The sequence below is a fragment of the Balaenoptera physalus genome (genome assembly GCF_965194825.1).
Source record: "Balaenoptera physalus genome assembly, chromosome: 3".
Lineage (NCBI taxonomy): Eukaryota > Metazoa > Chordata > Mammalia > Artiodactyla > Balaenopteridae > Balaenoptera > Balaenoptera physalus.
In genome coordinates this window covers 159,915,233-159,987,321 of record NC_138890.1, presented here as the reverse complement: position 1 = coordinate 159,987,321, position 72,089 = coordinate 159,915,233, and the positions used below count along the sequence as shown (strand labels likewise).

General features: G+C 36.9%; 1 protein-coding gene and 1 pseudogene across 2 annotated transcripts; both read left to right on the top strand.

Annotated features, from left to right (window-relative positions):
- The first annotated feature begins 17,460 nt into the window (after window positions 1-17,460).
- LOC309657722 (mitochondrial proton/calcium exchanger protein pseudogene) lies at window positions 17,461-18,326 on the top strand (annotated as a pseudogene). The gene is made up of 2 exons (XR_014268337.1): window positions 17,461-18,144; window positions 18,267-18,326. The product of XR_014268337.1 is annotated as a mitochondrial proton/calcium exchanger protein pseudogene (transcript).
- A 14,122-nt stretch (window positions 18,327-32,448) lies between these two features.
- On the top strand, window positions 32,449-59,338 carry LOC309656860 (uncharacterized protein). The gene is made up of 4 exons (XM_082453881.1): window positions 32,449-32,734; window positions 32,767-32,926; window positions 53,295-53,365; window positions 59,280-59,338. Exons 1-4 carry the CDS (start codon window positions 32,655-32,657, stop codon window positions 59,299-59,301), a joined length of 333 nt encoding a protein of 110 aa, XP_082310007.1. The 5' UTR covers window positions 32,449-32,654; the 3' UTR covers window positions 59,302-59,338.
- Window positions 59,339-72,089: the final 12,751 nt, after the last annotated feature.

Here is a 72,089-nt window from a genome sequence, read left to right as displayed (position 1 = left end):
TATTGTTCAGTTACCTATTTTTCAATATTTCTTGAGGGCTAGTTTTTCACCTTCACTTCAGTGAAGAAATATACATTGATTCTGACTCTTTCAAAGATGAATTGCAATTCGTATCTGATGATACATTGACCCCCTGCAAAGAATTCATTAAGCAGATGATACCGAGAAACTTAGGTATAATTTAGTTCACATCATTCCAATTTGACACAGCCTATTTAAAACCATGACCCATTTAAAGATGATTGAGAAACATGTAACAGAGCCATTCACTTTCCTTATTTGTTCTCTAAAGAATTTAGAATGACACAGAAAAAAAAGTGTGCAATTTTTCAATGGCCCTGAAAATTTCCATTGAAGATGACAAAGCCTAATCAAAAGAAATTCCTTTAATGAATGTGACTGTAATGGAGACGATATTTTCTCAGAAGCTGGTGAATGTTACTGTCTTCATGATTTGTGCTCTGATTTTAATAAATTGTTCTAGACTTCACAAACTTTATGAAATATACTCTCAAGCAAAATATTTTATAATTAAGAAACAAAATATCATGGCCCATATTATCTGTATAATAAACAAAACAGTGTTTTGGGGGTTATGTTCTAATTTCCTAGATATTTTGAAATTGAATTATTTGCTCACAATATTTTCTTTTCTGCTATTAAGCAAAGCTGCAATGTGAAAAATTTTAGATTCTGAGAAATTGTTTTTAGTTTTCCTTAGGTAATAAGGTCATATCTTAATTTTTCTCATATTTAACTGGAACTCTTTTGGTACTGCTGAACTTTTAAAATTCTTTTGGATATACACTGCTGGTAAATGCAGTACAATGACAGTAGAAGGTTAAAAATAAATGAAATGAAAGGAGAAACAATATTGTTCTGGCTTAATTTCCACTTAAAGAAAAGAAGAATGACTAGTCCCAGAAGCTCCTAATAGCTCCTTATAGGTTCTAACATAATATTTTGGTATGCTTGTTCACCAAATCTGCTTAGAGACCAAAAGGCATTTTCATACTCTTTTGCTCTAGTAGTTAATGTTTCAAAAGATAACTTATTAACCCAATGCTATGATTGTTATTTTACTATCCTGTTGTTGGAATCTGTTTTTGAAGTAGGTTATGCAGCGTATATTCACAGGCATATAACTTAATGCTCACCAATAGCAGAAACTTTAAATATAGCATAAGCATAGGCACATTTTATTAGGAAGGAGTGTGATCTACTACAAATTGACTTAACATGCCTTCAAGGAAAAGGAGTTTCTCTCATATAATAAGTCCAGAGAAAGACAGCATAGAACTGGGGTAGGGTCTCCATGACAACATCACAGAGCCGGGTTCTCTCTCGCTTGTCCTCCTCTAATTCTCATCATGTGGACCTTTATCCTCACTCCTGCGGCCTCCTAGCTACCACAAGGCTGTTGTACCACCAGGTATCATGCCCAGGCTCCAGAGAGAAAAGGATGAAAGGGACAAGATATCATGATTATCTACTGCTGCATAATAAATTAACTCAAATTTAATACCTGAATAAAAAGAGTTTTTATATTTTGATTATTATTAAAAATAATGGCTTATTTCACAGATGCTGAAATCTGTGCTATGCTCACCTGAAATGATCTATTGATCTTGAAAGCTGGAGGATTAGCTGGAGACTTACCCAGATGATCTTTCTCTCTTTCTCTCTCTCTCAATCTATTGACCCAACTACTTTATCTCTTCTGTCTGCCAGAAAAAAACGCTTATGTGGTCACGTCCTCCAAGAGCCCAAATGCTATAATAGCTAGGCCTTCTAAGAGATTTGGCTTGGTATCATTTTGGCCACCTTCTACTCCTAAAAGTAACCCTTAGGCCCATCCCAGATTCAAAAGGAGAAGACTATGCAAGAATCTGATACCTGAAAGCATAGTTCATTTGGAGCTATCATTTAACAGATAACTGTAGTACGTCATCTGGCTCCTAAGGATTCACATTTCTCCCCCATTTAAAATACACTCATCTTCCCTAGTCCCCACCCCAGAACAGCAGATGTTTCTTTGCATCACAGAGTCAGGAAGTCAGGCTTGAGATGTGGAATATCATGAGGTCCACCTGTGCATAAGGATTTTCAGCTGTCAGAACACTTATCTGAAATCCTTTAAACTAAGTAGACAAGTAAACTTGCACACACACACACACACACACACACACACACACCCAGTATGCAATGTTGAGACTAGGACGGGAAAACAAAACAGACACTTAACTTTCACAAAGAGAGAAAGTAAGAGGCACAGAGCAGGAAGTAGTAGTTTATAATTCTGAAATCCAATCAGGTTCATGTTGCCAGTTACTTGATTAGGGCCCAGTTCTGCTCCATGTTTCTTGAGCACTCTCTGAGTCATCTTTCCTTTTCCATAAGAAAAGTTCTTCTTCTTCATCTAAGTGTCTTTTTGGCCTGTTTCTTGCCTGAGAAATTTGTGAATACTGAAGACTCTTTTAATTTGTTGTTTCATGTTACTATTTTTTTTTTCTTAAGCTTATATAATTCTTTTGCAAAACTGTGTATCTCTCAGGTCTCAATAATCACTCCATTACACAAAGGCAAGATCACATAACATCTCTTTCTGAGTCATGCCCTTCTTCTTTGGACTGAGAATTAGGGTGCTGTGGTACAATGCCATCAGGATTCTTAGAATAACGATGATCTAGCAGGGACTGTCTAGGAGGAATGCATATAAGATTTTCAAAAGTCGTTTTTTTCTCATTGAGTGTGAGGCATCCATTTTACATTTTCCGAGTGTCATCAAAGACTCTAAGAACCACACCCTGACTTAAGGCTGCTTTTAATGGTAGGACCCTGTATTTAGTATTTGTCTTAATAACATTTCTTACTTTGAGACTTTTGCCAAGAGGGACTGGGAATTAGAACCAGTTTATTTTTGAACCCAGTAACCACTGGCTTTTTCATATTTCCTCTAAATTATGCTTTAAACGTGAACAACTCCTTCTGTAGCTCATCTCACTCTTACACTATTTTATTCTAGGCAGCTAATAGAAGCCAACTGGTACTTTCAACATTCTGTCTGGAAATTTCATAACCATATCCACTAGTTCAATATGAGGACTTTCTATCTTCCACATTAACGCAGGCAACAGTTTTGCTGATTATTCTGCACTTACCTCAGCTCTACTTAATTAAGGTTTGTGATAGAAATTTTCTCACTGTCCTTTCAGAATTTATTAGCAGTTACCATGAAGCCCTTCAGATCTTTGTCTACTCTCCAGTTTCAAAACCAATGCCGCTTAATTTTAGGTTTCTGTTACAGAAGCCTCTCCCTCTTGTGTATCAATTTCTATTGTGATTATTTCTTATAATGAAATTCACTATTCAAAATTTGGTGACTTAACATCCATTTTATAATTTTTCACAGTTGTGCAATACTGATTGGGCCCATCTGGACATTTATTCTTCTTGTCTTGCCAGTGGTCACTCGTGTATCTGCATTTCTCTTGCCAGATGCCAGGGATTAGGTTTTCTCTTTCCGTGTAATCTCAGGTTGTCTCCATTTCCTCACCAGTGTCCTAACTGATTGCTCCCTGGGGATCTTCCATTAGGGTTGGAGGATCTCTTACACGATGGTTCTGATTCCCAAAAAGCACAAACACAGAAGGTGCCAGGCCAGGAACTGGCACAATACCATTTCCATCACATTCTATTGGCTAACACAAGTCTTGGGGCCAGGCCACATTCGGGCAGAAGGAACTAAACAAAGCACAAATACCAGGACATGTGGTTAATTTAGGTAAAAATCACAGGCAACAGACTGGCATACTCTAATGTTCACCAGTTCTGGGAGGTTTAAATAGAATACACTACAGCCACATTGTATTGGGAAGGAATGTGATCTACTAAAAATCAAGTAACAGCAGTTAAACTAAAAGAAATTTACCTTACATGACAAGGAAAGGCCAGAGGGAGAGAACGCATGCTTTGTGTAGACTCTCGATGATCATACTATGGGCACTGTTTCTTTCCATCTTTCCATCCTCTGATTCTCAGCAGGCTGACTTTCATCTTCATCCACCCTGCCTAATGATTGCCATGAGGCCGATTTATATCCATGTATCAAGACGTTATTGCAGGTGGAAAAGCTATAAATGGAACAAAATAGTTTTGAGAGTCAAGTTGTCATTAGAAAAGCAAAACTAGGAGATTTCCACTTACTCTTCATTGCACAGAGTTGTATCATCTGGCTGCTCCCAGCAGTATGGGAGATACTACAGGTTAGAAAGGTACTGCGCATTTTCTTTCACTGCAAAAACATCTGATAAGTAGGCCATTTGGCAAAAACCTATAGCTTTAGGGAAAGTAATTTTAATATACAAGAATACTGGTGTGTTTGGATGCTCCTCAGTTCCTTCAGTAAAAGTGTATAAAAGGTTTATAATATGGTTTGGAAGTAGTTTGCAAACAGAGATGAAAAGAAATATAGCTCTGGTAGCAAAAGCTCTGTCTGTCTATAGTCTGTAATCTAAATTGCCTGAGTTTTCAGTAATTTCAGGACTTGTAAGGTTGGAAAATTCAACTATTGCTGTACTCCAAATAATAGGAGAAGCAATGATTATTCAGTGCCCTTTTCAAGAACTTCCCATTAAATGTTCTCAGATAGGTAATGTGATAGAGTTCAGTGGCAAAGATGACATATAATATGTTGAATTCACACCAGTCGCAACCTACTGGCTTTCATCCAAATCAGTTACGTTCATGGCTTAGGTTCATGGCCATCAAGCTTGAGACTGAACTTCTCAATCTCCCTTGTGCCTAGGTGTTCCAAGTGCCTAAACTCTTACTAATGGGACACAACGACATCAAATACATCTTCTTAAATACAACTACCCATAACTCACTCTTTCTTTACCTTGCTCCCAAATGGAAATGGTAATGACCAGAACAACTTTTATAGCTGTGTGGTGTGGATAACAAAGCCAATTTGTTGAGTGCCTGGACTGTTTCATGGAGCACAGAATTCCTGGACCCATAATCCAAACAGGGAAATACACATGTGTGTGTTTAGACACAGAAATGGTGAGGTTTATTTCTTTAGCAACTTACCCTTTACTCTGGCCAATAAAGAATTGTGTATTGGAAAGCTTGCTGCCTACCACAAAAACCTAAAAAACAAAATGTGGCCTTGATATTGTAGTCAGGGTGAAAGCAGTGCATTTATTTAAAATGTCACCTCTGGTAACTGGAAGAGCACAGAGCTTGCCTGAGGAACCTGACGTTCTAAAAGAAGCTATTGGAAAGAGCCAGAATGTTGCCATGTGTTAGCTGTTTATTGCTTCATTTAGCTAGCTTATTTCAAGAATTAATGAGCTCAAGCAAGAAGTAGACAATTTTCAAGCAGAGATCGAAGGGAATAGAAGGAGTTCAGAAATGAGGGATCTGATAGGGCCGGAAAAGCCAACTGTTTTATCATCCCAACAGTAGGAGATAACCCTGCTGCTCAGAGCCTTTCTGACAGTGCCCATTAAGAATTCTCAGCACAGCAAATGAATCCATAGATGATCTGTGCCATGATCAGATTAAGGGAGTTACCTTCCAAACAAGCCTATTGCTTTATACAGTTTTACATTTTCAATAGAGCCATCATTAAAATGATAGCCCATGACACTCACTGGCTGTACAAGAGAACCGTTCCATAAGAGCAGGTTTAATAATTATTTCCAGAAAAGAGCCTTGGAGGTGGTTTCAAGCACATGGAAATAGCTGGAAACAATTGCACCAGAAGCTCAGTGAGTTTTTTTAAGGAATTTTTTTACCAAGAAAACCACATAGTTAGCCTTCAAAAATTCTCTAGCTCCCAAATCAGTGGGAGCAGAAGCAGGCCATAAACACTGCTGTGCTCCTGAGAAAAGCAATCTCTTTAATATCTATGCAGATATGGCTAGGGAAGATCTACCACAAGAACACATTTTTTCAAAGGGAACGCCAGGGCCACAAAGGACAGAGCACAAGAACTTTTTTCCAATAAGCAGAAATGAATTCTAAGCAAGAAACTTACTCCAGTGATAGGACAGAGAATCTCTGCAGTTCTTTTCTAGCAAAATATTGATAGTATTGCTCTGACCAGTGACTGCCTGGTCATTCCTTCCTTTTCCAAATGGGAAATTTTATTATAATTTTAATATTCTTACTCCAAGTAAGTTAGGTATTTGGTGTGAATAATAGGTAGATAATTTATCTTACGGTGAAGACTGCTCCCAGATATCCTAGTATTTGATCTGGACGTAATGAATAGGGTCATAGGTTGTTTTCCTTGTGAAGGGAGTGATACAATTCAGAAAAAGGGTATGCATAGATACTCCTGTGGCAGATCATGGCACATACTGTTCTCTTTTCCTCCCATTAGTAATAACTACCCCTCCACTAGAGTCTTAGCTGGCATGTGTCACCTAGGAGTGGATACTTTACTCAATTTTAGTCAAAGGGATATGCACAGAAGTGATGCATGCAACCTCCATGTCACATCTTTGGGGAAAAAGTAAAAGCTGCTTTCTCTTCAAATTCTCTTCTCCCCTTTATGGTGAAGCTGTTAGATTGCATCTTTTACACATGGCACATAGATATATGTCCCATCCCTCATGTTCTTCTTACAATTAGGCATTCCCAATGTTTGTTGGATTCTATGTTTTCACCTTGTCAGTTTTACTGGAGACTCGTGATCATGCTGACAAATGGAGTATGTTAAAAGTGATGGAATAGGAATTCTGAGTCCAGTTCATAAAAAAAGAAATTGCTTCCATTTGGCTTATTTCTGTTTCTGGATATTCAACTTTGGAATCTAGCCACTATGCTGTAAGGAAGTTCAGGCCACATGGGGAGACCATGCATTGATGTTCTTTTCCATAACCCTAGCCAAGTTGTCAGAGAATAGTCTGTATCAATTGCAAGATACGAAAATGAACCAAACTTCAGATAATTCAAGTCTCTCACAAGGCAATGTCGGAATATGAAAGAAGGGAATCTGAACACTGGATGACTGTGGAGCAGAGATGCCTATTTTGGATTACTTTCCCTGCTCTTGATAATTAGGAGTGAGAAACAAGTATTTATCTTATTGAAAACATTGAATTTTGAGGGCTCAAACGTAGTGGTAGAATAAGATTGAAGCTTTTATAGCCTGCCTCCTGCTGTCAGAGGTTTGGGAAACACAGAGCTTTGCCCATATACTAGTCTATACCCCATGCCTTACCATGACCACTTAATTAGTTAATTATTACAACTATTCACTCATAAATTCATTCATTCACCAAGTATATATGGACCCCCTATTATATTCCAAGTAATGTTCTTGCTGCTGGGAAAACCACAGAGAGCAAGTCAGTTAAAATCTCTGTCCTTGTATTAGTTTCCTATTGCTGCTATAACAAACCACGAACTTAGTGGCTTAAAATAACACAGATTTATTTTCTTACAACTCTGGAGGTCAGAATTCAAAAATCAGGATGTTGGAAGGAGCTGGATTCCTTCTGGAGGCTTAGGGAGTAACCCATTTCCGTGCCTTTTCCAGCTTTCAGAGGCTGCCTGCCTTCCCTGGCTCATCCTGCACCACTCCAACCTCTGGTTCTGTTACCACCTCTCCTTTTTTTCTTTTTCTTTTCTTTCCCCTTGTCTTCAGTCTGCCTGACATGGACATCTTTGAGAATCCATCATTCAGTCTACTACAGTCCCCGTGAAACATACATTATCTTTAGGAATGTTGAAAACATCTTTACCGGGAATTAATGATTTAGAAACTTAATAGCTGGTTTGTCTCATTTATTAATGGTCTTTTAGTTCACGTTCGTCAGTGAAAAGGTTCACTAAGTGATTTTTGGTTGCATTATTTGGGATACAAACTCGAGGTAGCCAAAGTAGTCTTCCATTCTCCATTCCTCCCTTTATGAAAAGTCTCTACTACAGCTTACATTAACCCTTTATCTGCCTTAAGATAGAATTCTGAAAGAAAATAGTTTATTCAGAGAAAACATTAGATATCTCTTAGGTATAATTCTGTTGCTCTATGTATATTAAAAAAAAATTGTGGTGGTGTCACCTGCAAAGCATAATAACAATTCCTAGGAAACAAATAATAGAATCTGGGTAATAAAATATAGTCTAACCTTTCTTCTTTTTCTCTGTATTTAGTATAGTCTCACTTACTCACAGGGGGACGCGTGCAGAGGCCTCGAACCCGGCACCTCAGACCAGAGTTTCTTGTGCGAAACCGCTGCTCCCCACACCTCAGCTCAGGGATCGTGGGCAGAAGGACACGCCTCTCAATCCAAGATGGCAGCGGCAAGCCATGCGCAGAGACTCCGCGAGATTTGGAGCCTGAGCCACGCAGCTGCGTCTGCCTCGCGAGACTCCGCCCTCTTCTCGCGTAACTGACGAGAACGCCAGCCAGCCGCGCCGTTGAGGATCCGTTGGGAAGAGTGTGAACTTTAGAACGTGAGGTCGGACCTCTCCAGAATTGAACTCAATTTTGTTTTATCGACACGGGTGACACCAGGAGGACACTTTTGGGGGCCTGACAATTTCGGCTCGCCCTGGGTTCAGCGAGAGGATGGCGGAGGCTTTGGGAGGTTTGTGTGAGGATGACTGGCTCTGGTTTCTGAGTTCACCGAAAGGTTACAATGGCGGTAGCCTTCAGCAGAATTCAGAGCAACTCTGCCCAGGAACCCGATACCCGGGTGTGGTGCGCACACAGTGTAGCCCCTAGGGGCATCTGCACTTGGCCCCCTCGAGGGGATCACACCGTGCCGGCTGTCACTGGGGCTTGGAGACTGATACTCATGCGTATCTTCCAGCTGCTTGTGGCTGTCCTTCCCTTGGTGCCAGATGCCCGGGGACGGCGGGGTCCTGTGGACGAGAAAAAGCCGCAGCAGTCTGACCCGCTGTCTCGCCAGCAGTGCTGCCTGCCTGACCCCTGTACAAGGCAGTAACGGCTGCACCAGGACTTTTTGCCCTCCTCGCTGACCTGGGTCAACGGTATATTCTCCCTCATCACTTGCAGTTTGGTAGAGGAACTGGGCAGCCCATGAGCCAGGAGGCGAGACCCGGGAAGATCCAGGTAGTGAGGACCGCCTGACAAAATGGATAAGGATGCATCTCTGAGTTCCTGAAGTGGGCTGGGGGCCCTGTGAGCCACTCGCGGGACCGTGAGCTGCTGGCGAGAACAGGAAACACCCACCGCCCCACCGCCCCACCTCTCCTCCCCCTCTGCTTGTGAGGCAAACCTTGGGTGATTCTTCATCAGCCAAGTTTCCACGGGCTCTCCTCTGGGATCAGCACAGGATACCAGCTGACCCGGCAATCTGGTAAGTACTCCATGGGGATTCCTCATAATTTTAGCTCTCAACTGGCTGGAGGTCTGAAAACTCCTCCTTTTTGGCTGAAAGGGGGAAAGAGAAGGCCCCTGCCTCAGACAGCTGTGCCCCCCCGCTAAGGGACCACATAGGTCAGGAACTAAGGTGGCTAAGTGGCTCTGGCTCAGAGGTAGTTCCGTTTAACCTCCTGTGGCACATTCTGACTGAGGAGGGACGAGTGGGTCATTACACATTCACGTGGCACCCCCAGTTAAATCAGAGTCCACGCCATTTGACCACCTCCTGTTTTGGACTTTTGAGGAGTCCATTAACAATTTGGTGCTGGTTCAAAATTTCCAGAACCAGAAATCTTATTTGGGTCAAATCTTGTGGAATTTTCATACCAACAAATAACTCTAACTCCCCCCCCCCCCTTGGAAATTGGAAACAAATCTAAAACAGAATCTCTAAGGAATGGGGAGCCAAATGTCCACCATACAGAAGGATAGCCCATTAGGGTGCATCCTGCAGAACGGGAAGATTTTCGGGTATCACCCCTGACCCCAAAACACTTCATCTTCCTATGTAATGCAGACAGGCTCCAATACCGGCTGGGAGATGGGGAAAGTTGGCCCATCAGTGGGTCTCTAAATTACAGCAACCTTTTACAGCGGGACTTGCTATGCCAGAGACAAAAGAAATGGAATGAAATTCCCTATGTCCAGTTTTTTATGGCCTTTTATCTGAACAAAAACCCTCAAAAGGGATGTGGGCACTCCTCCACTGAGGTAATACCAGTCCTAGACCCTCCCCCTGAGGACCTTCTTAAGCTCCTCCCTCACCCTCCTTCTACTGCTCCCTCCCTACACCCTTCCTTCATGTGTTCCGATTTCGGCCACAGGCTTGAGGGTCCCTCTTCAGACCAACCCCCTCCCCCAGAACACAGTCCAGCAAGTACACGAAGTGAGGCTAATTACCAGCCAGGATCCAACAACCCGCCAGAAAAAGTACTCCTTTTGAGGCAGGTCTGGGACGGAGAAGGAGGGCTCATCCAGGTGTGCATCCCATTTACCACTTTTGATTGGTATAACTGCAGAAGTCATAGTAAGGGATTGAGAGAAGATCCAGAGAGCTTCCTGAATCTGATTAGGGGAATCTTTCAAGCCCATGACCCCACCTGGGCTGACATCCAGAGCCTCCTCAGTGTACTCCTAACAAGGGAAGGAAAGGCCATGGTCTTTTCAAAAGCCCAAGAAGAAGCAAAGAAAACAGAAATATGCTATTTCATGCTATTTTCAGACTGAGGAATCAAGGGATCCCAGATAACAAAGCCAAATGGGACCAACAAGACATTGGAGAGTGGAGTGGAAGACAGTCTGACCCGTTGTCAAAATATGATCCTAGAGGGAATCCAGGCAGTAGGAAAGAAATCTGTCAATTGGAATGAGATAAAGGAAATCAATCAGGTTCCAAGACAAAACCCCTCAGCATGGCTAGTGCACCTCAAGGAATGCCTCTGAATCTGTACCACCACCGACCCTGAGTTGTTGGAAGGGAATGCAATCCTGAGGTCATATTTCATTTCAAAGTGCCCCTGACATTAGTCCTAAGCTTCAGAAACTGGAAATAGAATTAGATACCCCTATCTCTCCCCTGGTTGAGTTTGCCTACTGGGTGTTTAACAACCAAGAAAAGTCAGAGGACGAAAAGACCCGGAGGCAAGCCCTTCAATGTCAGCCAGTCAGCAGGGGAATCTGGACTACCCGCCCAAGGAGATTCCTGACTCCAGTGAGTGACCCCTGCCCCCCACTGAGGGATAGCAAGCCAAGGAAACTAGGACACAATCAGCATGCCATATGTAAACAAGAGGGACACTGGAAGGGAAAATGCCCTTGCTGACCCCGAAGGGGGACAGATATGGCATATCCCAGCCACTACCCTCAATGGCAGATGGTCCAAATAGATGAAGAATGACAGGGCCAAGGGGCTTCTAAGCTGGCACTGCAATTGACTCCCGAGGAGCCCTGGCTGACTTTGGGAATAAGGGGAAGCCTATCCCTATCCAATTCTTAGTCGACACTGATGCCCCTTACTGGTTCTGAATACCAGATCAGGCAAACTTGGTCACAAGAGTTGTAAAATTATGGGGTTATCAAGTAAGGCCCAAGAACAGGCATTGATAGAGCCATTCGAATGTAAATTGGATGAACACACACTCACCCATTCTTTCCTGTATGTCCTGAATACACTACACCCCTGCCAGGAAGAGAGATCTTCGATAAATTGGGAGCTACTATCCCCCTAAACGGGAGACAGATTGGAGACTGCTGTCCCCTTAGACAAAGAGCAAAAGATGATGTTAATGGCTGTGGACAGACCTCCCTGGACAGAGCAAGTCGATCTCCTCAGAGTAAATTCCAAGGTCTTGGCCCAGGGGCCAGTGGGACGAGCTGTAGGAGTCAGTCCCCTGATAGTCCATCTAAAACCTGGACATACATGGCCCAGTAGAAAACAGTACCCTCTCTGCAAGAACTCTGTCCCCCTCCCCAGTGACAAAAACCCTATAAAGCAGCCCCACCCTCAGACTCTCCGAGAGAGTTTGTGTCCTAGAGCACAAGCTCACATTTCTCCATTTTTTGATCAAAGAATAAGGCTTTTCTTTGATTCCAAACTGAAGCAAACTTGGGCTCACTCTGCTGGCTCAAAGGACACCGGACAGGAGGACCCTTTCTGGGGACTGACTCAGGGGGGTCAGTAAAAATGGTGGAAGATAGATCTTGGTTCCTTTCACCAATTTTCTTAAGATAAAGAGTAGTTCAAGAACTAAGCTATTCTGGCAAAGGTAGACTTGAATTTTCAAAGTGCAATAAAAAAGTCTACTTATTTTGTTTCTAAGGGGAAACAAATATGGGAAACAAAGCATTTTCATAGTCTATTTGTATGGAAGAGTGTATTCCCCAAAGGACTTCTGCTGTACATGGAAATCCAAGAGAGTCGATATAATCAATAAAGCGAGAATTTGGGTGTGAAGGAAAAAGCGATGTGATATGACAGAGCAATTACAAAACATCATGTAGCATTCCCAAAATCCAGTGTAAATCTTCTGACATTTAGAATCAATTGTGAACTAGTTTATTTTTTCCTTTGTTCTCAGTTTAAATTAAGGTTGGATATTTGGTTCACTTTAACTTCTAAAAATGAAAAATAAAAAGGAGAAGCAAACAAGGCAAATCTTAGTAGTATTGTAGGGTAGCAATTTGTACTGATGACTTGTGATACTGATTCAAAAGTAACTGAAAAAATAAAAATTAACTCAAGCCTGGATTCCGGAGTGTTTTTGCTGCTGAGGAGATGGAACATTCAAGAATTAAGTAACAAGGTGCAGAGCTGGCCAGGCAAGAATTAATGTAAAACTTATTCTGTGTTATCTAGCAGGAGTATTTTTCTAGCAATCATTAACCTGAAACTGTCAAGTTCTGTGGACTTGGCCTGAATTAGAAGATTGTAACTCAGCTATTTCTAATTTTAATTTATCTCCAATATGATACTGTAGGACATATTTCATGTAATTTTAGTTGTGTTTATGTGTGCTTGCTAAGGAGAAAATCAACAATAATCTCAAAGTTTTTAAGAAACTATCTATCGTGAATGTTGGAGAAATATAGAACAAATATCCTAGATGGAAACAAATTATAACAGTTAACTATTTTTAAAACAAACACAGATTCTTATGCATGTGTACATTTTAATTGGGAAGTGGCTTGTAGTTTTACTTCTACCCTTTACAGCTCATTTACTTCTCCAAATTATGTACAATTTTCACTAATCAAATTATCATAGGTTATAGAACAGGTTGTTTCCGTATTACAGCAAGGTACTTTATTATTAAAGTCAAGGATTTTTTTTTCCTAATTACCCTTAAAAGCCAGCTATCGTTGGCAACAAACTCTTTATATTCTTTAAATTACTTGTCAAATGCTAACATAATATAGAAAGGAAAATTAAGTAAAATAAAGCACCTTTGTAAATTTAGGATAGTGCAATTTCTCTGAAGTTGTCAGGAAGAAGTCATAGCCATACTTTATTTATTTGCTAGCTGATTTTGCTGAATAAAGTTTATTTGCATGTCAATTCCATTTGATTTGTTTAAAATGATATTGTATAAATATTTTTCTTCCATTATGAATACAGTAAGTCCCCTACATATGAACTGTCAAGTTGCAAACTTTCATAGATGCGAATGTGCATTTGCATGTCCAGTCACGTAAACTAGTTCACGTGTCTGGCGTACATCGTTACGTGCATGCATCCTTTACAAGTGGTTGTGCTATTGTGTACTTTACAGTACTGTATAGAGTACAGTAGTACACTATGTTTATTTCAAGCCCAGGATATCTGGAAGCAAGCGTAAAAGCAGCAGTAATGTAGCTGGCACTGATAAGAAGCGCCAGGAATTGGAGGCCCAGAGAAAGGCTGAAGAGAGACAAGAGAAAGAAGAAATAACTGAAGGACCAGAGAGATTCATGACACAGGAAATGGCAAGGGGATTTTCTTTATTTGAGGAGGCATTGTTAGTTTTTGAAACACAGAACCTGAACATATAATAGTACACGAAGGTTGCAGCAGCTGTACAGAATACATTCTAGGGCTACCGTATTATCTATGATGAGAAAAAAAGAGCTACTACCCAGACATCACTGGATCATTTTTTCAAAAGAGTAAATAGAATTGAATCCAGCAGGGAACCAGAACCTGTGCCATCAATGTCAGGCGTGAGTGAAATTGCAGCTTGCCCTCCGTCTCCTCTTCCTGATGATCATTCAGCTCTACCATCTCCCACCTCTTCTCCCTCCTCCAATCAGTAACTCTTCTTGCCTGTTCACTCGATGCCAGCCCCTGTATGCCAGCTGTTGTACTGTGCTACTGTACTTTTCAAGGTACAGTACTGTAAGATTAAAAATGTTTTCTTTATTGTGTTTGTTTTTTATATATTATTTGTGTGAAAAGTATTATAAACCTATTACAGTACAGTACTAGATAGCCGATTGTGTTAGTTGGATACCTAGACTAAATTTGTTGGACTTACAAACAAGTTGGACTTACAAACATGCTCTTGGAATGGAACACGTTTGTATGTAGGGGACTTACTGTATAATGTAGCTAATGTCATCTGATAAAAAGAGCAAAGATTTAATGGAAACAAATTCTGTTGATACAAAATATAATTTGATGAGTTTGAACAACCAACTACAGTGCCTGAAAAATCTGCTTTAATTGCTTATGAAGATACAACAAAAAGGTAGAATGTGACTATGTCTTTTGAGTTATAGAGGAGAGAAAACACTATGCCAAGATCTAGAAATTGGTTATTGCAAAGAGGAAGAGATTTGATATAACCAATATCAGTGAGAAAGATTTTAAGTACGTTCCTGGACTACATTTTTTCCATTGCATACCCTACACTAAAGCAACTTCAGTGGCACCTAAACAAATATATTTTCCAAAAGCTAAAGAAGATTTTGATTCACATGCATTCTTTATCCCTAAATTCTAGACCTATTTGTTGGATTCACTAGAAAACAGAAAAAATATCCATCAATTTGAGAGGAAATTTCTTTGAATCACCTAAAGCTCAATACTTATGTGCCTCACCCATAAACTAATCTCTTTTTAAATCAGACTATAACTTGGAATTCATAATTCCTTTGACAGGAGACTTTCTCACTATATTTAATTTAGTATGGAAATTAACCTGTCTCCGTATGCACAAGAAATAACACAGGATTAGTTCTAGGACAAGGAGAAGTTCAACATGATCAAGGATACAGCACAGATGTGCAATTAAATGTATTAGTCAGGAAACGTCTAGTGAGAAAAGAGGGTTCAAGTTCAGAAAAGCAGACCACTGCTATGCAAAGTTGAATATTAGGACCTCAGAATTCACCTAGGAAAAATATGTATTTCCCTGTCCTCACATATGATACAGGAGAGGAAGATTGCAACTTGAGCCTTGAATTTATACTTACAACACAAAGATGAATAAATAACAAACACAAAACCAAACAAAGTTGAATGAAGAAAGTATGGCAGCTTAAGGACAAGAAAAAAGCTCAATGTATACATGATCATATTTCTAAAAATACTTCTGATCGGAGATAAAAACAAGTAAGAAAATACTCAGATAAAATGTGGTGTGAAATCTATTAGCTAAGAGAGGGGAATCATAAATAGAAAATAGGCAGATATAACTTGACAAATAAAAAGGCTTGCTGAAATTAATAATAATATAAAAATGTATATAAAATCTTTAAGAAGCCAATAGAAATATATTTGCCATTGAGAATATTAACCATTTAGGAAAAAACCATGCATTACTCTTACATTAAAATAAAACAAAGTAAATTTTAGGTGTATCATTGTATAGATACATAATCATAATTTATAAATAAATATACTTTGGAATAATTTTAGATTTACAGAAAACATGCAGAGATAATGCAGAAAGTTTCCATACACACTTCACTCAATTTTCTTAATGTTATACAACCATGGTAAATTTTTCAAAAATAAGAAATTAACATTGGTACAGTGTTCTTAAGTAAACTACAGATGATATTTGAATTTCTGCAGTTTTTCCACTAACATTTTTCTTCCCAGGATTCTACTCAGGGCACCACATTTTATTCAGTCATCTTGTCTCCTTGGTCTCCTATGATCTGTGACAGTCTTCCCTTGTTTTTCATGGTTTCGACAGGTTTAAAGAGCACTGCTCAGGTATTTTGTAGAATATCTCTTAATCTGAGTGTTTCTGATCTTTCCTCATGGTTACACTGAGTTTATGGTCTTTTATGAAGAATACCGTAGCAGTCAAGCGTCCTTCTTATCGAAATATTTTGGGAATGAATGGTATCAACATGATTTTCACTAGTGATGTCAATCTTGATCAATTCAATAACATTTTAATAGAAAAATATAGAGCAAATATTTAACTGGCAGTTGAATATTTATGAACCTGCTACATAAAATAATTCAAACGCACATATAATTAAATATATATCTTTATAAATTACATATAATTATGTGTGTATATGCATATATGTAAATATATAATTATATATTTTTATCCATCCATGCATATACATATTTAAAACTAGATTTGGCTACCTCAGTTTTTTAAAAGTATGTGTCAATTACAAAAACAATTACATAGAAAATTATAAGTTGTGAATATATGTAACAAAGTAATAGAAGAAAGATTAATTTTTTAAAAATTTATTTTTGGCTGCATTAGGTCTTTGTTGCTGTGCCCGGGCTTTGTCTAGTTGTGGCGAGTGGGGGCTACTCTTCGTTGTGGTGCGTGGGCTTCTCATCACGGTGGCTTCTCTTTTTGCGGGGCACAGGCTCTAGGCCTGCGAAGCTTCAGTAGTTGTGGCACGTGGGCTCGTTAGTTGTGGCTCGTGGGCTTTAGAGCACAGGCTCAGTAGTTGTGGTGCACGGGCTTATTTGCTCCATGGCATGGGGAATCTTCCCGGACCAGGGCTCGAACCCTTGTCGCCTGCATTGGCAGGCGGATTCTTAACCACTGTGCCACCAGGGAAGTCCAGATTAATGTTTTTAATATCTAAAGAATGTAAGCAAATCAATTAAAAGTCTGTTATCCCAACAGAGGGTGGAATGAACGAAAGTAGAAGAACAACAGCCAACAAATTGTAGCAACAGAGAATAAACTGAAGAGATTAGATTGTTATTAAATTTTTGTAAAGTTCTACCCCACTAATTAAATGGAAAAATACCCAACCAGCATAAAGCACTTAATTTAACCCAAAACTAGAACCTATAAAAATGAGTCATTATGCTGCTGTTGTAGTAGACATGAAAATTGAATGCTCAGATTGTGTTGGGAGGTTAAATTGGTGCAATTATTTTTTTTTTCTGAGAGCAATTTGTATTTCCTTATAAATATGAATGTCTATTAAATTTTTCAATTGTATTTAAAATTTTTTTCTTAGGGTACATTGGAGCATAAACAAAATTGCTTTAAGAATGACCATCATGGTGACGTCTAAACAGTAAGTTGAAAACCCCCTAAATGCTTAACAAGGACAATACAAATTTATTATAAAAATGAATGAAGGAGCTGAGCGCCAGCCGCCTGCAGCCAACCGCCGTTCTCAACCTTCCGCGGGCGGGCGGAGGCGCCACGGCCGCCGCGGGGGAGGAGCAGCAGCATCAGAAGGCCGGCGGCCGCCGCGCAGGGCACATGGCGTCCGTTTTACTGAGGAGTTGCCGCGGCCGGGGCCCCGCCCGCCTCCCGCCGCCCCGCGCCGCCGCTCCGAGGGGTCGTGCGGGGGACTGTGCCTGCCTCAGTTGTGCCAGCACCGCGGGGCTGACGAGCTACGTGAAACTTCCGTTTGGCGGCTGCAGTCCCGTCCACCCCGTGTGCCTTTCCTCGCGAGGTGATCCCCTCGGCCGCTGGGCTCTGAGGCCCCGGCACACGTGCGTGGTGGTCGCAGCGCCGAGGTTCCTTCCTGTGCGCTGCTGGCGCTCGTCGCCCCCGCTGGGCGATGACTCCGTGGTGGAGAAGTCCCTGCGGTCCCTAAAAGACAAGAACAAGAAGCTGGAAGAAGGCGGCCCCGTGTACAGCCCCCCCGCAGAGGCGGCCGGGAGAAAGTCCCTGGGCCAGCGGGTCCTGGATGAGCTGAAGCACTACTACCACGGCTTCCGCCTGCTCTGGATCGACACCAAGATCGCCGCGCGCATGCTCTGGCGCATCCTGCACGGCCACAGCCTGACCCGCCGAGAGCGCAGGCAGGTAATGGGCGTGGGCCCCTGCTGGGCTCACCTGTCAGTTGCTTTAAGTGTCTAAAGTCACAGCAAGAGATTGTCCCGCAGTAGCTTTAGTTCTCGCCTGAGTTAGCTGAATGTTTCTTTCAGACGCCTCAGGGTCCCCGATTTTCCGCTGGGACAGTGTGTGGCTGACGCAGCTCTGTAGAGAAGGTGCAGCCGTAACCGCGTGGGTGGGCTCCGCGGGGCTCTGTTCTCTGCCTGAAGTGTGCTCACGGCTCCGCCTTTGGAGTTTGTGGGGGTTATTTTGTTTGTTTGTTTTTTTAAAAAAACTTGTTTATTTTTGGCTGCGTTGGGTCTCCGTTGCTGCGAGTGGCTTTCTCTGGTTGTGGCGAGCGGGCCACTCTTCGTTGCGGTGCGCGGGCTTCTCATTGCGGTGGCTCGCAGACTCTAGAGCGCAGGCTCAGCGGTTGTGGTGCACGGGCTTAGTTGCTCCGCGGCATGTGGAATCGTCCCGGACCGGGGCTCGGGCTCGCGTCCCCTGCATTGGCAGGTGGATTCTTAACCACTGCGCCACCAGGGAAGTCCTCCTTTGGAGTTTTAATTGCTTGCTTAAGGTGTAGCATGTTGAAGGATTGACACCCTCACCATATGAGTGATTCTTTTAGAATGATTGAACTGCTAATCCATCCTTTTATGCCAAGTGCATTGTTGAAAGTTTCTTTGAGTTGTCACAGATGAAGCTGTTGTTTCGTGACTTAGTTTCTGCCTTTGTTAAATTGCTCTCATCAGATCCTTGGTCCTTCATGCTGTCAAACCTCCTGCTCCCTTTCAGTCTGGGGACCGGGCCTAGCAGCAGTGACACCCCAGTAGCAATGAGCACCCCTGACTCCCAGCCCTTGGCGTCTAACCACCCCCACGAAGAGGAGCCGGGGCTGTTTGGAAGCATAACTGGTCAAGGGCTGGGACAGCAGTGGTACTAGAATAACGTGTGTCAGAAAATAAGAAAAGACTGGAAAATAAACAATGGGGGCACTTCTGGGGACGGCCAGTGAGGAATAAAACGGGACTTTTTCCATTTCCCTCAGCAATAGTGTGTGGCTTCATATTTTTTATGGTATTGTGAATGGAATTTTTTCATTGTGGTAAAATACACAACCTAAAATTTACCCTTTTTAAGCATTCTAAGTATACAGGCTGTGGCATTAAGTACATTCACACTGTGGTAAAGTCGGTACCACCATCTGTCTCCAGAACTCTTTTCATCTCTTGTCATCTTCCTAAGCTGAAGCTGCACCTGTTAAATAACAGCTCCCCACCCCTTGCCCCCAGCCCCCAGCATCCATCATCTACTCTCTGTCTCTCTTAATCTGAACCCTTCAGGGCCCTCATATCAGTGGAATCACACAGGATCTGTCCTTTGTGACTGGCTGGTGTCACTGAGCAGAATGCCCTCAAGGTTCACCTTCGCCGTAGCAGGTGTCAGAATCTCCTTCCTGTTTTAAGGCTGAATGATATTCCGTTGTGTGTATGGACCACAGTTTGTTTATCCATCATCCATCCGTGGACACTTGGGTTGCTTCCACATTCTGTCTGTTGTAGGTAAATAGAATTTTAAAAATTTCACTTTCCATTTGTTTATTGCTCGTATATAGAAATACAGTTGATTTTTATATATTGATCTTGTATCTTGCAGACTTACCAAACTCAGTTTTTAGTTCTAGTATCTTTTTTGTAAATTCCATCAGACTTTTTATTAGGAACAGATTTTGGATTTTGTCAGATGCTTTTTCTGCATCTATTTTTTTTACTATTTATTTTTAATTTTTTTGACGTATAGTTGATTTGCAGTGTTGTGTTGGTTTTGGGTGTACAGCAAAGTGATTCAATTATATATATTTTTTTCAGGTTATTTTTCATGATACAGGTTGTTGTAGGATACTGAGTATAGTTTCCTGTGCTATAAAGTAAATTCTTGTTGTTTATCTTTTCTGTGTCTATTTAGATGGTCGTATGGTTTTTTCTTTTTCTAGTTTTATTAACTAAATGGTTGATATTGTCAGATTAAATAAAAAAGCAAGACTGAACTCTGTGTACTCTACAAGGAACACATCTAAATGTAAAGACACAAATAGGTTAAAAGTAAAAGAATGGAGAAAGGTAAGTGGTGCTAACACTAGTCCAGGAAAGCCAACGTTAATATCAGACAAAGTCGATGTTAGAGCCAGGATTACCAGGGCAGAAGAGGTCACTCATGGTGACGAGAGGGTCAGGTTGCCAAGAGGACATGATGCTCCCAGACGCTTATACGCTCGTAACAGGAGCTGGACGCTGACTCCGTGCGTGGAAAATGTACAGAAAAAGCAAATTTGTAGAAACAAATCAAATCCCTGTTTGCCTAGACCCCGGAGTGGAAATGGAGGTGAACTGCAGATGGACACAGTGGGACTTTTTGTCACGATGAAAATGTTCTAAAACTGGATTTTAGAGATGGTTTCAGTCTATAAATTTACCAAAATTTATTGAATTACATACTCACAATGAGTGAATGTTATGGTACGTAAATTAAACCTCGATAGAACTGCTAAAGATAATTTAATGGAGGAATGTCAAAAAACATAGGCACCAACTTGAAGGGTCATATCCGGGATCATTTGAGCATAAAAATATAAATGATAATGAATTATAAACAAATGAAAAACATGGGATTCCTTGAGTCCATTTTGATAATAAATAGAAAAATGAAGGTGAAAAAAAAAAAAAAATGAATGAAATGCATGAAATGCTATATTTTTGTTACCTTTAATCCAGTTAAAGAACATTGACATGGAAAAAGAATCAAATTGTTAATAGAAATAAAATTCATGTCATTTAATAATGTTTGTAATACCATAGCAATATTATGAACAAGGAAAACAAACAAAAACTATATGTGCAAATAATTCCAGAAAGTTATACACCCAAATGCTGATATTAATTCTTAATAGTAAGACTAATAAATATGTGATTATTTTTCTCATCATTATTTTAAATATAAGTGTATGTATTTTTACTTCTGTGAAGAGAAAAAATAAGCTAAAGTGAGACACAATGAGATGTGATGTTTCCCATCATAATGACATATGAAAAAAAAGCAGTTCTTTCCTTGTCTTTGAGAGAACACTGAGATTTTATCATGTGCTGCTGATGTGTGGATATACAGTATCACAACAGATTTTTTTTTAACTCAATTTTACCGTATATAGCAAGAGGTTTACATTTATTTCACTTCAAGGAATCTGTTTTGAAATAGACTTTTATTGACCGTGTTTATGTCAGATTTATTATATTAATGAAAAATTGGACTTTCACTAATACACTGACAGTGGTGAATAGATGAAAGGCATTTTGTATATCCATGTTTGGAGTACATTTTAGCCTCTTTCAGGTGCAGGGAGGAGAACTAAGCTGGGTTACTTGAAACATCATTGAGTCTGAAGATCTACTAGGAAAGGAGGAAGACAGGCCTACTAATAGAGGCTCAGAATGGATTGAACGTTGATCTAAAACAGGCAAGGAGGCTCCCAAACCTGTAACGTTGACCAAGGTTGTCGAAAATATACAGGGACCATCTGGAGCTATTCTGTAGAGTTCTAAAAAGAGGGGTGCAGCAGGGCAGCAGGCATTGTAAAGCTTCCCAGTAGAGCAGCAGGCATTGTAAAGCTTCCCAATAGAAGTCTGCATAGTACAGTAGGTAAGGCACTCCCTTGGTCTGGTCAGTAAGGAATTGCATGAGTTGGTTAATGTAAATTAGACCAAGTGTCAGTGTTACATGAAGTCTGCCTGCCTCTGTGTGATGTAAAGAGAAAGAAAAAAAAAAAAAAAGCCTGATTCTGTTTAGATTGTAAATGATAGTAATAAAAATAGTAGAAAACATTTATGGAACACTTAACTCTATGCCAGGAAATATGCCAACCATTTTCACGTACATCATTTCACTTACTGTCGCATCAATCTGACAAGTTTTTGAAATGCTTCTACCCATTTGAAATGAGGCTTATGAGTAACTCGTCCAAAGTCACACATTGGTAAATGGGAGACCCAGGATTCAAACCCAGGCAGTGTGCCTTCAGAAACTGAGCCCTTCACCTTTACATGGTAGATATTATCAACTTAATTTTATTAGTAGTATGATTTAAAAGTAAAGATAGACAAGCTATATCTTTTTTTCCATTGTCATTCAGTTTGTAGGGTTTTTTTCTGCCATACTATATTGATATCTGGGAAATATGGATAGGATTTCTTAATTTATCTGTAGCAAATATTCTACGTGAAAAAGTCCTATTAATGTAATGTAGAGCAAATATAATACATAAAAAAATATAAATATAGGTAAAGATGCATAGAAAAAAGATTGGAAGGAATAATGCTACCACACTGACAGTGTTAACCCTGGGTTGTGGATTGATATATTGGGTAATTTTAATGTTCAGTATTATGACTTTATTTCAAGTTTTCTAAAATGATAATAAACATGTTTATTATAGAAAAACATGATGTTGATTTCAAGAAAAGAGGCAAATTGCAAAACATCTGGGGAAATATAATATGTATAAAAATAAAAGACTAAATGGCACATGTCACATAAGTTGGTAGTGAAGCTAAATTTTATAGCTTTGGAGACTAAACATTCAGCATCTTTCATAAAATTTTATTTTTTAAAGTGTTGTAAAACTTAAGATAACTGGGAAAATGAATTTAATAGACTAAAATATGAATGTTATTTAGATTAACTTATTTTTAGAATGATATGATGCATTATCTTTAAAAATAGGATAGAGTTTAACATAGTTTTGTAAATTTTATTTTCACAAAATTAGGAAAATTATTTACTGACTCTGCTATTTCTCTGGGATTTTAAGAATTTCCTTCTTGTATTTATGGTAACTTTCAAAACTGCTAATATACCATAAATTTCAGAATATTATGATAAGAAAAGTAAAGGTAATAGTAACAAAATGAATTAATATATGAAAACCACAAAAACAATGACTGGCATACAGTAAACTACAAACATGTTAGCGATTTTTATAAAAATGATACTAATAATTATGGTAGTTGTATAATTAGTTTTTAGTTGTAGTTTTACTAGTCTTAATAACTATGTTATTATTTTAGTCTCCATGTTAAACATCTTACTTGTATTGATTTATTTTCTCTTTATGACAATGTTCTGAATATCTGTTAATATTATTGCCATTTTATTGACTAAAGTCGTTTGCTAAAATTAACAAAGCTGCTTGATTTTGTCACTAGTATTCACAGAAATGAGTCCAATTACAATTTATATGCTTTTAGTTTTTATGTGATACTCTTTTCATATGACAGGCTTTTTAAATTTACCAAAAGGCTATTAAATAAGCGTTTAAATACACCTGTATTTCCTATTTAAAATGTACAAAGTCATTCTATCATTCTTAAAACAGTTTAAAAAAATTTTAGTGATGTAGTATATTTCATGTTATTTAACTAGCTATGTTGACTGATATAATAGCATAGTTTTCACAAGTTAACAGAGCATTTGTTAAAATTATGACCCCTCTGTTATTTTTATATGTTAATAACAATCTAACTTACCTTAATTTTTAAAAAGTAATTTCATGAAAGTACTTAACTAAATGCACCCAATCTTAACTAAATGTACCCAATCTTAATTTTAGAGCATTAAAATTTCATAATCTCCCAGAGCCATTCAGTTTGCAGATCTTTTTCTGCCACACAATATTCACATGTAGAAAACATGAACATGTGCATTTAAGACATAAAAATGAATTAAACAAATATTAAATTCAATTTTTGATAGCAGAACATAAATGCATACGCTGCCTGCCTTACTGAAACAATTAGTATTTTTCAAAATGAGGCAATGAAGTGGTACCCAAAAGATAACAAGCACATTTTCTTCTGTACAAAATGATAAGTAAATTTACTGAGAACATTACATAAATAAGGACATGGCAAGGCATATACTCCTCAGATTCCCATAGCTCCTTATTGGAACTGTCACCTGTGTGTGACTTCATCCAGCCTGAGTAAGGATTTCACTGGAGAGGAAAAGCTCCCTTCCCTGGATTGTGAGAGTTTTCTATCCTTACCCAGCTCTGCCTCACTTTTCTGGAGACTCTGACTTTGTGCTTTACTCCCCTTATAAGGTAAAAGTAACATTTGTGGTACAATTGAACAAAATTCTCAGCACATTTCTGACATAAATGTCCAGTTTTCAGGAGCATCCTTTGACAGGCTCAGTCTTTAGTTCTGTCTGTGGTTCAGTTTTGTCCATCACACATTAATGTCAATGGTTAATATCAATGGAGACTAGCCAAGTTGAACAGTAGGGAAGGATTTAAATGACTAGCTCTGCTCAAATCATATGAAGTTGTCCTTTCATTACGTAACAAGTGAAGCTTTGAATAGTCTTCAAGATGAGTCTCGCGCAGTGTCAACCGTTCTAATTCAATTTTAAGTTCTCTAAAATACGAGGAAATTATCTATGAAATAAAAATTCTCTGTCCTGTCTACTTTAATAAAAAATATTAGAAATAAGTTATTCACAGTTCCTGTATTAATGCATTGTTTTCTCTTTACACCATTGAATATATGTTTTTCCTCCACATCTCACACCCTAAGTTTATAAAATATATAATGAAACTCATGGAATTAAAATTCTAAATTGATTTTAACCCTTCCTCAATAACTACTAAGTTTCCATATTCTTCCTTACCTTCTAAAATTGCTTATTATTGGCAGCATTTCCAAGATGTACACAAATAACTCTCCAGTAGGAGAGCTCAGGAACTGTGGGGTCTATCATATATATTCGTTTCCTTAAATTTCCTTTCTCTTGCATGCACTTTTTTAGTAAATTAATGGCAGGGTACAGCTGGATGCTTCTGGAGATGTTAATCTTTGATATCATTGAAGTGTGGACCTAATAAGAAATTAGACCTCTTGACCCAAAATGGGCTTAAGATGTGCATAATTGTAAACATTTGGATGTAATGAGCGGCTGGATTTGGGAGGTGAGCAATAGACCAGAAAGCAGTAAGTATGGCCTTCTGTGGTGAAATAACTGACAAATGACAGATTGGTCTATATTGTGTAACCTAGAGAAAGAGAGCAGAGCAGAGTAACTAGAGCACAGGCTCTGCCTGGAACCAGACAGACTGGATTCAGAGCAAGCTCTAGCATTTATTCAAATTCTGCCCCATAATTTCCTACTGTCTCAGCCTCTGGAGCTGTAATCTCTTCCTCCTTAACTCAGTAAAGTGAGTGGGGTCTGCTCACATTCTTCTGCTTCTGAAAATTGTTCCAGCCAGAAAGTTTAGGTGATTGTAGAGCTAATAATGTTTATTTCCTTTCTGCCAAGGAGTATCACATCACGTTCCCAATGTTTTGGAGTCAATAGTTTGATTTTGCCCAGTTCTCCTGTTGTTTGAAGTCAAAAGTTAAGTCTATTCTTTGTTATTTTATCATGGCTTGAAGAGGAATTCTCTTATTTACTTAAATTTCTATATCACCACTTACAATCTAGCCTACCTAGGCTTACAAGAAAAACCTTACTTCTCTCCTCCACTTATGCTACCCTCTTTTATAATCCTGGTAAGGTTGCCTTTGTCAATCCACAAGATTGATGAATTTGAAATGATAAATAATTAAATCCCAATTTTTAAACCATATTTTCTGTTGTAGTGCTCTAATTCATCCAGTCATAATATCTCACCTCTTGATCTCTTACTGATCACTGGTCATAAACTATATTCACCTGAATTTGGCTTGCCTTCCTTCCTTCTCTCTTTCCTTCCTTTATCTTTCTTTTACTAGGGCCGCCTCCAAATGGTTATCATGAAAGCAAGTCAAACTCAACAGTCCAAAATAAAATTCATCAAATTTCTTCATTAAATCAACTTATTTTATGGTGGTTTTTACTTCATTAAATGGCACCAACAGCTATCCTAAGCATCTTCATCTCTTCCAACATCCATTCACTTACCAATTCCAGTCAACTCCACCTCCTAGAAAATTTTGGATTCTATATTTACATTCTACCCAAATTGTCACAATTCCAGGTCAGTTAGTCCTCTTAACCTGAATGATTGCAATGACATCTTAATCTGTTTGCCTGTCTACTTCCAATCTATACTGCAGTCAAAATTTAAAATTTATTTTTAAATATAAATCTTAAAAATATAAACCATACTTTATTACCTGTTCAGTGAAAACTCTTAATAGTTTCCCATTTCCCTTAGGGAAGGGAAAGCTACTTAACATTTGGCATTTGAACCCTGTTGACATCTGTAACATTGTATTCTCAGCCTTCCCACTGTTGACAGAAATAATAAAACATCTATAATAATAATAGAGAAATGTTTTATTCCAGCCAAAATGAGGACTACAGCCTGGAAGACAGCCTCTCAGATAGCTGTGAGGAACTTCTCCATAGAAGCATGGTTTTCAGTATAGTTTTATATCTTGTCAGAACAAAAAAAGCAAGGAAGGTACATTCCTTCCAGGTTTAAGGGGGGAAAAAAAGACAGAATAGTATGTACACAGTGGATCAGTGTGGCCTTGACACCTGGGAAGGGAGTCTTACCATTGAAGGAATAATGGCAATTGCATCCCAGGAATGGAGGCATTCATCTCTATCTTCAAAATAGACGTTCTTTACTTCTGGACAATGCACCCTTTAATGGTTAAAGCCAAAATGACTTCCCTGTACCTTAATAGGTGAAATTTTCTTTCATTATTTCCATGTTTTGATTGCAAATCTTTTGATATAAAGCTTTGATGATCAAAATATTTGTTCCTCGATGCCAGGGTGGTACTACCTGCCTGCAGTGGGTGCATCGTGTCCCTCAGTGACAGGCTTTTTCATACATATATATATATGTATTTTTTCCTAGTTATCCATTTTGGGGGGAAAACTAATCAGATGTAGTGAACAAGCACAGAGGTATATGCTGACAGGGAAACATTTTATAGGCTACACATATTATCAGTGATGTCAAACTGTTGAACAAACATTGTATTTGTACTTTTAGCAGTAGATTTAAAGCAAGCAGTGATACATGTCATGCGTAGATTTATAACTAGGAAAAGAATAGTGATACCTACTATGACAATGATAAGCATCTGTAAAGCAGAGTGGGAAAAAAATTCTTATTTCTGAGATGAGCCAACTGAACAGATCACTTAGAGTCAGTTTGCCTTACATCTTGTAACCATTTTATCTTTTGGGAATGTTTTTCCAGGTATATCTCTTCTGCAGAGGTATTGATATAAGGGCAACAAGTCGTGTGAGCAGTAGCACAAATACTTCCTTGTTTAGCCAGTAGAAAATCTAAGGCAACCCTGTTATCTTATACTTTTTGTCTGTTCTGAAATGATTTTTATAGAGCCCTCAGCTATTTGATGGTAGCTGATAGATTTCTGATCATATCTCTGTTTACATATACTCTTGCACTAGGAACCAAGATTCCCAAAAGACTTTGCTACCAAGTATCTTGATATCCTGCTAACATGGATTTATTGCCTCTGTAATAAAGAGAGAAAGAAGGTTCTTCTATTTCCATATGTATAGACAATGGGATAACATAATATCCTAGTAGACATAAACCTTCTATTTGCCAGCTATTAAGATATTTCTGTGCACATCCTTGAGAAGGTGGGTCAATTCCAATACTAAGACAAAACCTGGGGGAGCACAAGTGATTCCTCCCAGAGTGCTCTCATTGATAGTCTCATTAACTGGAAGTTTAGTTAACACAATGTTAACCCATGAATCATTTTTCCTGCAGGCTTTCCAAAAGCCATCTGTACTGTATTTAACATACGGGAGTTACTGGCATAACTTACTCATGTTTTTTCTCTTTAAGACATTTGTTCATCAAGTAAGAGATGGGGCAAAGGAGCCTTGGGGTAATCTGTGCTCAGTCTCTCAGAACTGAGGATAGTATCAGACAAGGGATGGATCCATTAATATGTTGAAGAATTTGAACCTGAAGGCCAGACAGAGGTTAGTCTAGTTGAGTGGTAATTTTAGGAACATCTGAAAAGTCGGTGACAGGAATTATGAAGGGCTTATATCAGTATTTTTATTGACTGAGGAATTTGATGAGAGATCCAACCAATCGGTTAGATTGCCCCCAGTAGCTATACTTTGTGACAACTTTACCAGATAATTTTCTTTCCATAATGAGCATTGAGGCAAAAGTATAGCTAGAAGTAAAACAATAACTTTCATTTAAAAAAAAAAAACTTTCAATTTTCATAGTGAGACAGATGTTTAGAAACCAGTTCATTTGAACTAGTAGGATGGGTCATACAGTCCTGGTTCTGATTCTTGGGTCAGCTGTCTACCACTGCTGTCATCTTCTCCTCCTGGTGTGGGTGTTCTTTCTCCTCTGTTTGAGCACTGATTTAAGTCTGAGGTCAGCATTCCTCTCTACAGACCAGTCCAATGCAAAAACCCTTTTTGAAATGAGGGATGTGAATCCCTCAGTCTATGGCTTTTACTTTGGCAGTGCATGGAGTAGTTAATAATACCTAATAAGGTCCTTTCTGACATGGCTACAAAAAGTCTTTGATTTGATGTGTTTTCTAATTAACAAAATCTCCAGATTGTAATCCATGATCCTCAAGGTCTTTGTTTCTGGGGAGCTCACTGTGAAAGGAATTAGCTACCAACTCTGCATTTCTTTTAAGTGCCTCAATAAGACCCTGACAACAATGTAATATATCTCCCTTGAGTAAGGTTGGTTCACATATTCCCTCATCTAATTACATAGGGTGTCCTGTTATTATTTCAAAAGGAGACAGCTGATGTTTAGCAAAGTGTATAGACCTAAGTTTGAGAAGCACTAGCAGAAGAGCTTTTGCTCATGAGAGATGAAATGCTTCTGAAGGTTTTGCCAATTGAGTTTTGATAGTGACATTAATTCTTTCCACCAGTCCCAAAGATTGGGGGTGATAAGTGCAGTGAAAATGCTGCATTATTGGCCATATGTCACAAATAGATTTAATTATTTGTCCAGTAAAATAATTTCCCTGGTAACTGTGTAACTTGGAAGGAATTCCCCAAACAAGAATTATCCTTTCAAATAGCAATGTAACCTTATAGCCATGGCTCTTCTTCAAGGAAAAGCTTCAACTCAGTGTGAAAACATACAGATCATTACCAAGATATATTTATATTCTTGAGACGGTGACATTCAGACCAAGTCCAATTGCTATACCTCGAAGGGACCCTTAGGAAGAGAAAGTGGCCTTGTGACCCATGAAGTGATTTTCTGGGATTATATTTAGTGTAGATACTAAAACAAGCATATACTTTATGAGCCATCATGGGAGAAAGTTTCCAAACATAGTGTTTTCCCCATAAAACCATTTTCTCAGGTGTCCAATGAGTTAAAGAATGTACATGCTGGGGTAATGGCATTTGAGCTCCAACAGGCACTATAGTTTGTTTGTTTAATTATTTCCAAATTATATTTGTGTGACAGGTCCAAAATTCCCCCTTATTGTTGCCCTATTTATTTCTCTTCTTCAATGGCATATTTCTTGAGCCGGCAGATGGAAATCTTTCACTGGGTTGGCAGGGTTAACAGAGAGCGCTGACCATTCTCAAGGCTAGACAGAATGGGTATTTAAAGCTGCCTGTTTGGCTGCCTCATCAATAAGCTGATTTCCTTTAGCTTCCATACTGTCAGATTTGGAATGCACTGGTATTTTAATAATTGCCAACTGTTTTGGTAGTTGTATACCACTTAATAGTCCTGCAACCTGTTTTCCATTTTTTAATATTTTTTAATAAGCTTTCCTGATTATAGCATCAAGCTTTAATAAACTCTTGATGTTTCCATAGCATTCCAAAGTCATGTGCCACTTCAAAGGCATAATGACTGTCAGCATAAACATTTGCTACCTGACCTTTAGCTCATTGATGAGTTGATGAGCTCAAGTTAAAGCAATTAATTCTGCTTGTGCTGACTTTGTTTTTTGGTAAAAAAGAACTTTCAGTTATGTCCATTGTGGATGTTTCTGCATATCCATCTTGGTAATGCCCTCAGTCATTTTTTAAGTAGGACCCATCTGTAAACCAAAGTAGACCAGCATTATCAATAGAATTTTCTTGTAAATTATTCCTAGGAGTAAGAAGATAATCTGTTTCTAAAATGCAGCTGTGGTCATTTTCTTCTTGTGGTTCTGGAAGCAAAGTTGCAGGGTTAAGGTTATTTTTGTGACATACAACAATTGTAAAATAATAACTAAAATTATGACTAATAACATTAAACCAGAATATATCCAAATTTTAGCAATTTCATATAATCTCTACAACATATGTTTATATCATTTACCCATACTATATAACCTAAGAAGATTTACCGTCACTCATTTGACAATGTTTCCCATGTGATTTAACATACCAAATAAGCCTAACTAAGTTTATTTTTTTAACTTTGTATTTTATATTGGAGTATAGTTGATTAACAATGTTGTGATAGTTTCAGGTGTACAGCAAAGTGATTCAGTTATACATATACATGTATCTATCCTTTTTCAAAATTTCTTCCCATTTAGTTTGTTACATAATATTGAGCAGAGTTCCCTGTGCTATACAGTAGGTCCTTGTTGGTTACTAATATTGGAATGGATTTAATTAAGTTTAATTTCTATCTTTGAGATGCTTCAGGTGCCTTCTGAAGCATCCCAAAGTTACCTAAAGGTCAAAAAAACTTCATTTAGAATTTGATTTGAGGAAGTTTGTCAAAGACATCAAAAGGTTTTAAAAACATTTGGCTAAGTAGGATCATAAGTCAGTATGAAACAATACTTATGCACTCAACCAAAGTGACAATAAATGATTTCAAGGGCAAATACAGAAAGTTACAACAGACTGCTTAAAAAGTAAAGAAACTTTACAATTTGTTATCAAAAGCAGATCAATACCTCAGGAAAACTCTGTCACCTAACAGAGAGAAAATCTAATTCAAATTTTGCACCAACTGACTTTTAATATCAAAATTCACTTAATTAAATCCATTCCAATATTAGTCAGTCCCGAGAACTCTTTTCTCAGGGTTCCTTTTCCACAGACCTTCTACAACTTTCTATATCCGCATTAGTTTGTCACTTATTTTCTTTTGAATTTGGAAATAACCAGCTTTGGGACAAAATTACTTTATTTTCCCTCACCAAAAATACATTTCCATTCCTCATACCATCTTTTATGGAAAACACACACCCTACTTTCCTTTCATGGAAATATTTCTCTTATTATCTTTAGTAGTTCCAATCACATTCATTAGTCAGAATTCTTAACCCTTGAAACCCCAATCTCTAGCACAAACCAAGAAGCAAGCAATTGTGAACTGTCTGTCATACCAGCATTTCCTGATTGGTAAATTTATAAGTATATTCCATAACCTCTAGAAACATACATTTTCTAACAACATAATTACTTTCCTCAATGTGGTACAAGATGTGTGTCCAATAAACCAAAGCATCTTTAGTTTTTCTTTAATAAGACAAAATAGGTAAACTTTGACTTACTTAGCAATTAATGTTTCAATATTTCATCTAATTTGAAAATGATCTGGATATTCAATGAATCCCTATCATTTAACTTAACATAGCAAAGCTAAAATTTCAAGTTATCAAAAAGATTTGGAGAAACTAATTGAAGTAGACATACCATAAAACATAATTATTCTTAGAGTTCATCTGAAAGCTTTTATCTCATTTATATTACTTAATTTACAAATAAATCATTATACCAAATTTTGGCTTTCTTGCTGACAAATCTGTAACAGAGATAATGTGAACTTATTTGACGTTTAGTAAACTTAGGTACAATAAAAGTTCTATACTTCAGGTTGTTAACTGTGAAGATAGACCTATTTAATTAAACCAGTAAATGTAAACTTGTTTTCATTCATTAAAGAATAATCTTAGATCACTTGATCCTTTAAAAAATTCAGTTTGGTTTCCATTACATTTAGACATACTTAATTTTTAAGCACTTATTTTAAGTCAATTAAATAGAGCTCTTTTACAAACTAATTTTGATAAGATCATTTGAAGGTAATGATATATCATGTCTCTAATGTACGCACAGACATGTAAACAGACACAATCAGAGATCTCATAGCTTCATTTTAAAACTTAGTCGTGAATCAGGTATTACAATGTAAACTCACTAGTTTGTAAATAAAAGTTGGAATAAGTTAAATTTACTTGCTTGAGGTTAAAAATGCCTCTTTCCCACCCCCCACCCCCGGGTTTTTTTTTTTCAGTTTTGGGTTCTACTGATTGAGCAAAGGATGTAGTCTCAGGCAATGTGGTCTGTGTTTACGTTTCAAGGACATAATAAGAGTTATAACCTTAAGCTTTCTCCTAGGAGTACTTTTGTTCCCTTAGGGTCAGAATTTTGAAAAGATATTTCATCAAGCCAGCTTTTTTTTTTTCCTAGCTGTGTATGCAAAAAAAAAAAACAGTTTAGGAATGTCAAAAGAGCCCCATCTTGGCCAATTAAGAGTTAAGTTGGGCCCCCGGCGTCCAGAGCGCGCACGCAGGGCACGCACCGGCGTCCAGAGCGCGCACGCAGGGCACGCACGGCCGGCGGGGCCGGCGCTCCAGGCCGTTGGTCTCCCCGCCCGGATCGCGCAGTATCTCGAGCGTTGGGAGTAAACACCCCGCATGGAGCTCTGAGGCGTGTTCGCCGCGGAGGCGCCGTTATCCCGGGCCGGGCGGACCCAAGCGTGAGGCCGCCGCAGGTACGTCAGGCGGCCGGCTCCCCGGAGCCGCCGCCTCTCCATACCCACGCGGCCGTCCGCGCTCTCCGGCGTGCCCGGCGTGCTCGAGGCCCCGAGGGCGGGGGTCTGCGCTGGCGGGGGCCTGCGCTGGCGGGGGCGGCGGGCGGCGGCTTGGCCTCGTTGCGCCCCGGGAACCGCGGGGCGCCGACTGGGCGGTGCGAGGGCGACGGATTCTAATGCTTAGAAAATAAAAAGTCAGGTATCACATTAATTTGATAATAATCTAAGTAAGTTAGATACAGGAACTTGGAAAAACAATCTTAAACTGAGGGTAAGATGAGAAAGAAAAAAAATAAGAAAAATTATTAGAAAGACAGAAAATAAATAGAAAAAATAATAGAAAGATGGAAATAGTATATGTGTCAATAGGAAAATGGCTAATTATGGCAATACATCCCAAAAATACTATCCAGGTGTTAAAACTAGTGAGGCTGGGTTATAAGTGTTACAACATTGGGAAGTTCTTTAAGACGTATTAGGCAAAAAGTTTGCCACAAAGAAATTGGAATACATTGACTCCGTCTATATTGTAAACTGTATGTACATATATATATAAAATATACACATATACATACATATGTATGTATGTAAATAAAATAATGCACTACCCTTTACAGAATGTTTTGGAAGTTGAAGAGGTTTATTTGTCCTAATGAATGGGAGTTACCAAGGGCATTTTTAGGTGGAATTATTTGATGCCAGTAGTTACTGAGCAGTTGGGCACAGAAGATAATATTTTGAGCACCGCAATTAGCAAAATATTCTTCTCTGCATTTGTGTAGATGAAAAGTCTGTTAGTGTCTAATCTTGAAATTTGATTCTTTTTAAAAAATATAAATACAACATCTTCATGTGAACATGAGGTTTTCATATAGACTGAGTCTTTTTTAGGTATGCAACTACCTGAACATTCAAGGTAAGACTGTACTTTGTTTATTCCAACTTTACTCAAATTCGTTATCCATTTAAGTTGTTGTGCTTACGCTCATTTTATATGTGGTGTATGTTTACTTCATTATGGCTCATGCCTCCCTGTGCCTAAAGTTTTCTAAAAAATAGGTATTATTATATAGCATGCTTTAATTTCTCCTTATCTTTCAAAGGCAGCATTAAATTGCTTTTATTAGTAAATTGTAAAGTCAGATTATTCTCTCTAAATTGAATTTTGGCATGTTAAAGAGAACACTCAAAATATCTATTTTTAAATAATACATTGAATCTGGTAAATTTAAGCACCACTCTTCTATATAATTCTCTATTTGTTGAATGTCATTATATGTATATAAAATATATATACGTATATGTACACATATATATTATAGTAATTTTTAAATACATACTTAATATGAGTTCTGAAGCCATAGAGGTGTGCATTTAAACCTTGACATTGTCACTTAGTAGGTAACCTTAGAAGATTTGTTTTTAAAAAATTTTTCCCATATGTTTACTTATTCTAGAAATAAGAAAGAATCACACACTTGTAAGATTGCTGTATTAAATTAGATTCACACACAGTAAAAAGCACAAAGTTTCACACACAGTGAAGATGAAATGCATATATATTTGCATTTATACATACATAAGTAAATAAATTCATACTGTCTTAATATCCAGGCCCAGTTGTCTGAAATGTCCACAGTGTCATGGGAAAATATCTCATTGCACATTGAAGCTCCAAATAGCATCTGGTGTATAACTGCATTTACATTAACTTTCAGCAGAAAGAAGACCCTGGCTGACCCTTGCTCCTTACCTTCCCATGTGTTTCATATGCTGATTATTCATAGACTTGGGGAATGGGATGGCTTCTAGGAATGATCCTGAAATATTCAGTATTTGAGCAAAAATCTATTGACCAACATGTTTCCAAACTTTAAAGCCTGGGCTAATGCTTTCCTATCGATTTGATAGTCAGAGATGATGCTGTCCTTTGATAAGGGCTGTTCTCATTAAGTAGCAGACTAGGTACAGCCCAGCAGTGCTCAACAAGACTCATTGAAAGCACAGCCTGCAGATCGAAAAGCAATTAGCATTCTGGATTGTGATAATTACCCACAGTATGGAGGCTTCTCTAAGACAGAGCTTCTACCGTGTCTAGTAATAGGATTCCTTAAACGGTGATATATTTTTATAGACACACCACCATCCTCATTTCAACCTTGTCACTTATATTGGATAGGGAAATAAACATCCTTCACACATTTTTTTCTTTCCTGAAGTATGGCTCCCTGCTGTTCTGACAATTTGCAATGTCACCTGAATGTTACCTTGAATCATGATTTAATCGGCCGGGGCAAAGCAACATCTCATTTGTTTCTGCTGTTTCTTTGCCTTGCAATGCAATGATTGCCAAGACACAAAAACTTAAATGGAGCTCTGATTAAAACTGAATGTGGAAAAAGATGGAGCAGTTGTGTGTCTGGCATAGTTTGCCCCTTATTACAAAAGGTCAGGGTGACTCAAATTTTTGTTTACTTGGCTAAAAACAATCCTGGAACATAGCATAAGCCACATGACAATTTATTTCACTCAACAAAAATCAATTCCTTCTGAATAATCAGTCCTTAACATGTTGGTCTACATATGCTTTTATCATTAATTGGAAATTATGTAAGATAAAAAAGATATGCTAGGTTGTTTTAATATTTAGGTGTACTTCTTGAATAATATTGAAAGTATTTTATAATTCTATTGCTTCATCAAAGATAGCATCTTAAGAGCTAGATTCAGGACTTATTATTATAAATAAACAGTGAAGACTAGAAGGCTTGCTCTTCTCTAGGAAAATTTTAGGCTCATAAAATGTCTTACGGGTTAATCCTGTGTGTTTATTATTATGCTTTCTTCTACTTTAGTTCAGATCTCTGTGAACATTTACAAATGACATTTGCTAATTGAATTTTCAAGCTGCTTGGTAGCTCACATTGGGGCAGTTATCTATACATTCAATTCCTTGTCAATTCAAATTAAATAACATGTAGAGAACATGCATATAGCAAAAATGCATCAAATAATTAATAAAATGGAAATACTACTTTTTAAATATGTGTTTTCTTCTGCACTTTTATGTATCTGATCTTCTCCCTAGTGATTGGAGGGTAGTAGATGAGTACTGTTTTACTAGGAATCAAAAGAAAAAAAAAAAAAACCTTTTCATGTTTTTGCCAGTATTTAGAATCAAAGATTTTCCAAGAGGAAATATTTTATTTTAGACACTTTTAGCTCCCATTTTGTATATCAAGAGCCAAAGATGGTGGCCTAGATCATAGTGTTTTTATTATTTTAGGTATTTTTATTATTTTATGTTTTAAAAGTAGTGGGACATCCACTCCATCCAGACTGAGGGATTTTGGGAAGAAAATGGTGGGAACATGTAGGGAAGATCAGAAAATTAAGTCTTGTTAGAATATGAAACAATAGTAGGTAAATACAGATGGAAAAGGGTCATTTGTCTCAGTTTCTGTTTGGGATAATGGGAGAAGATAACCTTGTGGGGTGTTCCATTAACAACCTCAAGCTACAGAGGGTGACAGAGTTAGCACTTCTCAACCACTCAGCAATTGTACTATAAAGGAATTCAGCTGTCCCTGCCTGCCCTGTGGGGAGATGGAGGGTGGGTGTCTAGGGCTGGAAGGCAAGCTGATCAGAAGAAGGTTTGCAAAGGTGAGAGACGTGGAGAGCAGTACTATGGTTCTTTAGCTGAAATCTGGAAGATCCTCAGCCTGGCCTGAGGATAGGTAGATTATCGCTGCTGGGTATCAGGTGGAGGTAAATGAACAGGGGCACCACTGGGCCTTCCTCAAACCAAAGAACAAACTTTGTATTGCAGAAGCTCATGCATTAGTAGTAGACGCCAGTAAGATGACAACTCACCAAATAGACATCAGCCACAGCGCATCAAATAACAAGACGTCAATTTTGTCCTCGAATGCATTTATCCTCGCGCTAGTCATAGTCTTAAAATTAGGATCGCTAATAATATAGTCAGTGATCAGCATCTAAGCACCTGCTGTCCTGTGCTTATATAATATTTAATATTGCAATCCTATCTATTTTGTTTTTCTGTATTTGGCTGAGCCTTCTGAGTAACACATTCTTTTTTTAGATGTGTTAATAGTTGTAATCAGGCTAATGTCAAGTCCTGCTGGCCTGGGAGCTCTCTGTTCTTGAAGGGGTTGCTGAGCTATTCTCGGCTCCATTATGAGTTTACCTAAAACTTTCACTGTCGGGGGATAACCTTTCCACTGTATTTTCAAGTCAGCCTTTTGAAGTTTAGATTTACTTTTGAGTTATTTGTAAAATATACTAGAAAATAATCATTATACTTTCCCTATTTTTCATATACTTAAACCTTTAAAGAATTATCTTCAAGAATTTTTTAAAAATCCCAAAATTTTTAAGAAAATTTTTTTTCCAGGAAGCTGTTTAAAAATTTCAAAAGAATTGCAAATTTTGACATTAATGAACTAGCGGCTCAGTAAAAGTTGTCAACATTTGTCACAAAGGGATAAATGTTAGTAAAAGTGTAGAATTGATGGGACTACATTGTATTATTTTTTGTTTGGATAGTTTTATTTTAATAATTAGTTTTTGCATTAGGGGTCACAAAGTTGAATTTTGTTTGGCTTACGGTATTAGTGCAGTGAAAAGAGAAATTATTGACAAATTCTCAAAAATAGGATAATTTACCAACATTTTAAAAACTTGAGATTTCACAGAAGAGTCAGGGGTTCTACTTCTTAAGCTCTGAGTTGGATTACTCACCATATGGTAAAACAGTTGCAGTTGAGTAGCATTAAGAGGAAAAATAAATATTTCTTCTCTGTTGTCATTCACTGTTAAAAGTGCAAAAGTAAGAGCAAATATAGAGAGCCATACATTTTAAGTGAAAAATGAAAGAGTATATCTCTTAGTCTAAATAGAGAATATTCCTATGTTATTTACACTAATTTGTTAAAGCAAGATATTTTGTGACATCATTGCCAGCCACGTTCCCTCATCTATACTACCTAACCTGCTTCTGCAAGGCATTTCAGTGTGTGATTCTTGCCATAAATCATTTGCTTTACCATGTGTGATCTCACTGACTGGCTTGCAAGCTTGTGGTGCTAAGTGGTTATAAAGATCTACCCTGTCAAGGTCAACACCTTGATGGAGATGCATCAAGGTGATGTGACAGTAGGCCATTGCCCTCAATGGTAACTTTGGTGAAGTGTCACTACAGAAGTTTAGTGATGCCATTACCAACATGAATGGCAGAGTAGCTGATTGTGAAACAATGAGTTTGTGATTTATTAAATATGATATCTTCTTGAACGTACGTATCCTTGAAGCTTGCAACTACTAATGTCATTGAAATTTTAAGTGATTGATCTAAGCCTTGACGAATCTGAAATTTTGTGGCCAAAATTACCTAGTAAGCCATGCTTTCTAAGTAGCTTAGATCTTATCTTCAGCACCAAATAAAAGAATAACTGAAAGAGAGAAATATAGTAAACCTAAGCCATGGGAATCACCCGTATGACTGAATTTTTGTTATTTGTTTTAAGAAAAATCCATAAATTCCTCAAATAAAATTTTTTTTTTTTTGAAATTCACATGTTCTAGGTAAAAGGAATATTTCCAGTGAAAAACAGATTCAAATGAAAGTTTAAAAATATACATTTTTATGAAAGTACATGGAAAATACATGCCATTATGGCAATTCTATTTGGTGAACTAGAAAATAAAATGCATTGTCAAAGAATAATTGATTTTAAATAATCAAGCTGCATTTTTCAAAAAACATTATACAAAAGAATAATTTAATCTCTTGTGTTTATAAATTTAACTCTTGTCAGGAAAGCTCTGTTTAGTGTTGGGAATATGTATTGAAGGTGGTTTTCCCTTTTTATATAAAATTGAATCTTCCTTTGTCCCTTTCATATAAAATTTCCAGACAGCTAAACACATGATCTTATTTCACATGCTTAATTATCCATGTTGTTTTTATCTTTGTACAGTAAGTGTGTTTAACCCACCATTTGCAAATGTTTTATTTGACAGACAATTGAAAGTATATATCAGGTTTCATTAACATACATACAAATATATTTTCTGTGATATTCCTTGACATAAGTAATTAAGTAAGCACAGTTTTCTTCCACTACAACTTTTAATTCTGGGGAATCATCATTAGCTGTAATCTGATTAATAGTTTGTAGACAAAATATAATCCAGTTCTTTAAATGGACCTTCATGTTTTTATTGTTCTAAGCTATAAACACTTAAATAATATAACACTGTAATGGATATTAGAGGTTATTTTCTTCAGTCACTTTATTTCTTGGCATAAAAAGCACACACGCAAAAACAGAAGCCATAGAGAGATTGAGAGACATAATAAAGATGTTAATATAGCAGTATTGGAACTGAAATTTATCAACTCCATGTGGCACGAAAAACTTGCAAGAGAGAAGCCTTTCACACTTGTGATTGATAAATTAACAATTTCACCATTAAAAATACCCCCTGATTGACTTAAGATTAAGGCTCATGACTTTCATATAATGTGTATTTCCTGATTCTTTTTCTGAAATCCAGTGACCCAGGAAGTGCTCCATTCAGTGTTACTTAGTATTTCTTCCCTGCCCTCCCCTTCCCTTCCCTCCCCTCACCTCCCCTCTCCTCCCCTCCCCTCCTTTCCCTTCCCTTCCCTTCCTTTCCCTCCCCTCCCTTCCCTTCCCTTCCCTTCCCTTCCCTTCCCTTCCCTTCCCTTCCCTTCCCTTGCTTCCCTTTTGTTTTCTTTTTTCTTTTTAAAGCTTATACTCTGTGGCTAACATCTCCCCTTTCCTTCCACCCCCCCCCCCACCAAGCCCCTGGAAACAACTATTATATTCTCTGTTTCTATGAGATTAGCTTTTTAGATTCCACATATAAGTGGTATCATACAGTATCTGTCTTTCTGTCTCTGAATTATTTCACTTAGCATAATGCCTGTAAGGTCCATCCATGTTGTCACAAATGGCAGGATTCCCTTCTTTCTCATGGCTGAAAAATATTCCAGTGGGATATATACATCCCACAACTTCATTATCCATTTACCCATTGAAGAGTATTATTTTATCTCTATATCTTGGCTATTGTGAACCAAGCTGCATTAAACACGGGACTGAAGCTATCTCTTCAAAATGCTGATTTCATTTCCTTTGGATATATACACAGTAGTGGGTTTGCTGAGCATCTTTAGAACAATTGTTTGGAATTCTTTGTCAGGTAATTTTTGGCTCTCCATTTTTGGGGGGCCAGCTATTGGAAGTTTCTTGTATTCCTTTTGTGGAGTCATGTTTCCCTGACTCTTCCTGATCCCTGTAGGCTTGCATAGGTGTCTGCACATTTGAAGAGGCAGAAACCTCTCCAAACCTTATGGACTGACTTTGCTATGGGAAGACTGTTACCTGCATGGGGCAGGGGAAGTGCTGGAGTGTGCCATTACCCTGGGTCTACTGGTGCAGGGCACCAAGTGTGGGCCCATGTGCCGGCATACAACCCAGGGTGGCATGATGTCTCTTCAGCTCAGGCTGCTGGGTTCCGCAGTGTCAGCAAATGTGTGGTCCTTGATAAGCGCTGAGGAGCATCCATCGTGGCTGTGGGGTTCTCAGAAGCACCTCCAAGGGCAGCAGCTAGGAACAAGGGCAGGTATTGGTGGCGGCCAGAGCTGGTCCTGTGCACACGTGTGATTGCAGGGCCCAGCTACAGGTGTCTGAGTAGTGGCAGGTGCTACGTACAGACACACACATAGTGGTGTACCAGGGCAGACAGCAAGGGCCTGGGCCAGCTCTGGGGACCTTTGTAGCTATGGGGGCGCTGGTTGCCCAAGTATGTTACTGTGGCTGCTGGGTCTTGCCATAGTCTCATGGCAGTGGGTGCAGATGACAGGGGTCAGACCAAAGTCAGGTATGTACACAGGTGGAATAGTTAGCTACATGTGAGCACAATGGTGCAGGCCTGTGACTGAAGATAAAGTCTGATCTGAGCCTACAAGCCGTGGCGGGGCCTGACTGTCAGGCATGTTCTCCATCAACCAAAAAAGGAAAATATCAAAAGCCTGAAAATAAGAAAAGAGTTTACAGTTTTGAGTTTTTAATATTCCTCTTTCAATAAGGATGGAACAACTAGGCAGATTAACAGGGAAACAGGAGGCTATAACAACACTAATAAACCAACTAAACCAAACAGACATCTACAGAACACTCCACTCAGCAAAAGCAGAGTACATATTCTTTTCAAGTGCACAGGGAACATTCTCCATGATAAATCGTATGTGAGGCCATAAAAAAAGCCTCAATAAAATCAGAAGCATTGAAATCATACGAAGTATATTCCCCAACCTCTACAAAATTAGAAGTCTTTATCAGGAGGAAACTTATAAATATATGGAAATTAAACAACATACTCTTAAATGCCAGTGGATCAAATAAGAAATTAAAATGCAAATTTGAAAATATTTAAAGATGAATGAAAATGAAAAAGTTATAGCAAAATTTACATGATGTAACAAAAGCAGTTCTCTGATGGAAATTTATAGCTCTAAATAACGGTATTAAAAAAAAGAAGAGATGTCTAAAGTTAACATTATAAAAGAATATTTCAGGTTCAGCCTGAGAGAAAATTCATAGCAGCAAAAAGGCGTACTTAAGTATTACCACAGAGAGGCAAGGCAAGGGAGAATCTGAAAGAGAGTTTGAGAGATGTGTATGCAGAATGAGAATGTCTAACACATATCTAGCAAAAGGCTAGGAAGCCATGGAGTGTGAAAGAGGGAATCCTACTTAAGGGATACCAACTGAGATTTTTCCAGAATTGATGAAGGACATGATGTCTTTCCCCAGATTGAGGCAGCATGATTCCAAAACTGTTGCATCCTACAGTCCTAGACGAGTGAGTGACTGGCACTTAGCAGACACTCAATAAACATTTGTTGAATAAATCTAAACACATTCAGGTAAAACTACGAAGAATGAAATATAAAGAAGAGATTTGAAAATGTAACATTCATTCAGATTTCCTAAGAAATAGCAATTAAATGACAACAGAATTTTCAACAACAAAAATTGAAGCTAGACAACTGCCTAGAAAGAAGGCTGGAAGAAAATAATTCTCAGCTTAGAACTGTACACACAACTAACCATAGATCAAACCTGAGGGAAAAATAAAAATATTATTAAATAAACAAGAGCAGAGAACTTAACATTAACAGACTTTCACTGAAGTTGTTGTATTTTTTTTTAAGTGATAGCTTTCAGAAAGTACGCATAGATCCTATTGTGATATCAGAAATGGTAAAAAAGGGTGGTGAATCTAAAGTGTTAACAATAAACAAATATTTGATGCTGGATATTTGGGGGTTAGAAAAGATGTAATTAAAATACAGACAATGTCATTTTAGAAGAAAAATGTCTCAGAAGGCATGAAATATTAATAATATTTTATATTGCTCACAAGGAGAACAGAGATCTATTTTTATGGAATTTGATCAGTCAAATGTACACGTAAAATTGTTAACTAAGAAACTGAACATTTAAAATAGAATGTGCAATTTCAAACTGATAAAGAGTAAAAGAGAAATGGAAAACCAAAAGTAATTGATAATCTCAATCAAAATAAGAAAAGTTCAACACTGTAATAATATAACTATACGAAATACAGGTTTTATGCACATATCATGGGACATTTGAAAGGTCAAAGATATTTCAATGGCTTGATTATTTTAATTATGTATCCTTGTTCTAAGTCCAGGTATGGAACTAAATCAAAAAGGAACTGAATTTAGCAATAAATTATGTCAGGCATTAGTAACTAGATTTTTTATTTGCTATAGACACTGAATACCTATGGCTATTGTTCAGTTACCTATTTTTCAATATTTCTTGAGGGCTGGTTTTTCACCTTCACTTCAGTGAAGAAATATACATTGATTCTGACTCTTTCAAAGATGAATTGCAATTCGTATCTGATGATACATTGACCCCCTGCAAAGAATTCATTAAGCAGATGATACCGAGAAACTTAGGTATAATTTAGTTCACATCATTCCAATTTGACACAGCCTATTTAAAACCATGACCCATTTAAAGATGATTGAGAAACATGTAACAGAGCCATTCACTTTCCTTATTTGTTCTCTAAAGAATTTAGAATGACACAGAAAAAAAAGTGTGCAATTTTTCAATGGCCCTGAAAATTTCCATTGAAGATGACAAAGCCTAATCAAAAGAAATTCCTTTAATGAATGTGACTGTAATGGAGACGATATTTTCTCAGAAGCTGGTGAATGTTACTGTCTTCATGATTTGTGCTCTGATTTTAATAAATTGTTCTAGACTTCACAAACTTTATGAAATATACTCTCAAGCAAAATATTTTATAATTAAGAAACAAAATATCATGGCCCATATTATCTGTATAATAAACAAAACAGTGTTTTGGGGGTTATGTTCTAATTTCCTAGATATTTTGAAATTGAATTATTTGCTCACAATATTTTCTTTTCTGCTATTAAGCAAAGCTGCAATGTGAAAAATTTTAGATTCTGAGAAATTGTTTTTAGTTTTCCTTAGGTAATAAGGTCATATCTTAATTTTTCTCATATTTAACTGGAACTCTTTTGGTACTGCTGAACTTTTAAAATTCTTTTGGATATACACTGCTGGTAAATGCAGTACAATGACAGTAGAAGGTTAAAAATAAATGAAATGAAAGGAGAAACAATATTGTTCTGGCTTAATTTCCACTTAAAGAAAAGAAGAATGACTAGTCCCAGAAGCTCCTAATAGCTCCTTATAGGTTCTAACATAATATTTTGGTATGCTTGTTCACCAAATCTGCTTAGAGACCAAAAGGCATTTTCATACTCTTTTGCTCTAGTAGTTAATGTTTCAAAAGATAACTTATTAACCCAATGCTATGATTGTTATTTTACTATCCTGTTGTTGGAATCTGTTTTTGAAGTAGGTTATGCAGCGTATATTCACAGGCATATAACTTAATGCTCACCAATAGCAGAAACTTTAAATATAGCATAAGCATAGGCACATTTTATTAGGAAGGAGTGTGATCTACTACAAATTGACTTAACATACCTTCAAGGAAAAGGAGTTTCTCTCATATAGTAAGTCCAGAGAAAGACAGCATAGAACTGGGGTAGGGTCTCCATGACAACATCAAAATACCAGAATAACTGGAACAGAGGTTATCTAGGGATATAAGTAAAATGTTCCAGCCCTTATAGGAGACTGAATAACATAGACCAAAATTCTCATTAGCTTTGAGAAAAAATAAAAGTCATTCACATGTATTAATTCTGATAATAATTTGTAAAATTATCAATAACTAAAAATACTTCAATTATTGAAAGGGAAAATATTTAAAAAGAAAGGGCTTTTGAATAAAGAAATAAACAAACATAAGCAAATCATAAATCAAAAAAGACCATAGCTTTTCCTTCTGAGACACTATGGTTTAGAAAGTGTTCCCTGGTTACAAGTAACAGAAACTGATAGTTGGAAACAGGATTGTTCTGAGGACCAACATGAGGAATCAAAAAGGTGAAGATAATTAGGGCAAATTCATATGAATCACAATGGCTGAAACACAGAATATGAGAGAAACAGGGATGAGCTGAATTTGATGGTGTGGTAAAGAGTGCTAACAATCCTCGAATATCCATTTTCTGCTTCTTCCTTATAGAGAATTTCCCAGCTGTTAGCTAGACTTTCCATTTACACACTCTATTTCATTGTTTTCATTTCATTTACTATCAGTTGCAGACTAAGTTTGGGTCAATGGAATGTGAAAGGAGAGATGGACAGTTTCAGATTGTCCATGGACAATTTCGGATTGTCCTTAAACCCAAACTTGTTGGCCCTAGAATTCCTTTTCTTCACTTTTCACAGTCTGGAATAGGAACATCTCTCTGAAACTTGCTTGAATCATACAGATAACGGAAAACTTTGAGAAATATTTGGACAGAATAATGAAAGGGACCAAGTTCCCTTAAAAAGGACTAGACCAGAACCTAGTGATATATACTTCTATCTTTTCAACTACTGTTTGCTTTTTTGTTTTGGGGGTCTATTTAATACAGTATCATAGACTCTACCATAATTATTACAAGCAATTCTTACAAGCCTTGGGCTAGACTTTGCAAAGTATAAAGAGATAACCAGAGAAGTAATAATATCAGGTTTTTATTTTAGAAAGATCTCTCTGGCTACAGAGTGGGGATCCAATTAAATTGAATGGTTTACAAAGGAAATTGGTTTGCTAATACAGGCAAGGTAGGTTTAGAACTCTACTGAGTAGGGTAGATATGATTTACATAGAAAAGAAACAGTGGAAGAGGAAAAGGTTTGGGAGGGAAAAACATTAAGGTTTTGAGGTCTGTGGGAAATCTATATTTTCCAGTATCATCATGGAAATACAGGTGTGGAGTCTACAATGTTGGAAAGATTGTTAGAAAGATGGTTGAACTAATAAAAATAGAGTTGTGTGTATTCTAGCTATGATTTATTCTAATAGCTTAAAATAGAACTTCAAATGGTACAAATTGGAAAATAAAATTCAGTGGTTTTGCTTTGTTTTGTTTTAGAAATGTCACTATTAAATAACATTAGAAATGACCTGCATTATGTAATTCAGTGGCATAAATATACCAGTTTTTGTTTTTGTTTTATTAAGGATGCTCAGAAAATGATGAGTTAAGGGAAGTCATAAAACACTGTCAACTTTAATAACACTATTATTTTATACCATAATCCAAATTCTATCATTCAAAAGATCATCTTCAGATTAGAATTCTGTGTACATAAGGAAAAAAATTAAAAATACATTAGGTCAATGTTGAGGGTGAAAATAATAAAACAAATATATGATTGCAGCTACTCCTATTCTTTTTGTGCCCAGCTTACAAGTACATGTGTACAATGTGTATAGATAGAGAAATTTCAAAGGAATGTGATCACTCTTTTATGTTAGTATGACAAGCTTCTATTTGCATATGTACAGAAATCCATATTCTAATCTGTGATTTACTAGAAACTAGGATTGTCACCAGTGTTTCAAAAATAGAGTGAAAGCATATATGTGCTAAACAGAATTTTTGTTTAGGTGAATCTTTAAAATATTTATATGTTTTGTTCTTGCTCTGGTAAATGTTGAAGAGTGAGAGATGCATTATTCATTTCCCATCTGAAAATTCTAGTGGAGCCTCTGAGTTGTGAGATATGGACCATCGCCCAGGGCAGAGTTGGAATGGGGAATATGAGGTGTTTGTATTTCAGTGATATCCTGAAGAAGAACCATGCGTGTTTAGGCTAATCAAGGGAAAGAGGTTCAAGGGTTTGAAGGAGATAGAGCTGGAATAATTCAAGAGAGAAATATTGAAGTTAGTTGAAGATAGGGAGGGTTTGATGGAAAATCAAGGGTAGAAGTTTGCAACCAGTTTGAGAGTTTGAATGTCTTGATAGGCTGAACTATCTGTCATGGCCAAGGGAAAAAAAAAATCCAGCATTGACGAGGTTGAACCCACTTGTCTTTCAACATATCACTCACATGTCAACGATGAAATCTCAGTAATCATCATAATGGAATGGAAAATATTGTTCCCCTTTCCCAATTTTCTTGTGCCATGTTAGAAAAGGAAACTGACCTCAAAATGTAATAAGTGGGATACTATAACTCTGGATTGGAAGGCCAACAAAATATATCTAAATCAAAATATTAATATTTTGGCACACAAAAAATACATAAATAAAAACATTTATTGTAGCCCTTTCAAGTGTGAGCCTTATTCTTTTAAACTTGAAATTGGAATTTTTAAAGATGGGCGTATATATCATATTCCCAAATAATCAAAAGCTGCTTGTACAATTTGATTACAGTATACCTAGAGGTATAATTATTAAAAATGCGAAGATAATTTCTTATTCATGGTTTATCAGAGACATTTGAACAGAGTTGTAAAACTGAAATACACTTTTCCTACTGTAGAAGATTTTGTATTTGCAGCAACTGGAGTAAGTACCAGAATTCATTCTATTCCAGGGTCCCTCATGCAGCAGTAGGGCTGTGTTCACATAGAAGGAATTTTAATCTGAGTTTAGATGTCTATAGTTCTTTTTTTTTTGATTTTTTGAAGGATAGTTGATTTACAATGTTGTGTTAATTACTGCTGTACTGCTAAGTGATTCAGTTATACATATATATATATATATATATATATATATATATATATTCTTTTTTTTTAATGTTCTTTTCCATTATGGCTTATCATAGGATATTGAATATAGTTCTCTGTGCTATACAGTAGCACCTTGTTGTTTATGCATTCTATATATAAAAGCTTACATATGCTAACCCCAACCTCCCACTCTATCCCTCCCCCACTCTCCTCTCCCTTGGCAACCACCAGTCTGTTCTCTATGTCTGTGATTCTGTTTCTGTTTCATAGATAGGTTCGTTTGTGTCATATTTTAGATTCCACATATAAGTGAAATCATATGGTATTTGTTTTCCTCTTTCTGACTTACTTCACTTAGTATGATAATCTCCAGTTGCATCTATGTTGCTGCAAATGGCATTATTTCATTCTTTTTTATGGCTGAGTAGTATTCCATTGTATATATGTACCATATCTTCTTTATCCATTCATCTGCCTATGGACATTTAGATTGTTTCCACGTCTTGGCTATTGTGACTAGGGCTGCTATGAACATAGGGCTGCATGTATCTTTTAGATGTCTATAGTTCTTTAATGATTCCTGCCATTTTATAAATCTCTCTTTACAGGTTGGAAACAAACAAAATTTTTTCCAAATCAGATCTGAGAAATAGTATGTTTCACAGTATTCACAACTTCCTTTGGGGGAGAATTTTGCATTCCTGATAAAATGTCTAAGCAATTTTGTGATAAATTTAATGGTATGAAGAAGACTTCTGGGAATCTAGTACCCAACAAACCCAAGTAACTGTCAACCATATGTATTATTATTTTATTCAAACATATTTTCCCCTTGTTTTTAATCTAACAGTCATTATCTAAAGTTTCTCTTTTGTAAACATCCTTACGAAAAAAGAATCTTGTAATTGACTTCTAGAGTTATCTTTTCGGCAACATGTTTGTAATAAAACTTTGACACTGTTTTTAATTATCCAAAATTTGTTGGTTTTGTTTCATTTGTAACAAATGCAGCATTCACTACAGTTTCAATGAACTGTGACTAAAACTGGAACATGGTGCAACCAGGAAAGAAATATTTGGAAACTTATATACAAATAACTACACTTTCCACTGAGATGATTATGTTGCATTACCTGATTTCTCTAGTGAATTGTGCTACTTCCTAAAAATATTTTAAAAGCATTATATAAAATAATATAAACTGAACTTATGTTAAAATGAGAATATTTAAAATATTTTGGGGGATGTGGCGCTATGTTCTATCTGATACTGTAGTTTTATTGTTTTTAAATGTTAAATAACTGCATGTCAATTTCTTTTTAAATATATATTTTAAAAAATTATGATCATATAGCTTAATCCTAGAATAAAGACCCCAGATTCTTAAACATTTAGTATCTGTAATAAATAGATGGAAATATTCATTTCAGTAGAGGAAGTGCATCACGAATAGTTATGGTAAAGCTGGACCATTAGGGTGAACCTTGGGATTTTGCTGTTGTTATTGTTTGGGAAGGAAGAATTTGGCTATGTTTTCTTGGTCTTTTAGATATAAGTCCTGTTGTTATTTTTGCCTACAGGGTAGCATTTTTCTTAAATACCAAATGACTTTAAATAATTAATCACTTATTATTTTAAAAAAATAAAAGCAAGAAAACAAACACCCTCTCAGATTTATAAAAAGAGACCTTCATAACTGCTGCATCAGAAATTATAGCTTAGAAAAACATCTTGGTAGCTGTATCCTTCCAAAATATTTTATTAAATTCTCCAAAGATTTTAATTATCTCTCTCCATAACTTAAGAAAAACTGCGTAAATGTTTAGCTTCAAGATGCCTAAAGACAGAGCTATATATGGACTCACATTTATTTGAGTGAAAGAAAATGAAGCTGTCATTTTGAAACCGACAGAATATCGTCTCTTAAACGATGATATTCAAACATAGATTTTTGGTATTTTGAATTTCTTTATATAACCCTAATTTGTTTGTAGGATGAAATACCCATTGTCTTTCCTTTTAGGGTGGGAATAGTCAGAAAAATTGTATAGTATAACTTGGATCCTCCTTTTTCCCTAAGAAGTGTGATGTATGCTCTTGACTGAGAATGGATTAGAAGAAAGCCTTCAACATGTTTTCCCAGATTGTTTTAGTTTTGTTTGGTTTTGTTGTTAATATCCTTTTCAGTTAGGTTTTTTTTTAAAATTTTCCTTCCAATTGGGAAATTGATTCACAGTTGTAGGCATTCATTGTAATAAAGTACCCAAGATGAGAAAGGGTTATTTAAATTATCATAGGTACCTAGCCAAACTTGTCTCTTGTTATTATTCTTTTATAAAAAGAGTTGTTAGAAAAAACACTTCTCTTTATGAAAGTTTTGACTATACCTGAAATGTTGGTGAAAGGAGTTGAAGGAAGAATTTTCTCCCTTTGTGTCCAAAAGAAAAAGAAAAGGGTTATGCTGTATATAAACAAATGAGAGGTAGAAAAATTGCACAGTGCTAATTACATATTTTTTTCTTTGATTGTAATTTACTTTATCAGTGTTGAATTTCAGGAGATCTCAATAAAAACAGAAAGCTGTATGTAAAATAACATCTACTTAGTATGGAAAACCATTTTGGTCACTGTTTTATTTCTAAAATCAATGTGTATATGTAACATTAAAAATGCTTAAAAATGAAAATAAGCCAGTTTTTAAAAATATGAATGAATATATCTTTCCTTGGAATTTATCACAATATATCGAATAGGAGAAAATTACAGTTTTCTATGTGGATTCTTTTATAAAACTCAACGCTGTATGTGCTGCCACCTTTTAAAAGTTTATGATTGAAAAGAAAAAGTTAAAGACCTCTTCACAGCTTTGATAAAAATTGCTTTATAAAAGTCTGGCCATAAGGAGATATAAATATCATAAAGAGAGTAAGTCAAATGGTACATTATATAAATAGAACCAACAACATCATACATTTATAGGATACTGCAAATCATCTGGATTTTAGCTCTCAGAGACAATAATCGTTTCAATGTTTCAACTCAGTATTATTCAGTAAAGTAGTTTTGTTGTATTTTTATAATATGTTCCCTCCTGTATACTTGTCAGTTTCATTCAATATTTTCAATGACAGAGTTCGTGCATCCATCTACAGAAGAAAATCATGGTTAAAAATATTTCAGGGATATGACATAAAGGTCATAACATTTCAGTCATTAACATTATTCCCCGATTATTTTCTAGATTAGATATTTAACACTTTTAAAAATGACTCTGAGTTGAAACTTTTTAAAATTATGAATTTTCTATAGTTTGCAATTTATGCAGCTGTGTTAAAACACATCTATTCCTTTGTGTCACTACAATTACCTATAGTTGTTTGTCCCTACTATTAAATGATCATTACTAGGATCATAAATTCAGACTAATCTTGGAATGACCAAAAGCTTATGACAGACAGATCGGCTCTGGGAACTTACAGTCCTGTGATAGAAATATAAGTATAATGAACTTGAATTTAATTAAACACTGGCCAGAAAATACAGCATGAAAAAACCTCCACATTGGTTGGATAGAATTTTATAAGTATTGTGTTTCAATGTAATCATTTTAAATGTTTTACGGGTCCATTAAAACTGTCTATTTTGTCTTTACAAGTTACAAAAGTCACACACAATGGTCAGTAATTTTCTAGATTCTTTTTTAATAAATTTATTTATTTATTTATTTATTTTTGGCTGTGTTGGGTCTTCGTTTCTGTGCCAGGGCTTTCTCTAGTTGCGGCAAGCGGGGGCCACTCTTCATCATGGTGCGCGGGCCTCTCACTGTCGCAGCCTCTCCTGTTGCGGAGCACAGGCTCCAGACGCGCAGGCTCAGTAGTTGTGGCTCACGGGCCCAGTTGCTCCACGGCATGTGGGATCCTCCCAGACCAGGGCTCGAACCCGTGTCCCCTGCATTGGCAGGCAGACTCTCAACCACTGCTCCACCAGGGAAGCCCAAGATGGCATTTCTTGATTTGGATGCTGGTTGCACAGAAAGTTTAATTCATGAAATTCATTCATGTAATTCACGTATACGTTTATGATTTATACACATTTTAGCATACATATTACTGTTCTCAAAAGGTTTTGCTTAAATAAAAAAGGAAGACTTCAATATGAATTAAGGTCTAAGTGATCATATTTGATGATATTACTGGATCCACAGACCATGGATATATTTCCATTAATGGAGCAATAGTCTCCACCCTGTTCAACCTGTTGCAGTGGTTTGGGTTCAGATTTACAATTCATCTCACAGCACAAAACAGGCATCACCCTGTTTTAAGGTGGCTTAGTTTCAAGAACTAAGAAAGAATTCATGACAGGCAACAGTGTAGCATGCAAAGCAACAGCATAACTTAACTTTCGAGACTCGGAGGCACAAATTCCCATTGCCCTAATTTAGCAGTTCAACATGTGGTCATGATGATAATGGTTGAATGTTTACCCACATTTATCAGTGATGACTTGCCAATTTTAAGCTGGTCATATAGCCTGAGACACCAGTTCACCTGGTAACTGTCTTTTAATTTGATCAGACTTTTTCTTCCTCTTAAGGTGCACTGTTGGAACATGGCCAGTTTCCTTGAAAATAGCTCCCTCTTGTGTTCCTATCTAAGTTAACAAGTCTTATCATACCCAAGGTGAGCCTCCAGAAAAATCCTTTCCATGTCCAGTCCATACCAAATCCAGTTTCCAAAGCCCTAAGAACATCTTACTACATTGGGGCAAGTGATAGCTGAGTCATCAAAGTGCTGAGTACTTGTGGTAATGGTGAAATTCAAGTAAATTATATGCACCCTCAACAAATATGTCATCTGGGCAATTGTTAGCTGATCATATTCAGAGATGTGTTTCAAGGTGCATTTCAATCAATATGCAAAAATGACTTTGCATAAATATCTTTTCTGAAGTTTCAGAAACAAATTATCACTGATCTTTAACTGTTAACATCACCAACATTCATCATTTCGGACGTTATGCTGTTTCAATAGCCACTTTTATAATGATCCCTCCATACTCATATGTGGTCTAAGAACAAAGCAGAATCTGATAGAGGAGCAGGCAGTAAAAATCCCTTTGCTTTGTACCCATGCAGTTGTCTAAAAAAATGCCATCCTGGTTCACGGCCACATGGTGCACCAGCTGCTCTCTGCCAGGCATAAAGCATACAGTCTAGTCCTAAGGTAGTATTTCTTTTAAGATTATAAAAGAAACTATATGATAACACAACCAAGGAAATGCTACAGATGTGATAAATTCAACTGCTGTTAATCAGGATATTCAACAAGAAATACTGGCTGATGTCTTTTCTTCAAACGATTCAAGTTGTTTTGGGGTAAATCTTAGGATTTGGCTTCAGTTACATTCTCCTTTTCAGTGGAAAAGACATCTTGGGCTTCTTCCAACTTTGAACATAAGTCAGCACTACATCAAACAGAAATGGCCAAGAAAATCATTATCTTGCTTTGGGAAGCTAAGTTAGATATGGAGTGATAATTTCCTTTTCTGGTTTCCTTATCCATCTATAAACTTCCTTTCAATCAATCACAGTTTCTTCCTACCTCCACCCCGGTGTACCATCTGTTAACCTAGATTTTGTATCCCTGATAGTGATAATGAAAACCCACAGGGATAGCCTTAGCATAGCTTGCATTGTACATATTTCCAGGAAGAAGGAATAGATTTAGAATAGATTTAGAATTACAAAAAGGCAATGTGGAATAGTACAAAGAGTTTCCATATACTCCACACCCAGATTCTCGTATTAATGTCTTACATTAGAATAGTCCATGTGTTACCATTAATTAACTAATATTGATATATTATTAACTAAAATTCAGTATTTATTCAGATTGACTTAGTTTTTACTTAATTACCTTTTTCAATTCCAAGAGCCCATCCAAGATACCATATTGAATTTGTAGTCCTGTCTCCCTAGGATCCTCTCGGTTATAATGGTGACAAAGACTTTCACTGTTTTCCTTGACCTTAACAGTTTTCAAGAAAGCTGGTCAGGTATTTTGTGGAGTGGTCCTCAATTTGGATTTGTTGATGTTTTTCTCATTATAGACTGCAGTTGTGGGTCTTACAGAGGAAAACCACAGAAGTAAATCATCATTGTTTATCACATTATATCAAAGGTATGTATCATAAACATGGCTTATTACCACTGATGTTAACGTGGAGTTTGTCAGGTTTCTCCACTGTTAAATTAATCTTTTTGCCCCCCTCCATACTTTTCATACTATACTCTTTGGAATAAAGTCATTTTCCCAGTCTACACTTAAGGAGTTATGCTTCACCTCCTTGAGAGTGAAGAATTTACACAAATTATTTGGAAATTTTCTATATGGAAAATTTTTTATTGTACCCCATTTATTTATTTATTGAATCATTTATTTATAACACTTAGGACACCTGGGTATATATATTTTATATTAAAGTTTATAATGCAATACTATTTTATTTTGTGGCTCAAAATTTCTGGTTTTAATTATTTGGAACTCTTTTGGTTGGCTTCTCTGTCCCTTTGACATACTGCCATCATTGTTTCTTTTTCGCTTATAAGTACTTCCTTACTTTGGCAATGAAAGATGCTCCAAACTCATTTATTTTCTGCCCCAGTCCTAGAGTCAGCCATTTCTCCAAGGACACTGACTGATTTCTTTTATTGGCGAATGGTACTAGAAACTGGTATCTTCTGCTAAGTGTGCTCATTGATCCTGGGGTGTCACTGCTTCTAGGTTTTCTCAGCCAGCAGGGCGCAGGAGTACATGTATATGTACTAACCTGTACACATATACACTCTCTCTCTCTCTCGATCTGCACATGGGTATGGATCGTTGCGGTCCATTTTTTAATACCTTGTTAGAGTTTTTTTTTTCTTTTAATTTTTGTCTATGTTCCTGACTACTGTTGTTCTGAGGGTTTTTTTTTTTTTTTCTTGTAATGTCATTATTGACAGATTACTGAGTCAGAGTGGAGAAAGTGCCTTAGACAAGACACTGTATAAAGTGTTCTCTGAATGGGATTCTTACTCTAGGAGTGCTGATATGTGTATGAGCATGGCTGGCCTGAAGGATGTGAGTTCTTGACTGCAACTCCTCCTAGAAACTGCAATGTACTGGTGTGGGAAGGGCAAATTATCTTCCTCCCTTGGCCTTGTGAAGACCATCAGGCAAAATCTTATAATTGCCTATGGTCACATCTGAAAGAGCTAGGATTTGGGGCTAGAACCAGAACTGAAGAGTTGAGGAACTCTAACCCTTGATCCTTTAGGACCTGAGTGAGTAATGTAGGCTACCCATCATGTACTCAAATGACTGCAACATTAAGAGGCTGTGAGAATAACTGGTTAATCTGTCTGAGGCAACAGCAAACCAAGATTATAGTAGAAATTATTCCAAACAGGATGACAGGCTGCCTAGAGAAGTGAACATAGCCAAGAGCCTCAGTCGTTACCAAACCAGGAAAAGATGTCCCATAGGCCAATAAGTTCTTTTCTAGAAGACCCAGGAGGTCTTGTGTTCAAGCCTCTTATGGACTGTCGTACTTTGTCAGTTTCATTGATCCAGATGTAACACTATGAGTTGGCAATGGAACATATTGTTCCAGAACCATTTGTAGAAAATGTTAGGGAATTATCATCCAGTTTCTCACCATTAAGTATCTCATCATTAAGTGATGGTAAATATCTCAATATTAAGTATCTTACCATTAAGTATCTAAAGTCTCAGATCCAGTTATTCCCTAAATTTAGTCATCGTACTGGATCCTCTATTACGCCATATTAATTAACCATCCTCAGCTAGTAATATGTGTATACTGTCACAGTTTTAAATTCTTCTTTGACTTTTTTCTCTGAGAAGAACGGACATGTGGACACAGGGCGGGAAGGGGAGTGTGGGATGAATTGGGAGTTCAGGTTTGACATAAATACACTACCATGTGTAAAGTAGATAGCTAGTGGGAACCTGCTGTATAGCACAGGGAACTCAGCGCGGTGCTCTGTGATGACCTAGATGGGTTGGATGTGGGGGGGTGGGGAGGGAAGTCCAAGAAGGAAGGGATATAGGTATACATATAGCCGATTCACTTTATTGTGTAGCAGAAACTAACACAACATTGTAAAGCAATTTTACTCCAGTAATAAAAAAAAGGAAAGAAATACATCAACCTATTATTTCTATAATGAATCCATTTTATTTTAATAGTGATGAAATTGAAATTTGGTTTCTGGATTCAATATGCTTGCAAATTCAGATACCCTGCATGAATGGGAGGATGGTGATGTACAGTAGTATAAAAAAGTGAATTTTACTTCGTTTCCTTTCAAAGTTAGAATAAAATAGGAAGCATTCACCAAGTTTGTGTGAGAATATCGATTCCTTTAGACTGTGGGACTTCCTGATTAACTTTTATCATGTCTGATACTGTGTAGGGTAAAATGCATGAATTTATTCTAACCACAATAATCAATAGTTACTCTTATGAGCCATTTAATTTTTCACAGGGCACTCAAGACAGATGTATTGCAACTTGGTGGGGATTAGTGCCCTTTCTTTCAACATTTCTTATTTAAAGCTGATATTTCTTGTCCTTGTAAAATGTGATACTACTTAATATTCACTATAAAGTAAGGTTTTGGGAAGTTTTAAGTATTCTCATGTAGTATGACCAATTAAAACCGGGCAAAGGGGACACTTGCCCAAAATCCAACCATAGGTAATAAATGTCAAAGCCCTCTGCACCTCAGTCCTATCCCAATCATGCATTTATGAATGAGTGATGACACTATAAGGTCTACTTTTCTTTCTTGTTTTCCACTTTGTTATTTCACTATAGTCTCAGTGTCCTCCACTACAGCATCACTTCACCCACCAAGATCTACATTTGGCTTACTGATAACCCCCTCACATTCTCCATCAGGTATTGCAGTACATTGTGCACTGGTTGGCAATTATCATTATCCTCGGGTTCATTTAGACAACAGCAAATGCAGCAAATGGTCCCTGATCTCCTGCTGGGTAATAGGCAAAAAGTTTCTAGACCTCAACTCAATCATCTTTCTTCCCACTGCCATAAGAAATTGAATACATTTAATACCCTGCTCTAATACCCGTTTCCCAGTTCTATCCACCGTCATTGGATTTATATTGTTTTACCACAATTGCCCTTGTAAGTTTATCAATGACTTCCGTATACTTATTTTTCAATCCTCATATTTCTTTGTTTTTAACATCTTTATTGGAGTATAACTGCTTTACAATGGTGTGTTAGTTTCTGCTTTATAACAAAGTGAATCAGTTATACATATACACATATCCCCATATCTCTTCCCTCTTGCGACTCTCTCCCTCCCACTCTCCCTATCCCACCCCTCTATTCACCTCATATTTCTTGATTTCAGTCGATCTCTCATTCTTCTTTAAAACTCTGTGTCCATGGACTTTACAGCAGAACACGTCCCTATTTTTTTTTTCCTTACAATCTGAATACTTTCTGGATCTTCTGTTTAGATTTCTGTGCCCTCCGCCTTATTTTTAAATGCAGAATATTCTTATCCCTCTAGTCTACACTGTCTTACAGTCTTTTCTTATAACTCTATATTCTCTTGATAATTATGTCGGGGACTCAGCAAACTTTACTCAGTAAAGGACCAGAGAGTAAATATGACCAGAGAGTGAATATGGCTTTGTGGATCATCTGGTCTTTGTCATAATTACTTAGTTCTGAATTGTAGTGTGAAAGTAGCATAGACAATGTGTAAACCAATGGTGTAGCAATTAAAAAGCAGCATTTAATTTACAAAAATAGGTAGTTTGGCCCTTGGACCATACTTTACTGGCCACTGATCTTGTTCAGTCTTGTGAATTTTATTTGTCTCTGTACTATTACAATATATGTACTTTCTAGCCAAGAACACTTTTGTTACCGGTAGAGTTTTTGTTTAACCCATTATTTGATATCCCCATTTGGCTGCATCACAGAATCTCAAATTCAGGATTTCAAACTATAGTCATAATTTTCTATTTCAAAAATTTCTTTCATCTCAGAAAATGCCAATATTATCTTAAATCATTCTTTCAAGACAGAAAATTATGAGCTACATTTGACTTCTTCCTTGTCATAATCTCTTACATCAAATCAGTTTTAAACTTGTGTCAATTATTTTACCTAATTATAATATAAATATGCACCTAGATAGTTATCCAAGGGAAAAGAAATCATAGCTATCCAAGAGAAAATAAAACATATGCCCAGATCAAGAACTACACATTAATATTCATAGCAGCATTATTCATGGTAGCCAAAACTTGGAAACAATCAACTACTCATCATTTGGTAAACTGACATACTAATTGTATGTATACTATACATATCCCATAGTGGGTTAATCAGAAAACAAACAAAATTTGGATCCATACTTAAAACAGACTATGTGGAAAACATTTAAATACAATAGACTATGTATAAATTACATGATTCCATTTATATGACATTCTAGGGGGAAAAAAAACCCTATAGTGATAAAACAAAGCAAATGATATAGATGGTTGTGCAGGAATAGAAGAGAAAATTAACCACAACGGGCCTGGATGGAATTCTTTGGAGTATCTGGTACATTAAATATCTCAATTATGGTGGTGGTTTTATGACTCTATAAAATTGCCAAAACTCATCAAACTGAATACCTTACAGGGAGATTTTTTTGATATATAAACCATACCTCAACAAAACTGTGAAAACAAACAAAATATAACCAAATAGAAAAAAATCAATCGACTCTGCTCTATTGAAAAACATTTTTCTGACATTTGACTATCATGTAGGTAACATGACCTACACAACTCTTCTTATTTCGACTCCTACCTTTCTATCAGTTTTGTCTCCCACCAGTTGATTCCTGTTTGTCTGCATCAACTGTTTCACTTTAATAAAGGTTTCAGTTTAATAAAGATTCAGTGGTTTCAGTTTAATAAAGACTCAGTGGTTTCTCCTCTGTTCCTCCTTCTCTGCCATCTTCCTTAGCTAGCCCAAACACAACTTTGAATAGATTTGAAATAACTCCATAAGGAAAAACTCTCATGATAAACTTTACTTAGGACTCCTGTTGTCTGTTCTCATAATGAACTGTACAAAAGTTTTTCACACTCATCAAACCTATCATTACATATGCAGTATTAGTTATTCCCACTCTGAGTGTATGTTAAAGTCAGAGATGGTGACTTTCTTGTTTATTGCTTTTATATTGTGGAGAACCTAGTGAAAAGTAGATTCTGAAATATATATTAAATGTATACATTTTTAAATATCAGTTGTAATCTGGTAAATTAGTTTGCTAGGGCTACCATAACAAAATATCAGAGACTGGGTGCCATGTACAACAGAAATTTATTTTCTCACAGTTCTGGAGGCTAGAATTTCAAGAAATGGCAGTGTTGGTTTCTCCTAGGGCCATTCTCCTTGACGTGAAGATGTCTGCCTTTCTCTGTGTGTGTGTATATCCCTGGTATCTCTTTTGTGTCCAGAATTCCTCTTCTTACAAAGACACCAGTCATAATGGATTAGGGTCCACCCTAGTGGCTTTATTTTAACTTAATCATTTCTTTAAAGACCTTATCAATGTACTAGGTATTAGAGCTTCAACATATGAATTTGGAAGATGGACACAAGTCAGTCCATAATATCTGAGAAATAAAATCAAATGTAGATGGCAAAGTACACATTGGCTTTTGTTTTGGGAAGGAGTAGTCTAACAATCTCTCTGGAGAGTGAGTTCTCAAGGACACGGTAATGTGTTATTTTCCTTTCCTTCTCTCTGCACCTAATAGCCTGGCACCTAGTAGAGAATTTAACCAAAAAAAAAAGTTTGTTATATTTAATTTCATTAAACTGAATTAAATACAAGGACACAAAATAAGCTCCTTTACCACTGAGCAATTGATATTCACTTAGCATATACATATTCTTAATGCATTAATTATGTGAAATACACACAGAACTTGAGGGAGAATCTGGATATTTTCAGTGCTGTACTTTTTAATTTTCTAGCTTGGATTCTGCTGCAAAGTAGTGAAGACAGGTGAAACCACCAGTATTGCCACAGAGAGGTAATCAAACCAAGTTTTTTTTAAAAAATAAATTTATTTATTGTATTTACTTATTTTTGGCTGCGTTGGGTCTTCGTTGCTGTGTGAGGGCTTTCTGTAGTTGCAGCGAGTGGGGGCCACTCCTCATTGCGGTGCACAGGCTTCTCATTGCGGTGGCTTCTTGTTGCAGAGCATGGGCTCTAGGCACTTGGGCTTCAGTAGTTGTAGCGTGTGGGCTCAGTAGTTGTGGCTCGCGGGCTCCAGAGCGCAGCCTCAGCAGCTGTGGCGCACTGGCACAGCTGCTCCAGGGCATGTGGGATCTTCCTGGACCAGGGCTCAAACCCGCGTCCCCTGCATTGGCAGGCAGACTCTCAACCACTGCACCACCAGGGAAGCCCCCGACTTTATTTTTTAAGATTAGCTTTTAAGAATTAACCGAGTCTTAGTTAATTCATTGCATGTTTGCTCAGCAGACTAAACTTGGGATTCTTTCTAGCACAACTTACTCATTTTATTATTTCTTTAAAATCATGAATTTATGGCAGATGATTTCAACTGTATGGGAAATAGTTAAAGATGCCTTACATTTGTGGGTTTTATCTATTAGTACTCTTTACGCAAGTTCAAGATGTTTAAGTCGTAGCTACATATACAGGGTGAAATTAATCAGGCTTTCTAGAACATTAACATCTCTCAGAAGTGGAAGGGTGTTTGATCATTTTTGGAATGTAAATCATGATGAAAGCTGATGTGATATGCTTTCACATAAGTATTTATAGCATGAATAAATCAACTCAAAACATTTGCTCCAACAATAAATGCTGGAGAGGGTATGGAGAAAAGGGAACCCTCCTGCACTGTTGGTAGGAATGTAAATTGATACAGCCACTATGGAGAGCAGTGTGGAGGTTCCTTTAAAAACTAAAAATGGAACTACCATACGACCCAGCGGGACTACTGGACATATACCCTGAGAAAACCATAATTCAAAAAGAGTCATGTACCACAGTGTTCATTGCAGCTCTATTTACAATAGCCAGGACATGGAGGCAACCTAAGTGTCCATCAACAGATGAATGGATAAAGAAGATGTGGCACATATAGACAATGGAATATTACTGAACCATAAAAAGAAACGAAATTGAGTTATTTGTAGTGAGGTGGATGGACCTAGAGTCTGTCATACAGAGTGAAGTAAGTCAGAAAGAGAAAAACAAATATGTATGCTAAAACATATATATGGAATCTAAAAAAAAAAAATAAATGGTTCCAAAGAACCTAGGGGCAGGACAGGAATAAAGACGCAGACATAGAGCATGGACTTGAGGACATGGGGAGGGGGAAGGATAAGCTGGGACAAAGTGAAAGAGTGGCATGGACATATATACACTACCAAATGTAAAATAGATAGCCAGTGGGAAGCAGCTGCATAGTACAGGGAGATCAGCTCGGTGCTTTGTGACCACCTAGAGGGGTGGGATAGGGAGGGTGGGAGGGAGACACAAGAGGGAGGAGATATGGAGATATATGTATATGTATAGCTGATTCACTTTGTTATAAAGCAGAAACTAACACACCATTGTAAAGCAATTATATTCCAATAAAGTTAAAAAACAAAACAAAACAAAAAGCATTTGCTACTTCATATGAATCAGGCAACAAATATCACCTTTCATAGCAATTGATTTTTGCCATTAAATATTTTCTGCATATATTTTTCAAATTAAAACCTTGAGAAGTATACAAATAGTTTTATCTTTTCCAAGTATATGATATATGTCTTTCATAAAAATTGAGAAACAGTTAATGTTCATTTACTTATGGGATAATTACTCATTTGGGGTTCTTTTTTGTGTTTTGGGGCCAAGATTGGTTGAAATTTTTTAACTGCTTTACCATTTCTGTTTAAGCAACTTTTTCTTGAGCCAGAGTTAGTGCACTAATTTTTCTCAGTGAAAATGATGAAAAGATGCCCAACTTAGACTAGAAGGGAAGACCGATTTCACCTAGGGATTAATGATTGTGAGGAGTGCTAAGAAAGGACAACAAAGGATTCTCTGGAAAGAGTAAAAAGACATTAATACAAAAGCACCATTTAGAATAAGAAGGAATAGAAAGTGCTTAGATCAGTAAGGATTCCCAGCTCTGGACAGACTTCAGCAACCAGCTCCTCAGTGGTAAAATTGCCACAGGCCAAGAGCCATGGCTCTCAGGGGGCTCATCTTTTTTTTTTTTTTTTTTTTTTAATTTTATTTATTTATTTATTTATTTATTTATTTGTGTATTTATGGCTGTGTTTGGTCTTCGTTTCTGTGCGAGGGCTTTCTCTAGTTGTGGCAAGCGGGGGCCACTCTTCATCGCGGTGCGCGGGCCTCTCACTATCGTGGCCTCTCTTGTTGCGGGGCACAGGCTCCAGACGCGCAGGCTCAGTAGTTGCGGCGCACGGGCTTAGTTGCTCCGCGGCATGTGGGATCTTCCCAGACCAGGGCTCGAACCCGTGTCCCCTGCATTAGCAGGCAGATTCTCAACCCCTGCGCCACCCGGGAAGCCCGGGGCTCATCTTTTTAATTTTGCTTCTCTCTGGGATTGTAGCCTTGTGATGCCTGCCATTCACTAGCCAGAAACAGTTATTTAATGTATATTATTCATTTTTAAAAAATTATTTATGGTGGTAGGGCTAGTCTGGTATCGTTTTCTTTACTTTTACTAGAATTAAAGTGTTTATTTTATTTTAAAATGCTCCTAAAATATATTTTCCAAATGAAAAATGATGCTGAGCAACTTTTCATCTTATAGGGCATTCAAATATTCTCTTTTGTTATTTACCTCTTTAACTTTTATTCATTCCTTTAAATGATGTTTTAAGCCCCGAGGTTGTCATCTTTTCTATTTTGCAACTCTCTGTACTTTAAGACACCACCATGGTTCCCGCATCACTTGAACTCCTCATTCAAATTATACTAGTCAAACATACCTGCTCCCTCTGCTGACGTCTTGTTTCTAGTAGGCTACTTTTGTGATAATGTAACTGTTTTGCCATTGTGTGTCATGCACTATTGATTTCCATTTCCAAGAAGACTAGAATCATCTTTGCATTCAAAGCCAAACAGTTCAGATAAGCAATCCCAGATTTCCAGTTTTGAGGATCTGTTACTTAACTTTATTGTTAAACATTATGTCTATCACTGTTCAATCCAGGGAAGATAAACTATCTATCATTTTACCAGAAAGAATTAAGTACAAATATTTAGGTAAATAATCTTAGAAATGGCAGTGTGTTAGTTTGCTAGGGCTGCCACAACAAAAATACCACAAATCAGATGGCTTAAAACACAGATTTATTTTCTCACAGCTCTGGAGTCTTGGAGTCAAGATCAAGTTTCTGACAGGGTTGGTTTCCTCTGAGGCCTCTTTCCCTGGCTTACAAATGTCTGCCCCCTTGCTGCCTCTTCACATGGTCGTCACTCAGTGCATGTGTGGCGCTGGTGCATTTCTGTATGTACTAATCTCTTCTTATAAGGACAATAGTTAGATTGCATTGGGGCCCAGCCTAATGGCCTCATTTTAAATTAATTACCTCTTAAATACCTTATCTTCAAACATAGTCCCATTCTGTGGTCCCTGGGGTTAGGACTTTGTCATACAAATTTTGGGAGGATGCAATTCAGTCCACAACAGGTAGGATACACCAGCTCTAGGTTGTAAATCTAGAAATGGCTTCCAGAAAACCACAAAACTGCCTCTCTAGGGATTTAGGAACACAACTGGAACCAAGGAATTCAAGTACACACTATTAAAACTGGCCTCAAAGTGTTACCGAACTCAGGTTTGGCTCCTTACCACTCATAAGCCAATAATTCAAGAGGCAAGTCTCAATAGAAAGGAAAGCTGCTTTAGTTAGGAAATCCAGCAATCTGGGGAGATGTTGGACTTGTGTCTAGGGACCAACTCCAAAGATTCTGCTCAACCATGACAATTCTTAAAGGAAAAAATGGGGGGAAGAATCTCAGTGAATTATCCAGGCAGGAGGTTGGGTTCTGCAGCAATCTCCATTGCATGCAGACTGGTTGACTCTCTCTTCAGATGTTATCTTGCCCTCATGATCTGCCTGCAGGATTGCTTAGGGGGCTGTTGGGGGTAGAGAGCTAATTATTCTTTACTTAATTCTTCATTCTTACTTTTTATCTAGGAAAAGAATCAACAGGTTAGACAAGGCATGGTGTGCATTCAGGAGAGCATAAATCAGGAGTTAGGTTAAATTGCCCAGTGATCTCATTCCTATAATTAGGTTATTTTAAGGTTAGAGGGGAACAGAAGTGGGCAAACAGGAAAGGGGCAAAAGATCTGCTTTCAAAAGGATCAGGAAATGACTGAGAAATGCACTGCATTGCTTGTCTGATACCCTACTCAGAACTGGTTAAAATACTTTAAATCCTCATCTCTTTTTAAAATGCCTTTAAAAAAAAAATCTTTAGCCTAATTAAATTTCTGATGGCTTCAATTTTCTTGATTCTTTGAGTACAGATAGACAGGTATTATGATTTTGTTTGGTTTTGTCTGGGTGGACATGGCGTTGTAACAAAACAGCTTCAACCGAGGAGGTCAACGGAAGACCCTCACCAGCAATCGGTTCCAAGATAGTAAGCAAAGAATTGCAAAGTACCATGTTAAGCTTAAGCACAAAGCAAAGTTTATTGAAGCATAGGTACACTCTCAGAGCGGGAGAGAGAGAAAGAGAGCGGGCTATGTCAGCGAAGTGAAGCAAGCCCAAAGCAAAGTTTATCAAAGCAAAGGGTACACTCTCATAGAGAGAGAGCGCGGGCTGTTTCTGCGAATTGAAAGCAGCATTCCCGTACAGGCTTAAGGGCACCTTTAAGGAGCATTTTGCAGGGAGGAGGGGTTGAGTGACAAGGGATCATTATTTGATTGACAGTCGCGAGGTATGTAACAAGTTTACTGCTGCGCATGCTCTCACCCTTGAATCGCTAAGAAACGCCCACTCGGGGGCAAAACCACATGTAGATTTTATTATAATTATGATATAATGAGTTTGGGTTTACTATAGGTTATACGCCTGTCTGGTCTGGGCACGCGCAGCCCGGGGAAGTCCCCTCATGTTACTGTGCTCACTCTTTATCAGGATAAACTGCCCACCACACAACCATAGTTTCGCCCATTCTGGGTGTGGTCAAGGGAGAGTTCCCAGATGGCTGGGTGTGAATCGATTTCTTCTTGTCTTTCTCGCCACTGTCTCCTCTTTGCTGCTAATGACTATCTACCAGTTTAATTATTGTCATTAATTGTGTACATATCTTTCTCAATATATCACCATTTTTCCCATTGACAATTGCATTAGTCATCAATTGTTAGGCTTCACCTTTCAAATGTTCATTTTGCAATTATATTTATTGGGCATGTTAAATATTGTGCATTTGTAAAACACATTTCCCATATTGAAATAAAGTAGGTTTGGCTCAGAACACCTTCGTTTTGTTTATTATGCTGACATTTTGAATCTGTAACTAGGTTTAATTTTAGCTTTATAATACTCCTTCTCAGGTTCACTGTCATTCATTCTATAGATGAATGTCTTAGTTGGAATATTTGTATGAGACATATTCAAATGGAAGTTTAAACATGAGACAGGTTGAGGATGGAAACTGTAAAGTATATTTTATAACAGATTAAATATGAGTATGGAGGAAACATAGAAATCCAGCAGTATAATTTATATATTTATGGGTGATCCTTTCAGTTTTTCATTAATTTTGCTACAAGTAATTATACATGTTAATTCCCAAAGTTATGAAAAATAGATTTTACTTAAATACAGTGACTGTTTTCACTGAATTCCCTTTTGTTGCTTTGGATTGTTTACCTGAGTGGAATCTATATTGATTGCATTTCTCGTTACTATGTTGGTAGAGACTTAGAAGGAAAAACAGATGAATTTGGGATTAAAAAAAGAAACTAAATTGCCTTTGCATAGCTGATTGTGGTGTTAAAAAGCGTTAACCTAACAAATATGTCTATCTCTGTGTCTCTGTATCCACTTTCTATTTCCCTGTTTCATTACACCTTCAACCCAGAAAAGAGGCAAAGTCCACCTAAGTGAGGAGATTCCTGACCCTGATTGGATCATGTTTATCAAGGTACAGTTCTCTGTGTTGAAAAGTCAAGGGCTTTCTTTTGTCCCTTCTAATTTATGCTTCTTAAGCAATGATATAAAATATAAGGCGATTCCTGGATCTATATGGTAAATTAGTATTCTTGCTTACTTCCTTTTTTTTTCTTCTACAAGATATTACGTTCTTTGATATTCTATTCACTTTGGGTTCGTGACCAACTGAAAATTAGAGAGTATTAGAAATTAGGAATATGTCAACTCTTAGAGGAAAACATAGGCAGAAACTCTCTGGCATAAACTGTAGCAAGATCTTTTTTGGTCTACCTCCCAGAGTAATAAAAATAAAAACAAACAAAAAAAAACAAACAAGACATAATAAAACCTAAAAGCCTTTGCACAACAAAGGGAACCATAAACAAACAAAAAGACAGCCCACAGAATGGGAGAAAAGATGTGCAAATGAAGCAACTGACAAGGAATTAATCTTCAAAACATACAAACAGCTCATGCAGCTCAATATCAGAAAAACAAACAACACAATCAAAAAATGGGTGGAAGATCTAAATAGATGTTTCTCCAAAGAAGACATACAGATGGCCAAGAGGCACATGAAAAGATGCTCAACATCACTAATTATTAGAAAAATGCAAATCAAAACTACAGTGAGGTATCACCTCACACCAGTCAGAATGGCCATCATCAAAAAGTCTGCAAACAATAAATGCTAGAGAGGGTGTGGAGAAAAGGGAACCCTCCTACACTGCTGGTGGGAATGTAAATCGGTGTAGCCACTACGGAGAACAGTATGGAGGTTCCTTAGAAAACTAAAAATAGAGCTACCATATGATCCATCAGTCCCACCCCTGGGCATATACCTGGAGAAAACCATAATTCGAAAAGATACATGCACCCCAATGTTCATTGCAGCACTATTTACAATAGCCAGGACATGGAAGCAACCTAATGTCCATCAACAGAGGAATGGATAAAGAAGAGGTGGGACATATATACAATGGAATATTACTCAACCATAAAAAAGAACAAAATAATGCCATTTGCAGCAACATGGATGGACCTAGAGACTGTCACACTGAGTGAAGTAAGTCAGACAGAGAAAGACAAATATCATATGATATTGCTTACATGTGGAATTAAAAAAAAAATGGTACAAATGAACTTATTTACAAAACTGAAATAGAGTCACAGGTATAGAAAACAAACTTATGGTTACCAAGGGGGAAAAGGGGGGAGGGATAGATAAATTGGGAGATCGGGATTGACATATACACTCTACTATATTTAAAATAGATAACTAATAACCTACTGTATAGCACAGGGAACTCTACTCAATACTCTGTAATGACCTGTATGGAAAAAGAATCTTAAAAAAGAGTGGATATATGTATATGTATAACTGATTCACTTTGCTGTACAGTAGAAACTAACACAACATTGTGAATCAACTTTACTCCAATAAAAATTAATTTAAAAAAAAGGAATATGTCAAGGTCTTGGCTGAAATTTTTGCAGAGCTTAGCACTGACACCTGCAGAAAGATATGAGATATATACTTTCTAGATAATAATTAAATATTTCATGTTCCTTCAAGCATCTTACAGAAGAACAGGTGATAGTTCAGGAAGAATTCCTGTATTATCATTTTTGTCAAATTCATATTGAAACCCTATCCTTATCAAATATATCTGTACTGTCAGAGCAGAAAAACGAATATGTGACAGGACAAGAATCTGGAGATTCGAGTATCATTTTGGCATAAATAGCTCTAGAATTGGTAAAATACTTTCCCTAATAATTGGAAATTTCCATTATGCCACAGACACTAGCAAGAAACGGGTTAACTCTTGGAGTTAGAAAAGATCACCTGGATAACAAAAGTAGAGAGCAGCTATTTTTTTTTAAAATACCGTTCTTGCACTCAGAGGATCATTTTGTCAACACACCATGCAGAAGAGGCAACTGCACTTCTTAGGAGTAGGATTCCATCATGTGGTAGACAGTTGCCACATCTTGCTTTCTCAAAATTGAAACTACGTTTTTAGCAAGTCCTCCATGTTGTAAGTCTGGTGAAATCTCTAAGGAGGGAAACTGTCTTTCTCTCCACTTGTCTTAGTTAGTTCTCAGACATGGTCCTGATGAATCATCACACCTCTCAATACTCACATCTTAGTGTGGTCCCCTCACCTATTAAATTAGTCAGGCCCTGTGATTCACTTTAACTAAATGTGGCAGAGGCAACCTTGTGCCAGTTGCACAGTTTGCCTTATGAAGCCATAATAGTTTCCACTTTTCACTCCTGGAAACCCTGAGTTATTATATAAAAATTAAGAAACACTACTGGGAGAACACATGGAAAGGCCCCAAAAAGAGGCCATCTGGACACAGCAAAGCTGCACTGAGACTGGGACTCAGGAATTCAGTGTCTTACGGAGCCCCAAAACCAGCCTTCCCCAGCAACACAAGATACATACACGAAGCCATCTTGGAGCAACCATCTGACCTTAGTTACATAAGAGACTCCAAACAGAAGGGCATAAGGACACCCAGTTGGGCCCCAGTCAAACAACAGAATTATAAGGAATAATGTAATTATGGTTTTTATTAAGCCACTAAGTTCTAGAAAAGTAGGTAACACAATAATAGATCACCAAAAAACTACAGGCTGGCAACTAAGGCCTAGGTACATGACCAATCTTGGCCAGTTGTTTGCTGTCACTGGGAGAAATCTGTCCTTGTTTAACTGGGTTAGTTGAAAGTGACAGCACTGAAAATTCAATTCATATTTAGGTATGGGACTTCAGTATCCCACAAAAAACACTGGCAAAGGAAATATTTTTATTATTACTTGGAGACACCTGGAATGTTGTAACATGCAGTGCAGTGAAAGCAGGTTTTTGCAGGAAGCTTTTTTACTTTCACTTAAGGGACGGTAGAAATGCAAGAGCTTTGTGGGTATACTGGCTACTTCATTAAGTGAATTAACAAACAAACCTGAAAGCACAAAGTTTTCCCACCAAGAGAATTATAGTATTTAGATAAAAATACTGGGAGTGGGGATCTGGAAAATGTGTGGTACTAGATACCATATTAACAGATCCTGAGGGTGGTCCACTAAAAAGTAAAGAACGTGAATATACATGAAAAAACTTATTTAAATATGTACAAGCAACTAGATAACAGTGTGGTAGGTCTAGCAGCTTTGAATGGTTTTAATTATTTCTTAGGCTAATTGACTAAGACCTGGCCTCAGTAGCTATACATAATAAATTAAGTGGCAGTGCTGGAAATTCTTTAGTATAATTTAGATGAAGAAACTGTAAGCCTTTTGGGGATTTTACTTCTTGAGTGACATTTACTTGTTATATATAGCCAATATTACTACTCAGAAGATATTTCTGCTGATAAAGTTCAGAGGCTAGAGGAGCCTAAGGAAACATGACAAGGCGATGTAATGAGGTATACTCATTGGCATCCTGGAACAGAAATAAAAAAGGATATAAGTAAAAACTAGTGATATACAAATAAATTAAGGACTCTAATAATAATGATGCATCAATATTGGTTCATTAGTTGTTACAAACGTACCATAGTAATGTAAGAGATTAACAATAAGGGAAACTGGGTATAGGGTATTGCAAAAAGCAAGGCTAGATTTTCTTGAAGAGAACCATACAAATATTAGATGTATATCTTCCTTTTCGCTTTCTCTCAAGGGAATTTCAGTCCATGGTAGCTTTGCACTAAAACAAAAGGATCTGACCTGGCCATAGAATTATAGGACATTATTTGTGAAGTGACGTTAATACCTGTGGACTCAATAAGTCACCTGATATATTGGTGAGAGGTGGGGTTTATAGTGGACTGATTACATAGACGGTTTTGACATGAATACGTCCCAAAGAAAGCCTAGAAAAAAAAAAGACTGCATCTTGTGCTTACTTTCTTTGTAATTGAGTTTATACTCAGAATAGTGATGCTTACCAATTGGCAAAACCACTACGTTGGATCACTGAATAAATGGGCAATGTATATTTAGATAAGCACATCCAAATAGATGACTTTAAGCTACTGGAGATCTCCCACTCCATCTTAAGAATGTATCCAAAGGCATCTCCTGCTAGGAATCAAAGTTAAAATCCTGCACTACCAAAAATAAAACAAAACAATACCTCACCACAGAAATAACAGTTACACAAGCAGTAGTGGATGAATACAAAAATATAAAAGAACATGGAAAATTTGCAGGTAAGGAAAACTAGTCCCACCTTCTAATCTCTACAAATGTTGCTCCCAAGCAGGTGAAAATTGTCAAAAATATCAATATTGATTGAAAGAATTTTTTGTAAAAAAAGTAAGAATGGTCTCAAAACAGATATAAAAGACTCCTGATTGACAACAGAAGAGGGTGAAAAATAAGCTAACAAAGTTCAAGAAATATATAGAAGAGAAGTGGAAATGATTATAGAAAATGACCCCATGTAAGAGGCAATACATAGGAAAACAGACACCGCTGAAAATAGAGTAACATAAAAACTAAAACTGAGAAACACAATATTCTATTTTTTAAAGATCAGAACTTAAAAATAATTGAGATTATAAATTGACCAGGGTCTATATGTTTATCTAAAATAGACCAGAGTCAATTTATAAGAAATTGGCATATATGATGATATATCATATATAATTATGATATATGATATCATTATTATAATAATTATAAAGCAAAATTTTTAAATCTAATATTTGGAAACAGTGACTGTATTTTCAGTTGGCCAGAGCCTTGGATTATGTGGGAAGTCCCTAAAGCAGTGAGTGAGTTAACATTGAAGTTAAGAAGGGACAGATCTTACTCAGGGGGAAACCACTTGAAACTGTTTGGAAGATGCACTCATGGTCCTAAATGCATGTCCTGTATCCAATATCTCAAACTCAGATTGCTCAAGATGATAATCTCTGGATTGATAACAACTCTCTAGTAACTGTTATCATCAGACCATATTATTTGACTACAAAACAGTTGAGAAATCAATAAGTAAAACAAAACAAACATGAAAACTTTAAAAATTTAAGAATACATCAACTTTTAAAATCAATAAAAGTAATTTTAATAATTCATGATACAATTAGATCATAATGAAGACCTGAACATCCACAGAAAATAATAATGTAATTCTAGATAACAAAATGTCTAGAATTAAGTCAAAACACATTCATGGATATTGATAGCCTTACATTCTGCATCAGACGGGGTAATAATAATAAGTTCAACATCAAATTTATAAATTAGAAAAAAAAAAAAACCTAAATCACTTGAAAGGGAAGATTTAAAGTTAAAAATAGCAATTAGTAAATAAAGAAAAGAACTTTTAAAATTGTGAAGTTAAAGCTACTCTAACCTATTTTGTACAGAATAATAGACATATAGAAAAAAATACTGAAAGCACAAACAATTCATAAATGTAAAGGGAATACAATGGCATTTACATCAGCAATTAACATATAAGAGAAAAATTATAAACTACTATAAACTTACAGATTTGAAAACTTATTTGAAATCATCAATTTAGACAAATTCCTAGAAAAATATTACTTACTAAAATTAGCCCAGGGCATTAGTTAAGCTTGAATGTTTTGGGGAAATTTTAAAAAATTAAATCAACAATAATAACTTTTATAAAACCAAAACACTTAAGGAAGATAGTATTATGAACATATTTTATAATATAATAATTCTGGCCAATTTTTTTCTATTCTGTAAAGTGGGTAATGCAAAGCACCTGTAAACAATTCACAGAATGTAAAAAGATAAATGGTTCTATTTTTGACTTTCTGGAATAGGCAAAACTAATCTGCAGTGAAAAAAATTGGATTAGTGGTTGCCTTTGAGGAAATAGGGTCAAGGAGCCTGGGAAAGAGATTGAAGGAACTTTCCAAGGAAATGGTAATGATTTATCATGATAGAAGTTTCAATTATATAATATATGCATTTCTCAAACCTCTCATGAAGAGTATACCCAAGATTTGTACATATCTCTGTGTATAAAGTTTACCTAAAAACAGATGAAAAAACATGTAAACAAATATTGAATTCTAGTTACTTTTGTGCATGCTGAACTCTTTAGGGTTGAAATGGATTATGTCTGCAACTTCATTTGAAATGCATCAGAAAACTGAGATAGATTGACAAATGAACAGAAGTATTAGTGGACAGATAGATAGATGATAAAATTATATGTTCATTCTAGAATCAAGGAGCTAAATATATAGGTGCATTATTTCACCTTCTCTGTATGGTTACAATTTTTCATAAGAAAATATTTTAAAACTGTAATGACATATGTTTTATTTATTCGTATGGGTTTTTTCCCCCTCTCTCCCATCAGAGAAATGTATCACCTTAACTCGCTTTCTTAGGCATTAATAAAATTATCTAGTTAATCTACTGGTAGATTTATCTTCTTAATTTGTAACACTTTTCCCTTCTCCTTCCTCTCTTACATTTTGAATGAAGTTGGAAAAATAAGGCAAGATTGATAGAATAAATATAGTAAGCAGTTAACATAAGTGTGTAAAAATAAGACAGGAAACCCTCCATAGTAGAGGTGAAATCACATATTTGGTCCAGGA

What these genes read in the sequence shown, in the direction of transcription:
- LOC309656860 (XM_082453881.1), top strand. Translation starts at nt 32,655, where the DNA reads ATGTCAAAAGAGCCCCATCTTGGCCAATTAAGAGTTAAGTTGGGCCCC. An exon ending in CAAGCGTGAGGCCGCCGCAG is followed by an intron (nt 32,927 to 53,294) that starts GTACGTCAGGCG and finishes TTCTCATTATAG; the next exon opens with ACTGCAGTTGTGGGTCTTAC. An exon ending in TTTATCACATTATATCAAAG is followed by an intron (nt 53,366 to 59,279) that starts GTATGTATCATA and finishes TTAATTTTCTAG; the next exon opens with CTTGGATTCTGCTGCAAAGT.